Genomic DNA, 72,089 nt, shown 5'->3' on the forward strand with positions numbered 1-72,089 from the left:
CTATCCAGGCAGCGAAGAGGCGTTGCGACTGGCGCCTCCGCAGGCCGCCTGACATGGGAGACACCTCCTTATACCGGGATTCTGCACTAAAGCAAGAAATTGTTGCTGTTAGATGGCAGAGAATCCCTGATGATGGCATTTTAAATAGGACTTCCTATGCTGTAAAACCCAACTCCAAGATGGAGGATATACTATAAAGTCACCTGAACGTACATCTTGCCTCCTGGGGGTTCTCCTTCCTCTTGAGAAGGAAGCTGATTTTGTAAAATATCGATCGTTGCCCTCTTGGCATGGATCCCCCCCCCCCCGTGGGGACAGGTGCTATTGCATGCATCCATCCATCCGCACATGAATGGCAGGGGCAGCCTATGCCATTTTGCATTTTTTGGTGTGTGATGGCGTCATGAGGTGACATTACGGCTTTTGCTAGATGCAGTCATGTACAGGGTAGGACTTATGCAGGGTGTGGAATCATATACCAAAGCATAATAGCGCTTAGACTTATATTTATCACTTGAGACTTTCAAGAAGAGATTGGACTGCCATTTGTCAGAAATGGTGTAGGGTCTCCTGCTTGGGCAGGGGGTTGGACTAGATGACCTTCAAGGTCCTTACCAACTCTGATTATCTGTTATTTGAAATACAGTACATATACCACTTTATAGTGCTTCACAGCCCTCTCTAAGCGGTTTACAGAGTCAGCATATTGCCCACAACAATCTGGGTCCTCATTTTACCCACCTCGGAAGGATGGAAGGCTGAGAATCAACCTTGAGCCTGGTGAGATTCGAACTGCCAAATTGCAGGCAGCTGGCTGCAGCAGAAGTAGCTTGCAATACTGCACTCTTAACTATTGCGCCACTGGGGCTCTGAGATTTATTGGGTTTGGGTTGTGTGGATTTACAAACAGTTGTTACATATAAGCTGGGTTGATAAAATCAGAAATGAAGCGATGAGCCATCTGGGAAAGCCAAGGGAAATCATCAAAACCATTAAAAAGCACAAATTAGAATATTTTGAACATTTATTTATTTTATTTATTTGGTTTGTCAATTGCTTACAAGATAATAGGTACAAGTAAAAACATAGTTATGAATACATGGATACATATAGGAAAAATAATAGGACAGGGACGGTACAGGCCCTGGGGACACGCCCCCTACAGACCTCTTAGGAAAGGGGTGAGGTCAATAGTAGACAGTCTAAGGTTAAAGTTTTTGGGGTTTGGGGAAGAAACCACAGAGTCAGGTAGAGTATTCCAGACATTGACCACTCTGTTGCTGAAGTTGTATTTCCTGCAATCAAGTTTGGTGCGATTAACCTTGAGTTTGTATCTATTGTTTGCTCTTGTATTGTTATGGTTGAAGCTGAAGTATTCATTGACAGGTAGGACATTGCAATGTATGATTTTATATACTATACTTAGATCAGACTGAAGGCGGCGTAGTTCTAGGTTTTCTAGGTCTAGAATTTCAAGTCTGGTGGCATAAGGTATTCTGCAACGAGTAGAAGAGTGGAGAACTCTTCTTGTGAAATATTTCTGGACTTTCTCAACTGTATTAATATCAGATACGTAATGCGGGTTCCAGACTGATGAGCTGTATTCGAGTATTGGTCTAGCAAATGTTTTGTATGCTCTAGTTAGTAGTGTAATATTACCAGAGAAAAAGCTACGTAAGATTAGGTTAACAACTCTTTACGCCTTTTTGGCTATGTAGTTACAGTGGGCTCTAGCACTTAGGTCATTTGAGATGAGTACTCCAAGATCCTTGACAGAGTTTGGATCATCAACAAGGTCTTGACTATTCAGCCTGTATTTTATTTTCTGATTTTTTTTGCCAATAAGACAGAGCATTTATTTGTTGAGATTTGAAGTTGCCATTTGTTTGACCATTCTGATACATATTCAAGGTCTTTTTGATGTGACATGTGATGTGACACCCAGGAAAATATGGCCTACTTCACTTAATCCTCCAAGGAAAATTTGAAGGCAAACAAGGTCCAGGCAGAAAAATATCATGGCTTCAAAATCTAAGGAACTGCTTTGGACAAAACTCAGCAGCACTTTTTTGTGCAGCTGTTGATAAAAATAGGGTTGCCAACATGATCACCAATGTCCAATGACGGATATGGCACAAGAAGAAGAAGTTGAGCTCGTATATCATGGCTTATTCATTAATTGCTAAGAAAAAGCAATAATTTAGCACTGAGGACCCCAATGTTTGTGTGCTAGAAGCCATATTTGGATAATATGGCACCATAGATCAGGAGACAAATGAAGCCTTCACTGCAGCCAAAGGCTTCTGGACTGAGGGTAGCAGAGACATAGCTAGAAAAGGAAGGTGATAGTGAAATAAATGGAGGTTCTGTCCATCTGCAGGAAATGGTCTGAAAGCAAAGAAGAATGGGAACAAATTTGGTATGGTGGGAAAAGCCACCAAAAGGAAGATTGAGTGGAAAATCAGCCTGGAAAAATCTCATTAATGCATCTCTGTGGGAATAGGGTTATCAGATTCCTGGCAAAGGGAGGACTGTGTTCTTTTTGTCCTCTGTCCAGCAAATGTAGGCTTAAAATATTTCTCTGCATTTTTGACTATTTTTTGGAGATTGGGGGACGGTTGTGATGTTTATACAATAATCGTCATTGTGTTCTATACATTGACTTCTATATAGTGTGACTTTGTAGATTGTCTGCTTCTTTCCCATGTCTGCTGACGGTCTTGAAATCTGAGATTTATGTTGCTATATTTATTTCCCTGTTTCCAGCAGTCAGCTTCATTCTAGCCCTTCAAATCTATGATCACTGTAGTTTGTGGGTCAATGACTCGACCTACAATTCTATGGTGAAAAAGCAAATCTTGTCACTATATCACCTTACATCGATCATAAGTTCTTAACAATAAAGATTTTTTGGAAAAATACTGAAAAAGAACTGAAAAACTAGTCTTTCTTCTGTTGAAAAAAATTCATGTACTGTACCTGGAGACCTAAGTACATTTTTGGCAAATGTCTGTGGAGATTTTCAGTCATCCAGGTCATGGTTGTCCCAAAGGTGCTTTTTCAAGAAGCAACTGGTTAGGGTTTTTCTGGTTTTTCTTCTGAAGACCTGAAGAAGCTTCTTGGATGAGAAGCGAAACTTCTTCAAAGAAAAACGAGAAAGTCCAGTTGCTCCTTGAAAAAGTACATTTTTGGCAGTGTTTTTGCTGTATTTTTTGTTGTGAATGCGAAGTTTATCCTTTTCTTTCTGTTTATCCTCCTTTCCCATTGTCTGTATCCTCCTTTGTGTGTTATCTGGTAACTCTATACAGGAGATGCAAGTGAGCGACTCAGGAAAAAGTATTCCTTAAGTATTCCATTTAGAAAGTATTCCATTTAGGACGACAACTGGAACTGGAGTTTCTGTCACTAAGCTATGCAGTTGCAAAATGCAACAGCACATGATCGCATTGTTTAGTGACCGCAATATCTGCAGTCCCGTTGCTCTCGTTAAACAGGGATCACGGGTCATGAAGTGCCAATTTCCAACAACCAAAGCAGGCTGCAGTCAATAAATGGCTGTATCAGATGGGAAAGGGAACAAGGAGGTGCACAAGTGGCAGGGAAGGCATGGCGCAAGCATGGTGGGGTTTGGGTGACTGTGAGAGAGTGAGTGAGAGAGGGTTGAATTGCAGCACCTGCTTCGTCAGTTGCTCCATGCCCTGTAGAACCCTTTAGTTGAATGATTGCAATCCATGTTCTGCAAACAACTATTATAGCCCATCTATGCTGTTGGAAGTATTTCATGTATCTTTTATGCACCTTCTATCCAGGTGTGTGTGTCCCCAATCCTCAGGCTGTGGCCTACTGTTAGGCTGTGGACCGTTCAGAACCAGGTTGTGAAAGTGGTGAGTGAACATGTGCACGTAGCTCCATTAGTGTGAGTACTGGGCGTGCACACTTGTGCATGAAGCTCCATTTGCGTAAGCGGCAGGTACACGCGCCCATTGCTTGTGCAAATGAAGTTGTGTGCAATGACACGTGCGCCTGCCATTCACACAGAACATCCCCTCTTCCCCTCCCCCTCCTGACTGCCAAGCCAGAGAGGTTGAGGACTGCTGTTCTAAGGTTTTCCACACTGGAAGACAACACAATAGATTTTCTTGAGACACACTGTGATTTCTGGACCATTTTGAAGGCATTCTGTCTGTTAGAAATGTGCTTCTTTTAAAAAATGCAACCAGCATTTTACATTTTCAGAATATTTATCACACTTGTACCTCCCATATTACATTACTATTTTAAAACTCTTCACAAAAATACTACATTTGACAATATTTTAATGCATTGGAATAATTCCAATAGTCCAAGCGGCAGTTTATTTCACTTATCAGTACAAAGAAGGAAAAGGGGGGAGAGTAATCAAACAATGTAGATTTTTTCAGTGAAGAATTCCTAGATGAAATTATAGGGCTATAAAAATGCCCCACAAATACCTTTTTGTCCTGTATAAAGCAGGTTCCAGTTCAAGTAGGAGATTTTGAGACACTACACTTTCTTCTTAGGAAATTCTTACTATCATTCAGTGCATTGCATAATTTATCACCTGATTAAAGCATCTGGGACAGTTTGTATCCCAAATGAACAGTAATGAAGATTTGGTTGCCCAAACATTAAGTACTTTTTGTCGGACAATTCAGGTGTTATTTTGATCTAAGATCTATTTCTCAGTTTAAGGTATTTTTTAAATAATACAAAAACAAACATGTGGGCAAACTATTTACAAATCTCCTAGCTGAAGTAAATTGTCTACAGCAGGATCTCCAGTGCTTGAGGACGGTTGCGTCTTCTCTTGCATTGGCTGTTATTAAAACAATATAAAACCTGTCCTCTTGTCATTTTGACGTAGTACAGGTAGCCCTCAACTTACAACAATTCATTTAGTGACAGTTCAAAGTGACAACGGTAATGAAAAAAGTGGCTTCTGACCATTTTTCACACTTATGACCATTGCAACATCCCCATGGTCATGTGATCAAAATTCAGACCCATGTCCACTGACTCATTTTTATGACAGTTACAGTGTCCTGGGGTCACATTTTGTGGGATTTCTGACAGTCAAAGTCAATAGGAAAACCAGATTCACTTAACAACCATGTCACTAAACAACGTCAGTGATTTCACTTAACAACTGTGGCAGGAAAAGTCATAAAATGGGGCAAAATTCACTTAACAAATGTCTCACTTAGCAACATAAATTTTGGGCTCAATTGTGGTTGTAAGTCAAGGACTCTCTGTAATGTCTGGGGCCCTAAATGATGCAACTTGCCATTAAGGATCCTGGCTAAGTGATATTTCAAAACCAGCAAGAATGAATATTCTCTGTATCAGTGTCGATCACAAATCTTCTTCGCTTATCTTCTCAAATACACAATCATCTTCATTTGATCTACTACTGTGTAGCCATTTTCTTGACTTAAAACCAGAATGAAATATCTGTAGAGAATAAAAAAATATGATCCATTAACCAAAAAATAAAAGTATTGGGAGAAAAAAAAGTGCTACCAAATTTATGATTAAGAGAAAGAATTTCACGTTGAGCTTAAGTTTAAATTTAAACTAATAAAGAAAAAAAGAACTTTCAGGGGTCTGATCCAGCAAATGCTGTATGGCTATCACTGCAGCAAGTAAATTTAAGCATGGCAAACAATATCATATTATACTAAAAAGATAATAATATCCATCTAACAATAAAGTGTATTTGTTCTTGTGTTTCAAGTAACCCCTTTTGGCATTTAGGCACTAAAGAAGAAAGAATTGTAGATGGAAAAAAACTTGTGATGCTATTGGAAATTTGAAGCAGTTTGATTTGAGTCAGCAAATGCCCTAATAAATTCAGCCCCTACGTTTCATTAGCAATGAAGTCCCACAGACTATTTGTAGTAATCTTGTGAGGCAAATATTTTAAATTTGGGGATTGCACTGGTGTCCACAGAATCTTTGTGGCTGCCCAGTGAATTATGATCTGCAATAGGCTACTTTTGAATGTTCCATTCCCTCACTAAACATACATACTTCAACTAAATGTGTCTGAATGGTCAAACACTTGGCAACTCCAAATCTCGACCAACAAATGCTTACACATTGGTAAAAAAAATCAGTACACCAAATACAAGCTAGGCAGATATATCCTCATTGATGATCTTCACTCTGTCAAGGACCTTGGAGTACCCATATCAAATGACCTAAGCACTGAGCTCACTGTAACAGCATTGCCAAAAAGGCATTAAGAGTTGTAAATCTAATCTTACGAAGCTTCTCCTCTGGAAATACTGAATTGCTAACTAGAGCATAGTGCTAACTAGCACTTTTGCTAGACCAATACTCGAATACAGCTCATCAGTCTGGAATCTGCACTGTATATCGGACATTAATACAATTCAGCGAATCCAGAAATATTTCACAAGAAGAGTACTCCTGCTTGCAACAGAATACCCTATATCACCAGGCTTGAAATTTTGGGTTTGGACAACCTTGAATTACACTGCCTATGGTTGGACTTAAGCATAGTATACAAAATTATCTGCTACAATGTCCTACCAGTCAATGACTACTTCAGCTTCAACCGCAACAATACAAGAGCACACAACAGATGTAATGTAAACCACTCCAAACCTGATTGCAGAAAGTACGACTTCAGCAACAGAGTGGTCAATGCCTAGAATACACTACCTGACTCTGTTATTACATCCTCTAACCCCCACTCCCTTAACCTCAAACTATCCACTGTGGACCTCATCCCATTCCTAAGAGGTCTGTAAGGGGCGTGCACAATGGTGCCTACCGTTCCTGTCATATTGTCCCCATTTATTTGTACCTATTTCCTGTATCCTTACTCATGTTTATACTTATACCTATTATCTTGTAAGCGATTGACAAATAGAATAAATTAAATAAATAAATAAAAATGTACTCCCTTCTTTATTGCATTAACCCCACTGACTCTTGGGAAGACAGTTGTATCACCACTGTTAATAGCCATGGGAAAGAGCTCTCTTGCTATTCTCAACCAGTGATCCTTATCAAGATTGAGAAATTGTGACTTTTTCTCCATGATTTGCCCATGGTTAATAATCTGCCCAACAGGAATATTGAGGTTGCTTGGCTAAGCACTGCTAAACTGGGGATATCAGGGGTGGGATTCTACCAGTTCGGACCAGTTCTACAGAACCAGTTGTTAAGATTCTGTGCAGTTCGGAGAATCGTGCCACTGGCTGGCCCCTCCCCTCCCTTCCTGTCACATTTCTTGCTTTCTAGCTAATCTAAATCACTGTTGTACTGCTTTGCCTTCACCCAAAAGGCTTCCCTGAGGCCCAGTCAGGAGTGGTATTCAGGGGATTGGAGGGTGACGGAGAAGTGACCTGAGGGCAGAGCTGAACCTTCCTTAGGACTGAAGCTTCTATTTTTCAGTACAGACTCAGTCAGCAGATTGCAGAAAGGTAGATCTGGGGGGTGAATCTGTGATTCTGCAAGCAACTCAATCTGCTTTGCCTGATTTTGGGTAAAAGTTGCTCTCTTTTTTTATTAAAAATTCAATACTTACATAAATATTTACAATATTTACATACAAGCCACACCCACCCAGTCACATGACCACCAAGCCATACCCACAAATTAGGCCATGCCCACAGAACCGGTTGTCAAGAAATTTGAATCCCACCCCTAGGGGATATCCATATTTACTTTAAGTCATTGTCATCAGAAAAGATAGAAATCCAATGGCTAGTTTATACACACTCCGGTTTGTGATGTAGCATAATGTATGACCTCATAACAGTGATTTATTAAACTAATTAAGGTCAAAATTAGCCATGAGTTGATGCAATTTATAACGCTAGATGATGAGGCTCACTAATAGCTTCAAACTTCCAAGCATAATTGTCATCTCAAAACCTCCCCTACTCAACCCAGTCTTTTTACCACCCAAATTATGTAATTTAATTTACAAACCTGACTTGGACGGATGCTTACTTTCTTAGCTGTGTCTAATTCTGGATGCTCAATCTGCTAAATTGATAGGTTAAATGAGAAAACAAAAACACCATTACACAAATAGGAAACACAGGTAGCCAGAATGTTCCGTCAAGTTTATTTCCTTGAGCAGAGTTCTTTCAAGATGGCTGGACCCCCACCTTGAGTATTATGTCCAGTTCTCCGCATCATTACAGTTTTAGAGAAATTAAAACGGGGTCTGAGCAGGGGAATGAAAATGACCAAAGGACTTTGTTTTAGTCTCTGATCATAAATGAAGGAGCTAAGAATGTTTTTGAGAAAACAAAAACAAAAACAGATGAACTTAGAATAACTTTGTTACTTTAAATTACTCATTTCATTGCATTTTGATCCTCTAGCAATGATAGATATTTGAAAAGATGACATATAGAAGGTCAAGATCAATTTTACATCCTTCTAAAATACTGTTTTTCAGTATCAGGAACTTTAAGATGAATGGACGCTGGTTAGGAATTGAAGTCCACACATCTTAAAGAAGCTGGGGTTCAGATATACTACTCTAGAGTAGCAGTTCTTAGCTAGGGGGGGTGTCTTATGGCTACCTGGGAGCCTTGGATATTTCAAGGGGGCCACAGACATAAATCATGTAACTGGGACCATGGCCTGTGCCAAGGGGACCAGTGAAAAGCAAAATATATTACACTGCAAATACTGTCAGAATAGAATATACATGCATTCTATTTTCAGGCCAAATGGGTAAGTGCTAATCTTTTTTTTACTAATAATGGGATCGAGACCGGAAGGGGAGAGGGGTGCAGGAGAGAAATGAATTGGAAAGGGGCCATCTGGAGGAAAAAAGTTCAGAAGCACTGTTATAGAGAACAGTTATAATAAAAATAAATTACAGGAAAACTGGTTCTAACTGAATGATAGGATTTTTTCCCCCAACAGTTCAATAGTGCATGGATTATCCGGAGATGTATATGCTGCCTTTAACTGAATGAGATTGAAGAAGTAACTGTAAAGGTTGCTTTTATACTGGTAACAACCATCATTGCTCTAAGAACTTCTTACGGCAACAGCATTCATGGACCAATTAAAGAAAGGTGTGTGTAATCATTTGCTTTTTCTTTCATTTTGTTACCACTACATAGAAGATGGTTGTGGCTAGGGGTCAGAGAGAAGGCTAAAATTACTTTGAATTAAAAAATTATTACACAAACAATACATCATTCTTTCTACCATGAGGTATTGTTGGGGTGGAGGTTTCACAATCATATCAGGACCACGTTTAAAAAAAAAGAGTTGAGCAGAACCAAGAAGCGGAGAGTACCAGGCGAAATGAATTAATAAAACGCAATTAATATGGCTCGACATGTTTTCCCCTTCTAACACAGCAGCCTTTTTCTCCTTGTAGCCAGTCAACGCTGGACTGAGAGAAACGGCATCAGCAAATGAGAGGGGAGGGTTTGGATGTCAGCCAGAAAACCAGCCAGGTGCAACACCAGAAGGCCTAGACCAGGGGTGTCCAACCTTGGCAATTTTAAGACTTGCGGACTTCAACTCCCAGAGTTCCTCAGCCAGCTTTGCTTAAAATTGCCAAGGTTGGACACCCCTGGCCTAGACGCTGAAGAAAGGAGCCTTCAGTGACTGGCACACTGCACCTGGTAGGACAATGTGAACCAGGGCGCTTGTAAAAAGGAGCTTTCAGAGACTGGCAGGCTGCACCTGATAGGACCGTATGAACCAGGGCACTTGTAAAAAAAAAGACTGACTGACCTCCCACCCTACCTGAGCTCCATATCCAGGATTTAGTGCACTGCTGAGTTACTTCTCCCCAGTGGTGGCATGCTACCAATTCAGACCAGTTTGGCCAAACCGGTAATAAAAAAAAGCCAAAGATCAGCTGAGAGGAGGAAAAAAAATCTTCCACAATCATCTGAGAGGAAAAGAAGAGAAAAGCACAGGATTGGCTCTCCTACCCAGCCCTGCGCTTTTCTCTTCTTTATCCTCTCAGCTGATTGGCCCTGCAGGTCTCAGCTGGTGTGGGGAAAGCTGCTGGCGTTAGGCAAAGCACGCCCGCCAAGCCACGCCCACCTAACCGGTGGTAAAACAATTTGAATCCCACCACTGCTTCTCCCCTACTTCCTTGTTTCACCAAAAGAGAGCTGAGCACTCAAATGGAAAGCAGGAAAGCAGAGGAGGACAAAGGGGGAACTTGATGATTTTGCAATCCCCTGATTTTGGCGGGAGAATGAGAAAACAGGTGATGGGATTCAAACTTCCAGAGCCAGCTGGAAGCCATAGCATTGCCAATAAAAATGCCAGTTTTGTTCTGATATCAAATAATCAATGCAGAGCCAGGAAAATATCGCCTCAGCACTTGAAAGTATCCAGTGCTATATCATCACACAAGTTCAGAGCACATTTGGAACAAAATCCATATGTGGAGATGCCCCTTTTTACTGAGTCTTACCTCTTAGAAACATAGAATATTCTGGCAAGAAAGCCACAAGAAAACCACGGATATACACACAGTAGTCATCACACTGCATTACAACTTAGTGCTAACAACTTAACATCCATGTTCAATGAAGTAAGATTGTCAACTTTGCTCACCATCTCTTGATCGTTCTTGGTTGTTGTCATCAGCTGCTCTGATATAATCTTTTTTAAGCAACTGCTCAGAAGAAATGCCTATAAAGATGGAATTAAGTTTTCATGAAACGTCTTTTTTTTATTGAATTCCTTTTTATAATTTATATTCGTCTCAGCCTATGATATATCTGAAGATGGTAGTGAATTGAAAACACACCTCCCCAAATGATAAACATTATTTTAAAAAACCGCAAAACCCAGCTTTCTAACTTGTGAGCCAAGAGTTACCAATTACAGGTAAAAACCAATCTTCCCTTCTATCTATACAGCACAAAAAAAGCCAAAATCCAAAAACACAGAAGAGAGATCAGAGTAGATTTTCCAGGAAATTAAACATGGGAGGAAAAAAATAAAACCCTATTTAGATGATATTGTTTAATTCACTGGGCAAGCATTTATTCCCAAATAAACGCACTGCACATTCACCTGTTTTCCACATAGTTCTCTCTTCAATGAATGGATGTCTTACTCCTCCAGTTCATCAGTAATATGATAATTTCAATTCATAGGTAATTATTTGGAGAAAAAAGATGATCATTAATCAAAAACATTATTTAAAAAAAAATCCCAGCTGATGTTTACATATTCTGGATTGGTTGCTAAATGTGACATCGTATGTTATTTTTTCTCTCCAATGTATTAAACTAGCATATGATCTGAACCCTACCAAACCCATCCTGAAGTGAACCCTGTCTCTTGTAACCAGTTAAAGAAAGGGGGAAGAGATGTAACTCAGAGGCAAAACATATCTTTGTTTGTAAAATATTTAGTTAATTAGGAAAGAGGATTTGCTGAATCCTTATTTGGATCAATATTAACAGGAATGTGTACCTGGGCTGCAAAAGATTAATAACCCTGATATTTATCATATAATAATCTTTTATATGAACCTAAACAAACCTGCTTTGTATTGAAGACAATCCATTTCCACTTATCGGATTCATTGTACTCGATTCTGAGTTCCAAGAATTGATCAAGTCCATGGCCTAAAATGGATCCCTGAATAGTCAAAAGGGAGAAGAATATCAAGAACAACAAAAGCCATATAACAGTATATCCTAAATTCTTCCATCCAGACTGTGTACTTCTTTTTCTAGGGAAAAGTCACTTCTGCAAATCAAGAAAAAAGAACAAGGCTTGGATAGGCTGTGTAGAACAACAGAGATATATAATGTTAAGATGTCAGATAGAAAATGGAGAGAATAAATAATAAAAGAAAACAACTCCTGACCATCTAAAATCAGTATTTGCAGACTGTTAAAACCTAGGTATTGTGATCCTGAAAAAAATGCCTTTTCTTGAATTTAGCAAGGATATTTTGCAAGGAATGGACTGGAAGGATCATGTTTCTATTTCGTAGAGTCCAGATTTACCTTCCATCACCAGGCAGTTCCAAGTTTGAATAAAATATCAAATATAGAAAAATATCTTCTTGGCTAGAGGCTTATGATACTACAAGATTCTATCAAGAACTCCATCAGGTACACATTTTAAAGAATGAGGATAAACTGCAAAATTTTGAAAACCAGGTGTCCTTTTTCAGATCCTTTTATAAAATACCGTATATATTGTAGACATGCACGTATAGCCAACAGTTAAACATCATGATTAATTGATGGGTTCCTGAGTTGCTTGCTGTCTTCTTCTTGGGCTGTGATTAGATCACCACATTAACCAAGAGGCCTTTGTAAAGATAAAGACAAGAAAAGGGACAGATTCTGCTAGCCACCAACAAAAGATAAGACTGTTAATGCTTGCCTGGGAATCTTTTTCTTTCTGCAATAAAAAAAAGGCAGGGGCCATTCACTCTGGTTTGTCCTCAGGCAGTTCCTTCTGCAGAGACCTGGAGGGATTAATACACCGCTGCCCTGAAGGTGGGATTTTGAGGAAGGAAAAGAGAATTCCTGGAAGGATTCATGAGCTAGATGAATACCTGGTTTGTGGACTGGAGATTTTACCACATCTGCTCTAGCTTTTTTGGAATATAGGTAGTCCTCAACCACGATTGGGACCTGAATTTCAATTACTAAGCAAGATGGTTATGGAGTGAGTCATAACTGATTTTGCCATGATTTTTTTTTTATTTGCCATGATTGTTAAATAAATTATTGCAGTTGTTCAGTGAATTATGCACTCATTAAGCAAATCCAGCTTTCACCGTTGACGTTGTTGGTTGGAAGTTGGTTGGGAAGTTTTCAAATAATGATCACATGACCTTGGGATACTGCAATTTTTGTAAAAATATATGTTGGCTGCCAAGTGCCCTATTTTTGATCATGTGACCACAGGGATGCTGTGATGGTTGCAAGTGTGACTAGTTGTAAGTCACTTTTTCCATGCCATTGTAACTTTGAATGGTAATTGTCATGCCCTTGTTGGAGTCTGATTCTGAGGGGGAGATTGAGCAGCTGACAGGAAGTGGGAGTATGGCTCCGGTTACTGTGGAAGAAACAGGGGAAGGGCACAGTCCGACTGGGCATTCAGAGGAAGATCCAGGGCCACCCCCTCTTTATCCTAGGGCACACAGGGAGGAACGGAGAAGGGAGCAACATGGCTTATGGGAGAAAAAAGGGCCCTGATCCCTTTCATTAGTTACAGCTGGGAGAACAGGATATAAGAAGGGCGTTTGCACACAACACCTTGCTGGAAGCAAAGCGTGCATTATTTTTGTCGAGGCTTATCTGGGTTTTGGCATCCTCCCAACTTTGTGTGCTTCATTATCTTTTGGAAGTCTGCAATTTATTATCCTGGCCTGTCATGTTAATTACTTCAGTGTGGTTTGTGTTGGTTTTTTTAATTTCTAATTTATCTGTACTTTGGGTTTGGACTGCATTTCTTTCCTTTGTAGACTGTTTTTGGAAGAGTTTGCTCTCCAGCCGAGGATAACTGGATATTGGGGGCCAAGTTGGAGGTATTAAAGGGAACTTATCTACTTTTGTGACTTTGTTATTTTTGTGCCACACCCCGGGTCATCAAAGTCATTACACAAATAATTGTAAGTTGAGCCCAGGGATGCTTCATGTCTGCTACTGAGATGTTTATATGTTTCAAGAAATACCAGCTTCTGTTACTCCATGTGAGTACCAGAAATCATAACACACGTTTGGAGCTTATAGTTTGAAGCTTATAGCCTAAATATCGGGGGGGGGGGGGGGGGGGGGGGGGGGGGGGGGGGGGGGGGGGGGGGGGGGGGGGGGGGGGGGGGGGGGGGGGGGGGGGGGACTACCCAGAAGAAGAAGAAAACACTTGGGAGAAACATGTCAATCTCCCATTTCCATCCTATTCTTCTAATCTATATTAAAAAGCTTGTATATTTTTGTTCCCTTTACAAGCAGCCTATAGCACAGGGATTCAAAACATTTTGGTACCAATGGATATGTTGGTGTTTTGAAAGCATGTTACAAAATGGCTGCCCTCTGAAAACAAGCTGATGAAGTAATTTCCCGCCAAATCCTCTAACCTCTAGTATCTCAACTTATCTCCATTTTTGAGGGCCGCTGTGTATGTTTCCAAAGCAAGCACTGAATTGTATCCCTTCTGACTTTTATTTCCAAGAATGCCTAGGCAGTTTATGCAGGGCTCGTCCTCATTCTTGAAAATAAAGATTCTTGAGGATAGTTATTTGCCTGTTTTCCATTTCTTTATTTATTTGGGAGGGGATAATAAATATTTTTTTAAAAATCAGAGGGAGCCTAGCCAGTGCCAGCAGGTAGTTCAAAGGTTACATTAGTGTCATAGGGATCAGGTTGGGGGCCTGGGTTATAAATGACATTTCCTAATAGTCTTTCCCAACTTGGTAGTCTCAATGTGTTTGAAATACAACTCCAAATTTCCAGGCTTTCAGAGAGTTGCAATTTCAGGATAATATCAATTTGTCCTAAGGTATGGTCAGTGAAGATTGTCCTAATATATGATCAATGATGGCATACAATGATTGCACAAATAGCTTCTTACCAGATGTTCAGGATGTAGCAAATACATGCACACACAATCTATGTATGGGCTATGTGTTATTGTTCACAGTCCTATTTATATAAAGCAGGAATATTAATGCACATAAGAGGACTTCTGGAGGACGTGCAACAACAACAGCAGCAACAATCAACCCCCTCAGAAAATAACCCTTAAACAAGTACTTGACAGATACAAAGTTATACAAAAGGTACTTACAAGAAATGTGACTTGCCAGCACCTTATTCTGTTGATTTTGAAATTGACCTCTTTGATCTGATTGCTAGGCAACTTTATGCAGCAGCTAATCTCATTATTTCCCACGTGAATAGTAGCAGTGCAACCAAGTTCAGGGTAGTCACAGGAACAAGGAACAAGTTGTATATATCCATAATGCTGGCTCTCTCGAACCAGCTCTAAAAACTGTGCAAGAGAAACGGCAACTAGAGGAGAGCAGTAGGTTACACATAACATCTGTAAAAGTGTGCAACACAATCAACTTCACAAGGATCTAGATGGCTCCAAAGTCCTTTGTTATCACACAATATGACCAAGGGCCATCTAACTGAAGAGTACAGGATTCAATGCAGTGGTTCAATACAAATGAAAATACAAATGCCAAATGTTATATGGGAATGTAAAATTGATGAGAAAAATCTGCATTCCAGGAGCAGCCCACCAAAATATATTTCATTCTCTGGGTAGGTAACTTACATCAGACATTACTTTTCTACATCTTCCTGATGTTAAGGACTCTCCTTGACAGTTATATACTATAGTTTATAGTGAACTATAGTTATCATTGGGAATAGTTCTAAATGTCTGAAATTCACCCACATATTCTATAAAAGTCTACAAAAATAAGTCTTATTTTCTTATAATATATGATTTGCAATCTATAATCTGGCTGGGTATATCTATGTTCCAGTTCTTCCGAAAGTGTAGTCCCAGTTTAGCTTGAGCTAGTACCTAAGTTTGCTTCTCTTCTGTATTTTATAGCATTTGCTTTTTTGAGTATATACTAGGAAACGGAATAGTGGAAGAATACCACTATTCATAAATAGGGAACTGAAGCTGATCAGAAGGCTGGATTCACCTGGGCCCAAGAAAGTTTGGTACAAGACTATATAAGGGAAAACTCCAATCTCTGTATAGGAGCCATTCTCCCTCTGGCAACCTTATTGTCCTCTTCCTGCACAAATAAGTTTGCATCTCTTCCAAAAATAAGGGCATGACAATGACACACAAAACCAATCCAGCTGGTGCTGCCACAGAAGCAATGACCAAAAGGCAGTGCTTCCAATAGATTGGAATCTATTCCCATTTTTAATATAATAATTTATAATTTTAACTATTAGCCTAGGCATTTTATAAAAATTAACAGACATCAAAAAGGAATGGTTTGCATACACTCTATATTCTGCACTCTCATTTATTTCTTGTAAGTTTCTCCTTTCTTTTGATTAGGAAAAAAAATGGAAAGAGATGCTCATAAATTTCAGTGTATGCATTTGTTTATTTGAGTGGGGGAATGAATTATAAATAAATTATGAACATCAAGGCACTGATGTAAAGATGGATGAAAGCCTAGCTATCCTTTCAATATAATTAAATGCAGTTCTGGCCCAGACCCCTGCACGAATATATAAATTCCAGTTGCAAGAAGAAAACAAAACTCGGCTTCCAAACATGAATCCAATTATACCAAATATACTCTAATTATTCCAACCCCAAAGGACATGTGTGTTTTCTTAAATAGCCTTCTTTTCAGTTTTCAGATCATTTGCAATTTGAGGAAGCTTCACAGAAAAGCATTTGCATGCTGAGTATCTTTTACAAGTCTTCAGTTTAATTAGTTCTGAAAGAGAGGGGAAGAATCTGGTGGGGCTTCAATAACAGAAGAAGGAATCACTCAACTTCACTGGAACTATGGGGAGATTCGGGATATGGGGATAGGGATATTAAGGGGAAATATTTCTGCCCTAAGAGAAGGGTGCTTGATAATGTTACAGCTAACTTGACAAATAAAATGGAAACATTCTTCCTAGTAAACTTCATTGTGATATTTGTTAGATGCACTTAAATCTTGCAAAAAAATAAATAAACTGAGAACAGTTAAATAATTTGGATATAATGGCAGTTTTATCTGTAATATTCTAGAAATACATACAGTAGCTTCTATGAACCGAATATCTGTGCATCCACTTTCAAAAACATGGATGGCTGTTTATTATAACGAGTACCCTAACTACTGTTGCATGACAGTATTTCACTGTATTGAACGAACATCTCAGCTGGGAGATCAAGAATGAGGTGACCTAGAAATGTAGTAAACACAGCCATAAATATCATCAGCATCATGCTCAAACCTGCCACTGATGATTTGATGCAAATAGCAACAATTCTCAGTGGCTGATTCCTCTCCATACAGTTTGATATGAGAAGAACAACTTAATCCAATGATGGTGAACTTATGACATGCATGTCAAAGGTGACATGCCACAATATTTTGGGTGCCATGCCAGATTCACCAAAACCTGATAACTATTCTCAAAAGAGTATCCTATGTTTTGTCAGAAACTGCAGAAAGAGTTGTACAAGGATGGGATGTGCTTTTACTCCAGGCCCTCTGGAAGTTGCAGGAGAGGACCATGCTCTCATGCAGCTCCAGACCGTCCCAAAAGCTGTGGAGGCCATGGAAGATCCTTCTACAAAGCTGTTTCAAGAACTTTGTGTGACCTGGAGCAGCCTCAGGTGCTCCAAGTCCCATAGGGACCTGTCAACACAAAGAGGACATCATCCGAAGGTAAGTAGCGTGTGGCAGATCCTGGGGAGCACTGGGCTGTTGAGGCAAGATTCATGAGCCTTGAGGAATGACACAAAATAGCCTTTAGAGTGACAATGGTGGCCCCAGGTCTGAGGTCAAGGCCTGGAGGGGGTACAATCTGCCACTATTCAGGGTAGATATGGATAAGTTTGAGAATTGTTTTGCTTTTGTTCAGGAAATTGGAGGTGACATGCCAACAGAGTCAAGTTAGGCATTTTCTGAATTTTAGACATGGTGATTTTGAGCTTCAGTTCTAAATGGCTATATTTGATATTTACAAAATCTGAAAAATTCATAATGACAGGAGGTTGATATTCTTCTTCAAATAAAACTGAAGAAAAAGATTGGCCTTTAAACAAGGATCCATTCTCTGGTATCTTCACACGATAACATATATTCTTGTTTTTTTCTTGCTCCACGAACCATTATATTTTTGAGGGGGGGGGGGTTAAGGTTTTTGTTTGTTTGTTTGTTTTTTACAAATATTTATAAACAAAAGGTTAGAAACCTTAACAGTACAGTTGCTAATATCATTATATAAAAGAGAAAATATGAACGTGTTCTACACTGACATATTCTCTAAGGGACACACGTCTCTAAAACCCCGGCTTCAGCTCTGCCCGTCCCTCTACGCTGCTTGTTCTACACCTACTGGAGACCCAGAAGACACAGTAACCATGTTACTGATATTCTTGAAAAGGACCATCCTAATTTAAAAATCATGTTACCTTCAATTTATTTGGTGCTTTTTGCAGCATTAGAAGCTTCTGCCTCTGTTCCTCAGTAGGTTTGACCCAACTCATCTCTAGCTCCTGTACAACCTTTTTTGAAAAAACAAAACAAAATATATAAGCAAGTAAATATTAGACTAGAGTACATATGTTTACTTTCTGTAGACTAGTATAGGATAGAGTTGAGAAACTGTGTTAATTCACAAAGTTAAATAAATCATAGGTCATTTCATCTCAAAATTTGCCTGGCAATGTTTAAAAAGAACACACTCCTTTTTAAGCATACCTGCATATAAAGTAAGTTCACCGAAGTTCTACAGTCCATCAACACTTTATCTAGAGAAGGATCCATATACCTGCCCAAAAATGTACAAGAGAAGAGAAGCCATTAAGCCAGTGGCATACATGCAAAGAGAAATGTAACCAAAAATATTGTAGGTAAAAAAAAAAATAAAGCAACTAGTTCACACTTTTTATTGCATATTATGATCATGCTTGATACTACATGTATGATACCTTCCTTAAAATCATTTTCTATTCTTGGCTTTATTTATGTGCCAAAAGCCCCAAAGAAAACATGGGGAAGAACAAGCTTATTTTGTTCTTGTTTTTATTCATCAGACTGATGAATCTATTGTATATTCAATAGATGAATTTATTCTATATTCAATTATAACACTATGTTTACAGAATTAGTGGGGAAAAACTCATTAGGTGCTGGAGAAAAAAATGTAACTGGCCACACATCCTTAAATGTCCTTTAATTCCTATGAAAAAGGCTTTACCAGATTTTCCAACCATGGACTTTAATGGACAATCCAAACAAAGTGTGGAAATTAGATGCTAACAGACAATTTGGATTAGATTTCTACTTCAAACACGCTGTCCAATTATACTTCTAATACATTGACTGATGTGACAACTCTCTGAATTTTTGGGAATTCTGAATATATTGCTTACAATGCAGTTGGAAAGTGCCAAATTAAAAAAAATAGGTTACTGTTCCACAAGCTGTAACATACATGGAACTGATATTATGACTTTTCCCCTCTTGCACATTGGTATTTTTAAAAAATTTCTTGCTCATGTTACATCTGCTTCTTGCTCACCATTTTCTGATCCCAATCTTACAAGCCGATTCTTTTGCACTCCGGAGACTCACATAAGGAAGTTCAAATTCTGCTAGTTTTTTCAACACTGGAGGGGGATGGATTAAAAAAATGGGGGAAAGAAGACGTATCGATTTTTAAAAATTCTATTAAAAAGAGACACATATGTATCTAAATGTAGTGCTAATTAAATACATGATTGGTGATGCTAAGTATTCTGTGTATGTGCCACAAGTTGTTGACTTTTGGGACTTTTATAAATTATGCAATTCTGCTGATCACGGGAAGGAGAAACAAGGAGCAATTTAAATATGGTTTTCATTTACTCATATATTCATTTATTTTGTGTTTATTCACTTCTCCTGTCTAGATTTTAAGATATTAGCAGACTTTCCCCATTTACTTTCAGATGTGTCCTCATAGCCATGAAGTGTTAGCAATAGATGTTGTATTGGAATTAGGGAGCCTGAAATTTTTTCATACCCCCTGTGTTTGTCTGTTCTGCCAGGGTGGTGGGATGGGGAGGAAATGAATTTATTTGGGCTGTCATTTGAATTATATGTAGGTTGAAAGATGCTAGCTGAACTTTCTGCAGGTTGAGCTGGCTTAAACACAATCAATTTGCCACTCTCTGGAAAATGGATGCTTTGCTGTGTTTTGTACTTACATAGTTCAGTCTTTGTACTTACATAGTTCAGTCTAAATATGCCACTTAAAAAATTGTAAATTGTGGTCCGGTGACAGCAAGATACTGCAAAAAGTACCCTAAATGCAAGCTGGTTACCAAATGATTCAAATACAATGACATGACCACGGGGGTGGGGGAGGGATATTGGAAAGTTGAATCTGGGTTGTAAGTATCTTTGGGGGGGAGGTCTGTTGTAATTTTGAAAGATTGCTAAGAGACCAGCTATTAAGCAAGGACTATCTGTATACAGGTGGAATGCAACACGAAAGTAAAATGTGGTACACAAAAGTTTTCTTACCAGATATTTGTCCATTGTTGTGATCGTGAATAAGAAATAAGCCGAAGTATCGTATTAGCTCCCTAGAAAGTTCAATCTTGTATGATATCACCTGGAGGAAAACGAAAGATGCATTTTCTCCTTAAACTGTTGAGTTAAAGTTATCAAATTAACTATTTTAAGTTCCATAGCTATTTTGTTAAAAAAATTAGTGAGCTTTTATTAAGAAACTCTTGCCTGCCCCTCTGCTAACTGAGTGTAGATGTCTTTACAAATTCTCTCCTACAGGAAATTTGAATACAAAACATTTTCCCCTCCTAATTCTTTTTCAGATAGAAAAGTGAGATAAAATATTTTAAGTAAATGAAATATTTTATTTTAAAAAACTTTACCAAGTTCTCTCTGGTGAAACCCTAAGTATTGTCATGACAAATAAGCACTTTGTTGACTGGCCTATCTCTTTAGCTAGTCACAAGACACCCTGCCCTGAGAAAAATAAGTTGAATCCTAAACCAGTCTGGATTGGTTTGTGTCTTAGCACTCAATCACTATGGTTTGTACAGTAACAAGGATGTCTGTAGGGCCGGGGTGGGATTCTAGTGGTTTGGACCAGTTTGGGTGAACCAGATGTTAAATTTGCATCTGGTTTGCCAAACCGGTATTTGAACCGACCGGCTGGCCCCACCCACCCCTTCCCTCCCCTCGTAGAGTGGCCCATTTTTGATGTAGGTAAGTGCAGGATCCATATGGAGGCTCTGGGATGGGGGAAAATGGGCCTTCCAGAAGTACCAGAAGTCTGGAAATGGGCCTGTTTCTGGCTTCCAGAAGGCCTCCAGAGCAGTGGTGGGATTCAAATTTTTTTATTAACGGTTCTGTGGGTGTGGCTTGGTGGGCGTGGCAGGGGAAAGATACTGTAAAATCTCCAGTCAGAGGTGGTATTTGCCGGTTCTCCGAATTACTCAAAATTTCCGCTACCAGTTCTCCAGAACTGGTCAGAACCTGCTGAATACCACCTCTACTCTAGAGCCCAGGGGAGGCCATTTTTGCCCTCCCAGAGGCCCGAGGGAAGCTTCTGGACCCTTGGGAAGGCGAAAAACGGCCCTCATGGAAGTTCTGATAGGCCACGCCCACCATGGCCACGCCTACCCAGCAACTGGGCAACGAACCGGTTGCTGGGAGTTTTGAATCCCACCCCTGCTGCAGGGCATGGTCTATAAAGACAAGATGGCGGCCACAACAATGCAATTGAAGCTCCATCTGTTTTTGTATTATTTTTTAAACCATACCCTGCAGATAGCTCTGAACAGAAATTCCACAGTATGCTGCGCAAACCATCTTGGCTGGGTTTTAAGATTTATGGCTTATTCTATAAACCAATAAACCACAATTAAGCAACCCTCACTTTGTGTGATGTGTAAGCCCGTTAGCTGTTTTATGAGGCATCTGTAACAATATACTTCAAAAGTGGGAAGGCTGCTAATTATGCTTGGACACACTTCGTGTGAGATGCTGCCAGATCAATGTGTATATATTACTTGCCTCTAGCACTCTTTCAGCAGTATCTGATGTCTGAACATCAATCCTGAGATACCTTCCATCAGGAAGATAAACATCCAAAAAAGCTTGTTGGGTTTGGATTTTAAATGTTTCCTGCAAGACATGAAAGCTTAAGATTGAAGGCATTGATGGGTGGTCATCAGCATGCTGAAAACATGGCCTTATTTCAAGAAAAAGTATTTTAGTGCTAAACTGGAGGGAAGGTAAAGGAGCCATTAAGCTTATATCACCTTTTCCAAGAAACCAATCATTTCTCTGAAGTTATAATGTTCAGGCAAAAACTGCAAATTTTACAGAGGGGAGCAAAAGGTGTAATAAACTTGTTCACTGATTTATTGCTCATAAAATTGCAAGACAATCTATAAATACCTTACAAATAATATATCAGGATATCAGAACATTTCCACTATGTTCATTTGATAATTATTATATATTTTTTAAAAATGGTTTTATTGGTTTGTTTTTTAACCTGTGGTAAGTTGCCCAGAGTGAGATGGGTGGCCATGAGCAGCCATGCAAATCAAATTTATAACAAAGAAACATTGGACCACCAAGTGAGCTGCTGTAAGAAGCTTGCAGGAGCTGACTAGAAACAGTGTGACAATGACAAAACTAGCAACAGTTATGCATTGGGAGGTCTGCAGAAAATACCATTTAACTCCAAGGAAGAACTGGAGGGAAGAGGCTGGAGGGACAAACCACAAATTAGACAAAGTAACCAAAAAAGGAATCTAAAGTCCTCTACGATTTTAGAGTTCAAAGGAACAAGCACCTGCCAAACATTTCAGACTAACAATTATTGATAAAAAAGACCAAAAAAAGTCTGTATAGTGGATATAGATGTACTCTAGAAAAAGCAGAATGGAAAAAGGCCAGGAATGTTGTGAGTCCCTAGGGAGATACACCTGCTGGGACCCAGAAGAAGGGCCTTCTCTGTGGTGGCTCCCTCTCTCTGGAACATCATTCCCAGGCCCAGAGATTAGAACGGCCCCCACTCTAACACTCTTCTGGAAGGCACTGAACACCTGGTTCTGCCTGCAGGCCTGGAGCCCATTAAATGGCTCGTGTGATATCTTGTTGCCAGGGTGGGGGGTTATTTTATTATGTTATTTTATTAATTTATTATTCTCTCTTTTATTAGTTTTAATTCATCAGACGAACACAATACAGAAGCCTGATGATGGCAGATGAGATTCTGCCGAAACGTTGCTACAACTTTAAAAGCACAACTATAATGACGTGGGAAAATACCCGAACAAAGCTGAATACCATACATGTAAGTACCCATGAAAACTTAAGAAAACATATATATATGTGTGTGTGTGTGTGTATGTATGTATGTGTATATATATATATATATATATATATATATATATATATATATATATATATATATATATATATATATATATATATATATATATACACATGTATATGTATATGTATATGTATATATAGATAGATAGATAGATAGATACACACACACACACACATATATATATATATATATTTGTTTTCCGCGGGTATTTGTATGTGGATCTTTGGTTATTTGGGTTTTCTCCCGCGTAAAATTGGAAGTAACTTGGCGATGTTTCGACGAAGTCTCATTCGTCATCTTCAGGCTTGTGTCTTCGGCTTTGTGCTTCTTGGAGTAATGTGAGCTTGCAGCTGCTTCTTCCTTTTAACTGCTAGTGGGGGTGTGACTTGATTGGGTGGGGGCTTGGCTGTGTTCTGATTGGGTGGGGGTGTGTTCTCATTGGTTGGGGGTTTGGCTGTGTTCTGATTGGTTGGGGGTTGGCTGTGTTCTGATTGGCTGGGGGTGTGTTCTGTTCAGGTAGGGGCTTGGTTGTGCTCAGGTTAGTCTTAGCTGCCGGGGATTTGAGCTGGTGAGATGTGATCCTGTTGTTTGGCTTCGCGTTTGTGGCCATGCCACATCTTCATGGTGGGCATCTGTTCGCTTCATGTATGGGTTGGAGGGGTTTGAAGGGGGTAGTGATGCAGCTGCGGTACGGCTTCTGGTCCATGGTTGTGTCTCATCATCTGTGTGGGTGTGAGTCTGCTTTCTATGTGGAAGTGTGGTGGTAGCGTCTTGTGTGGCTCTCGTGGGTGTGGGTCTGGTGTCATTCTTCATATTAGGTACTTGTTTGTTAATGAGGGCGGGTTTCCAAATGGCTGGTAGGCGGGAGGTATCATCTCATTTATTCATGCTGTGTGGGCATTTTTCTATCTCTATGGCTTCTCTGATTATTCTGTTGTTGAAATGTTCAGTTTTGGTGATAGTTCTGGTATTTTTAAAGTCAATCTCATGTCCTGTGGCTTTGAGGTGTTGGACCAGGGAAGAGGTCGGTTCTTCTTTTTTGATTGAGTTCTTGTGTTCTTCAATGCGTGAGCTTATTCTTCTATTGGTTTGTCCAATGTATGTGGTGGGTCAGGCGGTGCATGGGATTTCATATACTCCTTGGTTTTCTAACTCGATTCTGTCTTTAGGGTTTCTTAGGATGGTGGATATTTTTCTGTTTGTGCAGAATGCTGTCTTAATGTTGTGTTTTTGGAGGATCTTGCTGATTTTGTCTGTAATGCCTTCTATATATGGGAGGAGGGCTTTGCCGTTCTCTTGTTCTCTGTCTTGGATTTTGGTTGGGGTTTCTTTTTTGATTAGGTGGGTAATCTTCTTTCTTTGGAATCCATTGGCTGTTAGTACGTTGGTGAGAGTGTGTAGTTCGGTTTTTAGGTGTTGTTCATCAGCTAAGCATTTTGTTCTGAAGATGAGTGTCTCGGCTCGGAATTGATCTGTGCTGGGTGATGGTGTGAGAGTGCGTGTAGATAGCAGTTTGTATGTGTTTTCTTCTGGTAGATGGTGTGTCCTAAGGAGCCATTGGATTTTTTGTATACTAAGACATCTAGGAAGGGAAGTTAATTGTTAGCTTCTGTTTCCATGGTATTTTGGGGGTGTAGGCTGTTGAGGTGTGTGAGGAAGTTGTTCAGTTTTTCTTTCCCATGTGGGCAGATTATGAAGGTGTCATCTACATATCTGAGCCAGAGTTTGGGTTTGTGATCATATTTTTCTAGAGCTTGTGTTTCAAAGTGTTCCATGTAGAGGTTTGTGATGACAGGTGAGAGGCGTGATCCCATGGGTGCTCCTTCTATTTGTTTGTATTTTTGTCCATTGTAGGTGAAGTATGTATTGGACAGGCAGTGGCTGGTCAGATCTAGGATGTGCTTGGGGGGGTTGTATTTGTTTTGGATGGCTGTCAAGGCTTCTTTTATAGGCACTTGGGTGAAGAGGGATATGACATCGAAGCTCAACTACAGCCCTATGCAGAAACCATCAACTCACACGTAAGAAACTCATTCCAGTTCATTGAGATCGTAAAGAAACAAAACCTACAGCCCAACAACCTACTAGTGAGCTTCGATGTCATATCCCTCTTCACCCACACAGATGATGACACACGACCACGGACCAGAAGCTGTACCGCAGCTGCATCACTACCCACTTCAAACCCCTCCGACCCTTACATGAAGCGAACAGACGCCCACCATGAAGATGTGGCACAACCACGAACGCGAAGCCAAACAACAGGACCACATCTCAGCAGCTCAACCCCCCCCCCCCCCCCACACACCCCCCACCCCCCCCACCCCAACACACACCCCCCCAACCCCCCACCAACACCCCACCCCCCAACAACAACACAAAAAACCCCCCAATAGTCACACCCCCACTAGCAGTTAAAAGGAAGAAGCAGCTGTAAGCTCACATTACTCTGAGAAGCACAAGCCGAAGACACAAGCCTGAATGAGACTTCGTCGAAACGTCGCCAAGTTACTTCCAATTTTACGCAGGAGAAAACCCGAATAACCAAAGATAGATAGATAGATAGATAGATAGATAGATAGATAGATAGATAGATATTTTCCTGTAAGCCGTCTTGAGTCGCCATGTGCGAATAGGCAACAATATGAATTTCCAAATAAAAAAACAGATAAATAAATGGAACTGTAGAAAATCACAAAATATTAAAAACTGCAAATAGTGGCAAAAGAAAGCAAAAATACTACCAATGGCATTAGGCCTCTTGGGTGTAATAAAACTAAATAAAACATCTGGAGCATCATTTGAATGGCACTGAATGCCAAAATCACCACCAGTCAATTGTAAAAAGCAGCTTTACTTGGAATAGTTTATATTCTGGATTGATACCTTTAACACTATCCAGCAAGAATATCTGTCTATCCTAGGTCCTTGGGAAGGATTTGATAGGTAGAAAAAAATGACAAGTACTGTCTAAATACCTGACTAACTCTGTGACTAATCATAATCATCGCAACAACCTATAGCACATCCACATCAGTCGCGATTAACCAAGAGACATATTGTAAAGAATACAGTATGCTAGCTAGGCTCACAATTTCACTAATACACAAGGAGAAAATATGCAAATGTTAAATTACAAGTTTAGGCCAAAGCTTTTGGAAGATAATGTGGCAAATACATTTGATAACTAAAAACAATACTTGGGATTTTCATCCACTGCTTAATTAAAAGTTAGCATTGTTGAATGCTACATGATTTGCAGACCATTTCCTAGCACTAATTATAAAGTTTAATTGTATTTGTTTAGACAGCAATAGAATAAGAATATTTGTTTTCCATATTCATTATATCCCAGTGATTTGTGCTGTCAACTAATTACAGCATTATTTTACACTTATTACGCTTATTTTATAGAGCAATACTCTAATGCAGTGCTCGGGGGCGTGGGGGGCAGAGAAAGAGAGGCTCCCATTAAACTATTGGAAGAATCCTTATATTATTTACAAATGTACCAAGACTTTAAAGCAGTGGTTCCCAACCTTTTTTTCACCCCGCACCCCTAAAGAAATTTCACTCGAACCTCGCACCCCCTGAAATAAATAATAAAAATGCCAACATATAGCCAATATCCTATTATTTACCTGGACTTTTCTCGCACCCCCTGGAATATCGTCTCGCACCCCCAGGTTGGGAACCCCTGCTTTAAAGGGAAACATTTTAAAATGATGTGAAAGTGGCAAGATGATATCCCTAGAAAAGATGGCCAGACCCTATTAATCAGAGATTATGCCACTGATATGCCAACCACATGCCCACATGACAGGCAATAAACGTACAGGTTATAAATGTACAGGCAATCCTTTTTGTGCTTCTCAACTCAGATGGAATGAGCACACAAAACAGGAGACAGGAAAGAGAAAACACTGCAAACCAGAGCACACAGGAAGGACACTACAGAGAATCTACAGTGAGTGCAGGAAGCCCTCCTTGAAAGCACAAAAGGAGGAGATTATTCTGACAAATGAAGAATTTCAGCTACTGTATAAGCACAAGAGATGGTACCTACACCTTCATTAGGGGAGAAAGAAAATGGGCTGTAAACATTTTTTTGCATGCATGCATGCATAATATGGACAGCCATACAGGTAGATAGAGACATCCATCCCGAAATGACAGTCATCAATCATACTAGGTGTTAAGCAGGCCACTATCTGACCAGGCCCAATTAGATGACCTTTTTTGCAGGGATCGCTAAGCGAATAGCATCGTCATTAAGTACATGCATTTTAGCCAGGTAGAAGTAAAACACCAGTTTGTGGCAAAAAAAATATATTGTAAATTGTGGTCACATGGGGAGATGCTGCAAAGAGTTGTACATGTGAGCTGGTTGCTAAGCACTCAAAAGGTGACCGTGGCAGGAAGAAGCAGCCGTCAGAACTTGCAAACCAGGTTGTAAATAGCTCTGGAGAGGCGCGTCATAATTTTGAATGGTCATTAAGTGTCCCTGCACCGATAGTGTAGGAAAAGCAGAGGTGGTATTCAGCAGGTTCTGACCAGTTCTGGAGAACCGGTAGCAGAAATTTTGAGTAGTTCGGATAACCGGCAAATATCACCTCTGACTGGAGATTTTACAGTATCCTTCCCTTCCCATGCCCACCAAGCCACGCCCACAGATCCGGTAGTAAAAAAAATTGAATCCCACCACTGAGGAAAAGACATTGGCAATGTTAGGCTTTTATGGCTCTGATAGGGAAGCATGAACTAGCGTTCACTGTCAGAAGGCCTTCCTAAATTTTCACTATTGGTTTTACTCTAAAGATTGATAGGATGTGATTTGCACACTAGAAAAGCAGAGGTGCTTCCCTGTACTGGCAGAATCACTGTCCCATTTGAATCATCGCTTTTTAGGGGGGAAACTGGCAAACCATCCAGGTGTGACTAGCAAAGCTCCTGGGTATTCCAATGATGCGTCAGTTAAAATAGCAGCATAATTTTATCAGGACAAAAGGATATATCAGGGCAATGTATCTATATCTATATATCTATCTTTTTATATCTGTAGCTATCTATCTATCTATCCTTTTGCCCTGATATAATTAGGCTGATTATATTTTTTAATATAATATAATTTTATTTATATATATATTTTAACTAACTTCATGTATTGCAGGCCCAATTGGGAAAAGAAAGCTCAGGAGTGTATAGATTGGAAACATGCAGAAGAGGGCTTCATGCTGCAATGGATAGACAATGGCTAAAATGGTCACACACACACACACGTGTGTGTGTGTGTGTGTGTGTACGCACGCTTGTGTGTGTGTGTGTGTGTATTGGAATTTATGAGTTGTGTTACTGACTACTGCAGTACAGGTGATCAGTGGCTACTAGCCCTAATGGTGGTGGTATGATGGCCTCCTTGTGATGTTTTTGGCCACTCTGAAAACAAAGTGTTGGACTAGAAGGAGTCCAATCCAGCAGGGTACTTCTTATGGTTTTATATAGCAGGGGCTGCCATCAAATTCTTATTGCTTGGAAAAGAAACCATTGAACGTCCCATAAAGAGGTTGACACCCTTCTTTCAACTTCTCAGCCACGGAGAGTTCAGAAACAAAAATGCTACAACAGTACCTTCAAGTGTGTATCAAGCGATAAGTGTCACCGCTCTTGTAACATAAAGGAGATGTTGACATTTTTTACGTCAACACACCTCTCACCTTTTGTCCTGCCACAAGTCCAAAATATTTACTTAATGCTTCTCAAGAAGCTTATCATACTTCAATGAACCTTTCAAAATGTTTTCTGAGAAACCTGTAAGGACCCAAAAGATATCAAGACTTTTACAGCAAAACGTTCCTTCGGTCAACTGAATGCAAGGGGGAAAAAACCATAGTACACTCTAATAAAGAACATTATTAAACTGAAAATCTCACATATTAATGTTTATTTTTAAAATCCCCATGTTTGAGCTGCTTTAAAAGTAGCAATTTATCACTGAATGTACTCTAATTTTAGCCTCGAACAAACTTAATATGGTTAATTTCAAGAATAATTTCCAAAAACCAAAGCGGTTTGAACTCAATACTGCCATGTACATAGAAGGAAGTAATTAAGATCAGCTCACAGCTGAACATACAAGTGGTCCTTGGCTTATGACTGGTCACTTAGCAACTGTTTGAAGCTATGACAGACCCCCCCAAAAGATACTTATGACACAGATTAGAAGTTTCAATTTCCCAGCTCCCTCATCTTGCGATCACATCTTGAGCACTGAGCAACCGATCCACTCCAGATATCACTGGATTTCCCATTTTACCACAGCATTTACATCCATTTGCAGTGTCTTGCAGTTACATGGCCACAACTTATTATTTTTTTGCTAGAAACCAGCATTCACTTTTTGGTTTCTGACAAAACAATGGCCACCATGGATAATGGGATCACTTAACAAGCATAGATGACCCTGGTGATTTATTTAATGACCACTACAAAAAATGTAGCGTAATCAAGTTGGTCAGAATTAACAATTCTTAACACTATTTATTAGCACAATTTATTACTGTAATTCCAGGGTCAATTACAGTCATAAATTAAGGACTACATGCACTAATGCACACAAAATGGCTGATTATTGCTGTGAATGGAGACAAAAAGTCAGGCAAAAGGAACAGAGGAACAGAAAATGGCTGCCTGATATCCTGAATGCCAGTACTCCATGTTTAAATATTTTATTATAGTCCACAGTAACAACAAGCCAGCTTCTAGTCTATAAGGACAGGAGCACAGATAACTGTCTTTCTCTTACCACCTTACTTTGAAACAAAGAAACCCTTACCTGTTGTAATTTTCTAAAGAAACTAATAAAGACATCACTGTTTGTAACACTTGGATCAACGGAAACTGCAATAGAAGAAATTGCAATAGAATAGAAAATATATCTTAAAATATTCCACAGATGGTCAAGATAGACACTGAGAAAAAATATGCATAATTTATTAAACAAATTGAATCAGAAAAAACTATCCCACATCCTAAAATCTTGATGTTCATGGAGAAAAATCTATGGTTGCTATAAGTTGAAAATGACTTGATGGCATAAAATGATGAAATAATTAAAGTTTTGATAAAGGCATATAACAAATGAAATTTAGGATTTTCATAAATGAAATGTTTTCTTTTGTTTCTTATACATTAATGCTTAATCTCAAGAAATTAGATTTAGTTCATAATAGCAGTAGCACTTAAGACTTATATACTGCTTTATAGTCCTTTAAAGTCCTCTTTAGGCGGTTTACAGAGTCAGCATATTGCCCCTAACTTTGGCTCCTCATTTTACCCACCTTGGAAGGATGGAAGGCTGAGTCAACATTGAGCCTGGTGGGATTTGAACTGCCAAACCCTAGGCAACTGGCTGCAGAAGTAGCTTGCAGTACTGCACTCTAACTACTGCGCCACAGAGGCTCCTGTAATACTTGTACAAGGTGAATTCTTTGCTTTTTTCCCCCCAGACTGCAGACTCTTCTGAAGTCAGAACTTCCACTCCAGATATCACTGAATTTCCCATTCTACCACAGCATTTTCTGAGAGTCCCAAAACCTCATGAAATACTGTTTAAAAAACCTAGTGAGCCCCAGTAGAAAGGATATAGTGCAGAATTCCTGGCCCTTAAGAACTTCACTAAATGCAGCCTGTCATATCTGTTGATAAATTTCCTTTAAAGTCTCAGTCACCTAAAACATGTTTTTCTGCACAATTCCTTTCAACCTTTTCTAGGTCTATGAAATCATAGCATGCACAAATTCAATATTTGCTTGAACGCTCATTAAAAAATCAGTTGCCAAAGTAGCATTCAATATACCATTCTGTAGATACTGTTCTAGCTGCGTTCTCCTTTCATCAGCCATTGACTTTGTCATTGTAAGGAAAAATTTTGGCGGAAACGAAGGCATTCCTTTTCCAAAGACTCGTCTTAGCTGAAAAGATAAATGATGTTTAAATGGTACTAATCTATTACCAAATATCAAACATTTACTACTTGAAGATGTTCATTAATAAATGCCCAAATATTGCTTCCTTTAAGGATGTTGACATTCATAAGAGATCTGAATGGGTCTGTTCTTATGTTACCAATAGAAGAGAATATATTCAACTCAGTGTTGAATTGTGCAGTCCTTGGTACTCTCTGAAGTAGGTTGCTTTCTTGCAGACATTTCAGTACCCAACTAAGTAACAATATCAGTGCTACTGAGTATGGGATTTGATCCCTGGTTATATATAGTAGCTTGCTCTGACAGTGTTGCTGTGAGCATTGTTTTCTTCTTGTTGATTCCTTAACTAGGGTATTCTTTTCTGATAGATTGTCTCACATCAATCCCTGCCTTCAATTCTCTGGATGTTGATTGCTGGACAGAATGCATTCTGGTAGCAAATAAATTAGTAGTACATAAAAGAAAAAGCACTAATGTTATTTGTGACACCGTACATAGGCTATATAATCTAAAAATGTACTGTACATAGATATTTTGGGAACCATAGATTGGGCAGAATGAAAATAATTGAGTGCAAGATTTAAGAAAAGTTTATAAAAAGAATAATGAATACTATCAGAATGAGATACAGCAATTCAAACTTACCAAAAGGTAAAACAAAAAGGTAAAATTATTTTATATTAGAAAAATACTAATTTTGGAGCAAACCTATATTGCTATGGTCCCTATATACATGTAAGGGTAGTGGTGTAAGTAGTGTTCCCGTATTTGGGGGACAGCCACAAAGAAGAGGGGGGTCAATCTATTTTCCAAAGCACCAGAAGGCAAGACAATAACAATAAATGGAAAATAATCAAGGAGAGAAGCAACCTAGAATTAAGAGAAATTTCCTAACAGTGAGAGCAATTAATCAGTGGAACAACTTGCCTCCAGAGATTGTGGATGCTCCATCCCATTGGAAGCTTTTAAGAAGAGACTGGACAGACATTATCTGGAATGGTTTAGGGTCTCCAACCTTGGCAACTTTAAGCCTGGAGGACTTCAACTCCCAGAATTCCCCAGCCAGCTTTGCTGGCTGGGGAATTCTGGGAGTTGAAGTCCTCCAGGCTTAAAGTTGCCAAGGTTGGAGACCCTGGCTAAGTTTCCTGCTTGAACAGGCTCTTGGATTATGAGACCTTCAAGGTCCCTTCCAACTCTGTTATTCTCTGTTATTTTCTATAAAGTACTATGTGCACTCACTGAATAATATCATATTCTTCTTCTCTCCCTCTCTCCCTTGCACAATTGTTAAATTTTAAGAGATTCTCTTTGGTGGGAAAGTTCAAGAAAGTCAAGAAATTGGCCATTACTATACTCCAGAAGTCTGGGTCCTTTTTACATGTAGCCCATTGTATGAAAAGAAAGTGGGTCTTTCATTGCATTCTCACAACTGCAATTTTGACTTTTTTGATCTCCTTCATAGATACACAATTTGGTAGAAGGACAAGGAAACCTTTCTTTCTCTAGCTTATATTCTTACTTCCATAGTTTCATTGGAATAATTAAAGCTTCAATGACGCTGATACTATTTTCACTAAAAACCTGTTTTTTAACATAGCTTTGAAATGTAAGGTCTTCACTTCTTTCATGGAAAGCCCCAGGTCTGAAAATACAGTGAGAGATTATTATCCAAAGGCAAGGGGGTGTGTCTCTACTGATGTGTGTATGTCTTCGCACACACACAAAGTTTCATGCAGCAATAAACTATTAATGTGTGAACATTTCTTTCATGTACAAAACTAGAAAGATCTCAAACATGCTGCAAAACTTAAGTCTCCACTGTGTCAATGACCCAGTGCAAACAAACCAATTATCAATGTTATACAAGCACCTTTCGTTTGTGAAGAACATTTTGTGGCTTTTTGACAATGAAACATTCCTCCCCCTCCCCCCAAGAATAGTAGCTGGATGAGAAAATAAATAAATAAAGGGAATGAATTCTTCATCTTACCTGTTCATTCCAGCGGTACAACTGACTGTAACGTAACTTGCAGAAAAGGAAGCCCTCCAAATAGACAGAATACAGCTGAAAATACAGTCTCCAAATAAATCATTTCAGGATTGTTAAAAGAACTCACCACTTCCTATTCTTTGTGTTCAACCTTGCATTCCTACTGGCCAAGAAAAAGGAACCTAATCCCTGTGGGTCTTAAATTGGCCCTGGCATGACGCAAGTCATAGTGGAAACCACAACCATGCTAGGTGTGTACAAAAGGGTGGAGCTTTGGTTGCATCATTGTGGCCACCATCTTCACTTCTCTCTCTCTCTCCCTCTCTCTCTCCCTCTCCCTCCCCCCTCTCACACACACACAATGAATGCCCTTGCACACAGATTTGATATAGCTTGACTATCTCATCACTCCTTATCACCCATCCCCTCCCACTTGTGATTGTAGGACTGTAACTTTGTTGCTTGTATCTGTACGATTTATATTGACTATTTCCTAGCATGATTTGATTGTTGATTGTACCCTGTGACTATCATTAAGTGTTGTACGTTATGATTCTTGATTGTTGACGAATGTACCTTTTCTTTATGTATACTGAGAGCATTTGCACCAAGACAAATTCCTTGTGTGTCCAATCACACTTCGCCAATAAAGAATTCTATTCTATTCTATTCTATTCTATTCTATTCTATTCTATTCTATTCTATTCTATTCTATTCTATTCTATTCCATTCCATTCCATTCCATCCTATCCTATCTCTTTATTGAGGAGGACTGGCCCTTGAGACTTTCTCAACTTTCATGACTTCAAGACAGGCAGACTTCAATTCCCAGAATTCCCCACCCAGCATTTTAGTTGCCAAGATTGGGAAACACTGGACTAGTTCCATGCTAGAAAAAGATGCCCATTCCTTCAGTCTGGAATATTTTAAAGAAATAAACGTTAAAACCTATCCCAGCCTGCCAAAACAAATTAAAAGGAAGCTTGCGAATTTTCACAGATCTCCTGAAAGGAGCGTTACAAGCAACAGCACAAGAACACTTGTCTTTTCTCTTTTCGTCCCCACACTTCCGTCGCGATTTTTAGTACCTATTGGAGCGCTCGTTCCCATTTCTGTCACAAACTTGTTTATAGGTGTTATTTCCTCAAGCAGCGTTGAGCGCTGGCCAAGTCGGGGAAGTTTCAAGTCAAATCCAATCCAATCAAAACTATCCTTCCTTCCTCTTTCTTTTCCCCCACCCCCCGACCCAATTCCCCTGGTTCCCTCTCGGAAGGCTCCTTCTGATCCCCCCCTTTTCCTCTCTCTTCCTCTCAAGCCCCTCAACAGACGCTTCTCCTCTCAGGCGCAGAAACGCGCACCCAGGCCAGCTGGCCATTGACCGAGAGCCTCGCTCTTTCGCTCCGGGAAGCCTTTTGACCCCCGGCAACCACGCTCCCACGCCGCCCAGCCCACGCTTCGCCCGGGCACTAGCTGCGCCCGCCCCCCCACAGAACCATCTTTGCTCTCCTTTCTTCCTTTCCTTTCGGGGCTGCAGGAATGGGTGGGGCGCGCTCCCTCTCTCCGGATGGCCCGCCACAGTTTTAATCCCACCCAGGCCGCCAGCCCCGGCCCAACTGTTGATCCTCCGACCCTCCTGCCCCTTTTAAACGGGGATCGTCGGCCATCAAATCCACCTGCTCGGATGCCAACGCGCCCCCCCACCGACTCGCTCCGTTCCTCCCCACCCCGCCGCACAACGCCTCCCTCCGCCTTTTTTCCCCCCCGACAAGGGTTTCGCCGGGATGAGGCAATCGGGGGGGTGGGGGAGCGAAGGGCACGGTTCGCCCGCGGAGGAGATCGCCAGCGCGCCCGAGGAGCAAAGCCTGGAGCCCCTGGCAAGGTCTGGCACTGCCAGGTTACTTCGCCCTCCCCGCCTCCCCTCGTGTCGGGATCCACCCCTCCTTCCCTTCCCCCTTGAAGGGAAGCTACTCCACCACGTAGCGGCCGCCAAACTTCTCCAGCTGCTCTTCGGAGAGAGGGATGCTGAAGTGCATCTTCATGGCGCTTGCCGCCCGCCCGCCCGCGTGGGGAGCCGATGGAGCCGTCTGGCTTGGCCGAGGAAGTGGAGCAGGGCGGCCGCGGGAGGATTTGTTTGCTCCACGTGACGGAGGGAGGGGCGCGGTTGCCTCCCCTCTCTCACACACATACAGACACGCGCGCGCGCGCTCGCGAGGCGGGCGAGGAGCGTGGCGGAGCGGGGGCAGGTGGAGCTGAGGGGAGCAGGGTTGCCTTGCTTAACGCGCTACCGAGGGAGGAGGCGGGGTGGTGGTGGGGTGAGTAGTGGCCCAGAGTCGCGACAGAGACCCGAGTAAGCTAATGGGTCAGATAAAGAGAAATCGCTTTGCATTCGGTTATTATAGCAATGTTCCAGTATTTGAGAGGCTGTCACAGAGAGGAGCACATGATGGCCAGACAAGGAACAATGGGTGGAAACTGATCAAGGAGAGATTCAACCTAGAAACAAGGAGAAATTTCCTGACAGGGAGAACAATCAACCAATGGAACAGCTTGCCTTCAGAAGTTGTGGGAGCTTCATTACTGGAAGCTTTCAAGAAGAAATCAGACTGCCACCTGTCAGAAATGGTGTAGGGTCTCCTTCTTGGGAGAGGGGGGTTGGACTAGATGACCTACAAGGTCCCTTCCTACTGTTATTCTGTTATTATTTTTAAGGACAGCTGCTTGAACAACCCTCCTGTGCTTATGGTGCCTCCAAGTTCTGCTCTTGCAAAGCCACCTTTTATTCAGTTCATAAAATCTCAGATTTTATCGGAAAGCTTGCCTCGCCACAATAAGTCCAGTGGTGATTTTGTGCCAATGAAAGTCAATGTATAGTAACCTGGATTTGGGTTAAGAGATTGTGTGTCCTTGCAGTATCAAAGGCTCTCTTGAAGGACTCCTAAAGAGAACTTCATAGGTCAAAAGCTGAACTCTGAATTCTAGAGAGAAACTACTGAAAGCCAAAGTAGCATCTGCAACACTGGTTCACAATATGAAAGGAGTATTTCTCGCCTGCCAGCAGACGAGCTGCTGCATTTTCCATCAGTGCCAGCTTCGGGGTATTCTTTAAAGCAGACCCAGGTAAAGCGCATTGCAGGAGCTGATATGGGAGATAGTGAGGGTAAAGTATGGATGATCATTGCCCTGGCAAATGCTTCGGAAGGGGCTACAACAAGAAAGCCAATTGCACGGGGGGGGGGGGGGATTTCCCGAACCATACAAATGCCTGTTCAGGAGGAATGCTGAGTTGCAAACCTGCTTCTCTGGGAAAACCGCCTCCCCTTATGGAGGCATGACTGGAGCAGGAGAATTGCCAGATATTTTCTCAATAACCAACACACTTGCAAGATTCAATCCCAGCTTTTTTCTTCCCATTCCAATTCTGTAATAGCCTCCAGATCCTGAGTCAGGACTTTTAACTACAGTCCAGTCCAGAGTGGTGATGTATTATGGAGTGTCACTAATATACTGATGATGTTGCATCCCAAACTGACAAATGGCCTCCAGGTGCTTCACTGGTCATATTAAATAGTAGAGGTGGTGAACTCTCTGATGTCTCCTGAGCAGCAGTAGTTCACCTGTGAGTACTATCTACTCAGGAAAAAATGAGAACTACTATGTAGAAGGGGGCCTTTGGCTCCCAGTTCTCAAAATGGGGCTGTAAGGATAACATGATTGATGGCAGTGGAGGCCACTGAGAGAACTAACGGTAGCTAGGACTATATCCTGGACCTTCACCTAGGCTGATGTCTGTTTATGCACAATCTACAAGATAATGCAAGAACACCAGAAAAGCAGTCTTTAAATATAATTCAGTGGTCTGGAAGTATAGAGCTAAAAAGAACCAGAATTGCAATGTAAGTGGGTTAATAGCCTGGGAAAAAAATGCTGGTACTTGTTATTGAGCACAACATAAAAAGCAACAGGATGGTTTGCAGCATAGATCATTCACAACGGATATTAGGAGACAAAGGAAAGATGTGTATGACCTCATTCATAATAGACAGTATAATCGGCAATCTACCATAGACCACAATTTATGTCCTTTCACAACAAAGGTTTCCATCTTATTTTGATTTATTTTCTTTCCAATCCAGTGCTGTCTATAGGCAGGTATTCAGGGGGATTTCATGTTGCCTGATGACACTGTCACGAAGAAAAAGACGTGAATGGCATAATAAACCTATCTCCTGATGTTCTTGCAAGAGTTTTATGTATATGTTAAAAACATCAGGGGCAAAATAGTGCCTTTGAGAGGCTTCATATAACACAGGGTCCCCAACCACCGGTCCGCTGGCTTGCTGGCGCCGCCATCTTTTTGATGAAAAAGTGCTTCCGGTGAGCTTTTCGGGTGAAAGCTCACGGAAGCACATTTTCATCAAAAAGTTAGCGCATCACGCTTCCGATGAGCTTTCCGGTAGAAAGCCATTTCTACCGGAAAAGCTCACCGAAGCGCTAAGTGCACGCCTATCTTTTTGATGAAAAAGTGCTTCCGGTGAGGTCACCGGAAACACTTTTTCATCAAAAAGATGGCGGTGCCCAGCTGATGCCGGTACCAGGCCGCGGCGCCCAGCTGATGCCGGTGCCGGGCAGCGGCATAAAAAGGTTGGGAATCACTGATATAACAGGTCCCACTTTGTGGCCTAGTTGCTAGCCACACCATCTCCATCTAAGAACCATCCCAACATAAAGAATTGCAAAAAAGGGATCCCAGTTGTGAAACCTGCCAAGCACTCCAGAAAGATCCTTAAACAGTAATACCATCAGCGGCAGAAAAGCTGGGACAGTGTTTTCAAACTTGGCAACTTTAAGATATGAGAATTCCAAATCCTAGAATTCCCCATTGAACATGCTGGCTAGGGAATTCTGGGAGTTGAAGTTCACACAGCTTGAAGTTTGAAAAACGCAGATCTAGGCAAGCCAAAAGATTTGACATGTCTGGTCTATATAATCTAATTATGACAGTATGAAGCTGACCACCTTGTCAATTTTCTTGCCCACCCATGGAAAATTGGAAACTGGCCTAGACTGAAAATTATCCAAGTCTGAGCAATCCAGATAGGCCTTTTTAAGCAATAATCTAATAAGTGCCTACTTTAAACAATGAGGTAAACTAGCAAATGAAGGAGAATTAAAATGCTGCTCGTATTCATGTATCATTAGCTGAATTGCATAGAACAAGCATGGTGGGTTATGAAGGAGAAAAGCAAAATGTCATTTCCTTTTCTTCTATTAAATTGAATGTTTGACTGACATAAAACTGTATTAAAAAATCTTATGTAAGAACTTAATTTCTTATCAAATAAATCCAACTGCATGTATATAATAATGCAAAACTTTCCCAGGTGTCATGTTTTCTTATCCAATATGTTTTAGATGTTTCTCCAACATCTACCTTTCTTTCAGTCTCTTACATTTGCATCTTAAATCAGGGATAGGTATGAGATAGATTATAACATTATGGTTTATCATTGCAGATTGACAATAGCTTGATTTGCTTTGAAAATTCTGGCTTTTGATATAGGATGAGCCTTAGCTGTCCCCAGGCTCCCTCAGTGATTTACATTGGTTCCTTGAGATTAACAGAGAAACTAGAATGATGGATATATTGCTTGTACAAAAAACATGGGATGTTTGTGTGAATTAACAAATGACTCTCCTTGAAGAACCAGTTATGGCATCTTGTTCTCTACCTGTGATCTATGTATCTCTCATGTATAGGTGAAGAGCTGTAATTATTGGAGGTAGAACAAGCAGATTAACGATGACAGCACTGTCAATCCAAATCTAGTGTAAACATCAGCTTGCAGGCTGACAAAAGAAACTGACAATCATCAAAGCAAAGAGCAGATGCAGGCTGCCCTTCCTTATAAAAGCAACAGCTGTCCTCTCCTTTCTAGCCACCATCATACCAGGAGAAAAGTCAAGCATTTTGTCATCATAATTGTGTCTTTATAGGAATTCTAGCTTGATACTTGTGCTTCGCTATGAAACCATGTGGTCGGGCTTAGTTTTTGGAGAGGAAAATAAGAGAAAAAAATTCTGCCTCTGCCTACCAGCACTCATTGGTATTCATCTGGCTAGCGTCCAGTCAACGTGTGAGAGAGTTGAGGGTTGTTTGGAAACGGAAACAGTATTTGCTGTGTGAGCAAGAAGGGGACAGCAAGGAGCCTGGGCATGGCTTAGCTCAACTGTTCTGTACTAAAGCTGCATGGTGCTGTGAAACTAAAACGGAAACTCCTCTGCTTGTGTTTTGCATTTGGAACAGATTTCTTTTCAGGTGGGGAAGGGCAGTAGAACTCCTTAGCATCAGAGCGTGTTAATAATAATATATGAAATACTAATGCTCTGATGATCATTTTGAAAAATCCTTTCTTAGTGAGCACCTAGAAACCAAGAGGAATATACGTGCCAAATTTCAAGTTTGTAGGTTTTACGGTTCTGGAGATTTTGTGATGATGTGTGAGTAGTATTTCGCTTGTGTGTGTGTGTGTGTGTGTGTGTGTGTGTGTATTGTATACATACACACACATCTTATTAGAAAGTAAAGCACTCTGGAATTGTCTTATAACCACATCCCTCCTTCTAATAAATACCATTTTTCCGAGAATCTTGTCAGAATCATTCCTTGAATTGTTTCCTGTCTCGGATGCGTAAAAGAAAGCCTGACAAATAAGATCAGTCTTATAGTGTCTTATGGAGGTAAGAATCTGTGATCAAGTTGCAGCACAAGCAATCTCAAAAGCGCTCCATCCTAAGATGCCATAGCATAAATCACTGAGGCTTCTACTCATTGAGCCCCAACACTTAAAATGGTAGAAGCATGTCAAAAAGGCCAGTCAAGAAGACAGTAATAATCACCAAGTGTGCTATCAATTGTGGAAGATGACCAAACCAATCTTTAGATGCCCATAACAAATCAGGAAACATTTATTAGAAAAAACAAGCTCTGCCAAGAAAAAGAGCCAAAGCCTGCTATTTTTGTAAGGAGTGTGAAGAATTTTTTGAGAATGATTCAGAAGGGAAAAAAGCAAGACTTTCCTGATTTATGTTAAAAGGAGGGAAATTTTAAGAAGAAACTGGAAGTGAGATAAAAGCACGATTATATTCTGGTGGAACACAATATATGGCGGATCTTCAAAAAGAGCCACTAATTCATCAGAAGTTACTAATCAAAAACATATTTTCAACCAGGAAAGATCAGTTGCAGTTAATGGTTCGAATACTTTAACATTAAAGTAGAAAGAATGCTCTAGGAATAGCCAGAAGTAAGAACAAAAGATAAAGTTTCTAATGTCCTTTGAAGAACCACTTGATAAGCAATTATGAAAAAAAAGCTGTATAATCTTCTGTGGGAAGAAGCTGTAATGGTTGAAAGATAAACCTTTAAAGAAAAAATGTAATGGTATGTCAGAATGCCCTTGGAGACAACAGCCACAAACTAGACAACCATAATGTACAAGGTATCTTAGCAGAGGTGGTGTTCAGCAGGTTCTGACCAGTTCAGGAGAACCGGTAGCAGAAATTTTTAGTTCGGAGAACTAGCAAATACCATCTGACTGGAGATTTTACAGTATCCCTCCCCTGCCACGCCCACCAAACCATACCCACAGAACTGGTAGTAATTTTTTTTGAATCCCACCACTGTATCTTAGGTATTCGCCACTATTGCAAAGGTATCTTTAGTCCAGAGGAGACATGGGAAGCCATTCAGAAGGAGCCTTCTCTAGTTTTTCAGAGTAAAAGAAAAGGAGAAGAATACTTTCCAACTTGTAACATTCTATTAATGTGATTTACAATAAAACAAAGTAGTAGTATTCATTGATATACTTGTCTGGACTACCTTGAGGGGCTAATGAGGTGGAGTAAAAGGCAACAATTTTTGAGTTCTACAGAAAAATCCAGCAAAGGAAGAAAGTGGATTGACATTTAGAGAGCATATGAGATTTTCTGATTTCATGGAGCATTGTTGGTTGAGTAAATTTACTTTCACTTTTAAAATTAATAAGTTCAACATCTTGATCATAGGGAAGACATGGTCACTAAACAAACTGAGTCAGATGGAGGTGTAGAGCTAAAGAAGGAACTGACTCAGGAAGGTTTTGCCTAGGTTTTTGCTCTTACAAGAGATCGTAAAGCTTATCACTTCAACCCAACCAAGACATTCCTAGTAGGTGGGCCATGCCTATTGTCCTGTTTCAGGTAGTGAACTGCCAACCAGTAAACTCCAGATCACTGTATGTAAATTAGATGTTCTGTAGCTGTGTTGGAAACACGTCAAGATTGGCTGGGGGCTTCTGGCTGAGTAATGTGCAGGCTTTAGAACAGGTGAATCTTGTGTGGGCCAGGTATTACTGCATTTTTAAAAAAAAAATTAGTAAAGCCATTCTGTAAATAACATTTGACAACTTTGTTCCTAAATAGCTTGAGAAAGTTGGGGTCCTTGGTGGTCTCTGAGCTTGATTGTTTTCTTGCAGTCAGACGTTTCATTACCAAAGTAGGTAACATCATGAGTGCTAGTATTTTTCAGTTTTATAAAAACGGTACTTTATGCCAGACACCGTATTATTTCTAATGAAGAGAAAGTAGTTGTCAGGATTGAGCAACATGGACAACAGACACACAGCAACATTGAGCAGATCAAAAGCTTTCAACCATACGGTGTTTGTATTTCCTGGATCAGGTAAGAGGGCTTCATCTAAATTTGCAATGCAGATGGTAAAGTGATTTGGATTTTTCTGTTTAAAAGAAAGTGATTTCATTCTTGAGTCATTAAATTATTTGATACTAAGTTACTGGCTCAAATTTTTATATGGAGTTCACTTAAGATCGTGTCCTATTATTATCTCCAAGAAACACTGCATTTTCCTTTTCATATTCCCAATTGTGTCCTTAGCATCTCTTTGTGACTGGAGGTCAGTTTACCCAAGGTAGAGATTCATGCTTGGCTCATCTTTAATCTCTGGCTAAAGCTTGCTATCTCTCAACAAAGTGTTTGTGTCTTGCTATATTATCTTTTTTTTAAAAATAGGAATTTTTATAAGCTTATTTTATTCCTTTTGGCAAACTTTCTAAGAGGAGCGGCTTACTGCTTGTAAGACAGCTACATTTCATGACAATATAGTGAGCAATGTTTAACACCAATTCTCCAACAGAAATTTATAAATTTGCTTGTTATTGTTTTACTGTACATTAATCTAGATCAGGGATGTTAAATTCATGTCATCACGGTGTCATCACATGACATATTGGGACTTTCCCCCCCCTTTACTAAAATGGGCAGGGCCCGTGGGTTTGATACCCCTGATCTACATGTTCATTTTTGTAGGATATTGTTAGTTACTGGTCTTTGCTTACAGAAAAGGATTCATTTGATATTGACAATAGCAGTTCGAGTTTAGGTGGCCAATATAGTATGATTAAAAATAGGACAATAGGTATGGTCAATAACAGCATTAATCAGGATAAACTACTTGGAGTGTAGAACATGATGAAGCAGTGGTGTGGTAGCACTTGATCAAAACAAAGACTCCATATGACATGTTTGCCATCATATCAGTTCAGTGCAGGACTCATGTGACTTGGGATCTTGACCTTGTGTGCCAAATACATGAAAGTATTTATTGGAAGAGCATTATCTTCTTGGAGATTAATGAAGTCACTTAAGGGTCTATTTTGGAGATTTCAGCAACAGAAGCTTGTGGCAACCTAATCATTTGTGAAAAGAAACAATGCTTCAAGATTCCCAGAACACTTTTTTCTTACAAATCTTTCCTAAACACGATTGCAACCAGAACTTGTTTAGATCAGTTTGAAAGTTCTTGCAGTGATGAGTAACAATGGAATGTTCTGGTAAGGTGCCAGAGCTGGAGGTTTGGGCATTGATCTCTCTAGATTTCTATGCATGTTTTCATCTATCTTCCAAATTTTAGAGTTACTTTCCTGACCCCAATCCCACCATTGTCACAACTTGGAAAATTTGAACCCAGAAACAAGCTTGGAGAAACAATGAATGCTTATAGTGAAGTGTTATGGTCAAAGATGTGGAACACAGTTCAAGATATTTATCATCTTACTGCCAGTCTTCCAAACACATTACAGAATGTGTAAGCATCAGTAAGATGTCAGCTATTCTTCTGCTCCATGCTTCACATTTGATGTCATCACAAGCTTTGAATGAGTTCACCCAACCCAAAGTAAGCACATCCAGAAAAGTGTAGTTTTCACTCCTCGTTCAGGCAGAAATCTTGTATTTTCAGGGCTACAAGTTTGTACATGCTAAAATTGCACAACTTAAGATTTGAATGGTCAATTATAAATACCTATTATTTATATCAGGGGTCTCCAACCGTGGCAACTTTTAAGACTGGCTGAGGAATTCTGGGAATTGAAGTCCACAAGTCTTAAAGTTGCCACGGTTGGAGACCCCTGATTTATATCATTTTAGCCAGTGTCTATCCACTGCAGGATGAAGGCTGCTTCCGCATGTTTCCAACCAATACTGTCCTGAGCGTTCTTTTACCAATTGGACCCACAATACTTTGGTGATGTTGTCAATCCATCATGTTTTAGGCCTCTTTCATGGACACTTTTTAGTGGTCTACGTAGACTACTACATATAGCTTGGCCAACGAGTCTCAATGGAAGGTGATACAATGAAGGAAATTGAACAGTGTGTTAAATGTGGTTGGTAGGCATTCTGCAAGCTAAGCATAATTTTCAAGAACCTCGCCCTATGCCTGAAAAGTTTTCGATCCATGTATCCTACCAGTGTGTCCCACCTAACATATGCCAGTGAAATATGGACACTAACCTCACAACTGATACAAAAGCTAAGAGTGGTGCTAAGAGCCATGGAAAGATACATGTTTGGCATTACAAGAGAAGATAGAAAGACCTGCATAATTAGAGAACAAATGAAAGTATACATTATCAAGAGAGTAAAAGAATTGAAATGGACTGGTCACATAGCAAGAACAACTGATGGCAGGTGGACCGAGACAGTTACAGAATGGATCCCACTTGATTATTTATGTAACTATCTTATTTCTCAAATACTTTTAGGACTACCCCACCACCTGGTGGCATGCACATATATACCATCAATAGAAAAACTTAAAGAGATGTTACCTACAAGTCTAATGCTTAGCCTAAAAGTGTATATCCATTTCCTAAGAATTCAGAGTCTTGATGTCATTCTGCAGAACAGATTATCAAATAAATACCATTTTTCCTAACTAAAAGACAGGATAGCATAGCTTGATGTTTACAAATAAGTACCAAACAACTGCTTTTGGTGTCCTGTGTTCCACTTTGCTTCTATACAATAGTATTTTAATCCTAGCTTGAGTAAGCCATGCAACAATAGGAAAATATTGATTTGCAAAAAGAACCAGTGCATCCGGTTCAATTTACTCACTCTTACAAATACTTGAATGTTACCTCATTTAATTCAGGCAGTGTCATTGTCAATATCTGCTCTAATTCATCTATCTGTTCTATTAGGTCTTCTGTCATTATGAACATGACTATTCTGATTCCCAAATGTAATATCTTTTTAAAATAGCAATGAGGGATAAACCTATTTATATTATTTTAGTGTATCCCTAAGAATCATATTACTGAAATTAATCGAAGTAAAACTAGCAATGAGTATCCAAGTTTCAGTTAATAACCTGAATAAACCAAATAACTTTTTACTTTCAGAATTCAGAATTATTAAGAATAAAACTAGCTATTTATATTCAATTTTTCAAATTTGCAATCAATCTGTTAATAGTATTATACAAACTTATCTGAACTTGTAGTACAGAACTTTATAAATTCATGCTATTGTTTGACAAGGTCATTAGAAGAAGGAGAAAAAGAAAATTCAAAATGCCAATGTTTAAGGAATTTTTATTAAAGCAAGAATTTTATAATCCAAATTATGGTTCTTTGCTCAGCTATCAATTCTTACTGCTAACTACAACAGTAGTGATATTCTGAGCTTTTCCACAGTAAATTACAAAATTAAAGAAAGGAATGCTTTAAATTTTTTGTACTGTGCTGAAAATTCTTTTCCCCGGGTTTATAAAACATTAATTAGTTTTTTAACTTTTGCTATTTTTTTTGGATTTTAAATCAATAGGTAATCTAGGACTAACAGTTTTGCTAGTCCTGGCATTTGTTGTGTACATAAGCTTCAAAGTTTCCTTTCCTTTTTTTATTTATTTTATATTTTGCAATGTTTTTCTCAATATTTAGTAGTTTTTCCATGTTTAGATTTTTTTCTTCGGTGAAGCGATATAATAATACGTAGTCCTGGGTCTTCTATAATAATAAAAAATAAGAATAAAGAAACATTATTTTGAGGCCCATTTTCACTGTTAGCACATTATTTCTAAGTCTCAAAAGCATTCTATACCCACTTCTTAATAAATCTGTGCTTTAAACTGGAAGTGAAATGGCCACTAAAGCAAACATGTGATAGGAGAACTGCAAAGTTCACTGGCTGCAACTATATCATTTCATGAACCAAAATTATACAAGCAGTTAAATATTTCCATTAATAATGACTGGAAGTTAGATACATGCTATTGGCTTCCTGAATGCTGTTTTCTAAATTAATCCTGCCAGCCTACAGATTTCATATGTGGCAATGTATACTTCTCAATTCTGACAAAATTAAGGCTTGCAACTTATCACTGATAATCTTGTTTTGAGCCAAAAACCAATGCCTGTTGGATACAAATCCCAGAGATAGTTGAATTCCAATAATAATCTGCTATTTGCCAAGCAGGGAAGTTCCCACTGTTCTACATGGAAATCCTTATCTATAGCTACAGTATCTAGATCCCAGGATATGGATACAGTAGTAATTGTTGCAAAGGAAATTCAGCATGAATAAAACTCCTAACTGGACTTCCAGTGTCCTGGATAAAAATTAACAGACTATTATGATGCAGCAAAGCCAACTGCCTGAAATGAAATGCAACCCCAATTTATTTCACATATGAAGCCTATTCTCGTGAATACTTACATTAGACACTTGGAACTCCTGCTGGATTGTTAACTGCTTTCTGAGCAGCTTCTTTAGCTTGATGGGCTTGCAGTACGGCTACAGCTTCATCAACCTAGTTAGGAGAAAACTGGATTACTACTATTTCTGTTAAAAAGGAAAACAGGCTGGAATCCAAAAAAGAAAGAAGGAAGGAAGGAAGGAAGGAAACCAAAACTAACCAAAGAATCTGCCTACCTTCGAACGAAGAGATTCAGGAGACTCAAGCATGTGAAGAAGTTCAGAGTTGTCAATTTCTAGCAACATACCAGTTATTTTACCCGCCAAAGTAGGGTGCATGGCTTGGATAAGAGGGAACAGACGTTCTCCTAGAAAACAATTCATAATTCATGACTTTACAAGACTACATGATCTATGTATCTATCCTAAATGGAACTATTTCATTAGTTCTATTCTACTACGACACAAATTAGTTTTGCTTTTGGCAGAACAAGTTGGTTAAGAGAATAAACTCGAAGGTGCCAATAGCAGTAGGATCTTAAAAGATTGAAATTATGAATAGTTAATGTCGTTATCAATAAAATGATTTGGATTATTAAGAAATTGCTTCTCTTGATATCCTCCCTGATCCTGGAATTCTGTAACTAGTTTCTTCCATCTAACATTTGAACATTCTCTTTCCTCTATGTAATTTTCAGGTGAGTTAACCTGATTTGTAATAGTGGAAATTTAAATAATGTCAACAAAGTTTAAAAAAGAATGTCAGAAGGGATGTGTGACCCCTCTTCTTAGATATCTGAGGACTGAATCCAAAGTGCATGCCTGCATAGATGTCTTCTGCTTACAGTAATGTAATTTCACTCCTTGCCTTTAGATAATGCAACAAGAAAAACCGAACTGCTTGCAATGCTTTATGCAAGTGGACAGGAGCACTGATAAATAGGTGGTGCCACCAGCTCTTATCTTCCTTCTGCACTCAAATATATTCCTCCCATGCCCTCAACATGACACACCAAAACCTGCTTTCCCATTCTCCCCATATTCACGATATTAAATAGCAACTTACCCAACATCTGCTTTTGTTCTTGTGGAGGGGCAGAAGCCAACATGGAAGCAGTCAATGGTTCCTGACCTTGTACATGGACAGCAGGCTAGAATTACAAAACATTGAATAAATTAACTAATTTGTTTGATGATTTTTACATCAAATAATATACTGATTAAACCTGCATTATTCTCATTCAATCACTAGAACTGAATACCACAAACGACCAGAAGGCTGCATCTGAATGGCAAACAGTTCACTAGAGAATAACAGACTCTATTTGGAGATGTGCTTAGTGACAAAATAATTTTACTTTAACCTATGGCCAGCAAGTTCATCCTTTTCTTGAGTAATAAAGAAATCTTGACTAGAAATCCATCCAATGCCTGCTTTCACAATTTTAATGTTTTAGATATTTCTAACTATGTCTAAGTTCCAGCTGTTACCCCAACTTTTAAGGCTGTCCCATAGTTTTCATGCTTACCTGCTGCATAGCAACCTGAGGCTGTGTGTTAAGATGCTGTTGAGGATTGCGAACTCCTGCAGCATACTTATACTGTGGGACAGTGCGTACAGCTGGAGTAGTTGCAGCAGCTGCTGCTGCTGGACGTGGACCCATGGTCTGTGTTGATGTGTTTGCTGAAAAGAAAATGATTTCAAGGTAAGAGAGAACACTTTTCAACTGTCCAACGGTGGATCTGCTTGCCCAATTTTTGCTTAAGGGTTTTTAAAAATATGTGATGTTCAAACTTGATGTAATTAAAGTATATACATATTCATCCTGCAATTCTCTTTTGGTATAACATTACAATTAACATAAATAACAAAAAGGGGAATGAAAGAAAACTAGGTACACCACTCACTATCATTCTTCGTATTTTTCTATCCTTACTGCCAATGCTTCCAACTTGCCTTCTGTTGTTTAAAAATTGAAGTAAAAAACCCTTCAGAACTCACCAACACGCTGTGTTGACATGACTCGTGTAACTTGTGAAGCTGGCCTCATGGTACTAAATGGTGGTCTGGGAGCTGTAGGGCGGATGGCACCTGGCATATTCTGGAAAGCTGCTTTTAAGATAATTGAAGCATGTATTTTAGAAATTAATAAAAGTAAGCCCACATTTCACCTGGCAGAGCCCAGGCTTTCTTTGTCATGGCTCCCACTCTCTGGAATACTCTCCCTCCATAGTTGAGTGCCCCTTCCTTCTCCTGGACTTTCCAAAGAACTTGAAGACCTGGCCCTGCCAACTTGCATAGAACTCACTGAGAAGTATGCAACCCTTGAGGTGGTTGGCACCTTGACAGCGTTCTCCCACCTTGTAGCTTATTCTGTTCTTGTTTTTATCTGGCTCTTTTACCGATTATGTTTTTATTCAGTCTTTAGGGTTGGGGTTTTGTGTTTTAATTGTACATCACCACGGTCACTCTGTGAGATGGGAAGTATCTAAATTTGACAAATACAAATAAATAAATTCCGTAAGAAAACTGAGTCACTTACGATGAGGTCTGGCACCCTGAGCAGCCCAGCGAGGACTTGGTCTAAGTTGAGTAATCTGGCTAGTAGGATAGTAGGCTGCACGGTTTTGTGTCTGTTGAGGAAAAAAAAAAAGTTGATTCATATTCTGCTTTTCCTTCAGGAGCTCAAATCAGTATTCACAAGGCTGCAACATTATGAAATTAAGCATTATTCCATTTAAGCTTAACTATTTCATATAAAAATTCTGAAAGCTTTCTAAAAGCAGTAGACACAATTATTTTCATAGCCACCATGTATCTTGCACAAAGCTACGACTGACTATCTATCTATCTATCTATCTATCTATCTATCTATCTATCTATCTATCTATCATCTATCTATCTATCTATAATCAATCTATCCATCAATCTACCCATCCATCCATCCACATAATTTAATTAATTTAAGCTTAATAGGGAGAGGTTCAAACCATACCTGCGGGATAGCTGCCATGAAATAACCTGAAGGAGGTGCTGGTTGGTAAGGATTGATGACAGGATTGGGCACTGCTCTCACACTTGCCATTCTCTGCATATATTGGTTGGTGAGGTGAGCCTGGCGTTCCTCTTTACGTTGAGCTAAAGCCACATAGAGTGGTTTGGTGGCCACAATTCTACCATTCATTTCTGTTACTGCTTTGGTTGCTTCTTCTGGTGAAGAAAAGCAGACAAACCCAAATCCTTTACTGCGACCTCCTTCCATCATGACCTATCAAAAGAAACACATAAGCTTAAAAGCGTTGCATCTGAGCACTGAATCACATTGTACTTCTGTATAGACTATAACCATTTGCTGATGACTGACTAACCATTACTGATGACTGACTAAACCGTGTTAATATGCTACACTTGAATTAAGCTGTCCTTCCATGTAGCCTAATGACTGGACTCATAACATGATCAGATAAGCAATTTTCCAATCAACATTTTATCTGCAACTGAGTTGCTTACCTTTGCACTAGTGATTGTGCCAAATGGTGAAAATTCTTTGCGCAAACGTTCATCATCAATTCCATCATCTAAATTTTTCACATATAGATTTACACCCTTGGGGAAGAAGAAAAAGAATGTCATAAACTGTAAAGAATATAAAAATTCAGCAAAAACGTTAACTACCAAAGTGAAAGTTTACCTGGTATCTTGTAATCCTATCCTGCTTCATTTGTTCAAATTTACGTTTAAGCTCTGTTTGTCTTTCAACCTTTTTCTGAGCTCGTCCAACATATATTTGCTTCCCATTGAGTTCCTTTCCATTCATCTCATCCACAGCCTTTATAAATAAAAAATATTTTAAACTGCTGTAACTCAATATAAAATGTATTAAACTCAAAGCATAAAGAATTCTTATAAAAGATTTGATAATATGAAATCAATACTGTATAAAAGCACAGACAAGACATAGTGTGAAGTATATAAAAAACAACAAGAAAGATCCCAAAGTTAAATTGGTCACCACAATAATATTCCACACTTTACACAAAACCATATGCAGGCTTACTTTTTGGGCATCCTCATGTCTTTCAAAACTGACAAAGCCAAAGCCTTTGGATTTTCCACTTTCATCAGTCATAACTTTCACACTCAAGGCAGGTCCTATAAAGCATACAAAATTTGTTACATATATTTGCCATTCACCCACGTTTAGAGAAAATCTAAGCCATAGTTTACAAAGATTCCCCCAGAGGAAAAACCAACGATAACCCGTTTTGTCTTTCTTAGATTTCTCTGACATTACAGTAACCGTAAAAAAATACTACAAGTATTATGGACTGGACATATTTTTTATTCTGGAAAGCCCTTCCCTTATCTACTGCCCTTCAAATAGGTTCAATTAAAATCCAAACGTCCCCAGCCAGGACATCAATGGTTTAGTTGGGGAAGCCTGTGTTGCTTACATATTGTGTCCAATGTTAAAAGCACTACTTAATGTGGCTATTTAATGTAGCACATCAGGCATTTATGTTTAAAGGAGTTAAGTCAGAAACAGGGTGTAAATCTCTGAGTAAACTATTCTGTGTTCCTCTGAAGGTAAGTGTTCATTAGGTAAAACTTTAACATATTTGTACCCTGCAATCACTCTGAACCCACCTTTATAGCTATATTTCTGTTTATGCCAGCAAATACTAATGATATGTTGACATAGTTTATTTATATACTCATAGGATAATCTGAAAATTATGTGACATGACTAGTTAAACGTACTGTGTGTACTCATGCATAAGATCCTTGAGTTTTTGACAAAAATACCATGAAAAATATGAGTTAGCTTATCCGTGAATGATACATTTTCCATGTATATGTGTATATATATATATTCGTGGGTACAGGTATGCAGGTCTTGGTGTGTTCAGATCTTTTCCCGTGTAAGATTGAGAGTAATCTTGGCAATGTTTCGATGAGGTCCCACTCGCCATCTTCAGGCTGGTGCTTTTGGCTTCGTGCTAGTGCAAGCAAGGTGTGATCGGAACTACCGTCTCCCTATATACTTATGGGGAGGTTGGCTGTGTTGTCAGTTCTTGATTGGTTGATGGAGTTGATGTTTGCAGATTGGCTGGTTTTTTGTAAGAACATGTGTGGCTGAGCCAATACTTCAGTCACACATGTTCTTACAAAAAAGCCAGCCAATCTGCAAACATCAACTCCATCAACCAATCAAGAACTGACAACACAGCCAACCTCCCCATCAGTATGTATAGGGAGACGGCAGCTCCGATCACACCTTGCTTGCACAAGCACGGCCGAAAGCACTGGCCTGAAGATGGCGAGTGGACCTTGTCAAACATTGCCAAGATATCATGTGTGTGTGTGTGTATGTATGTATATATATACACACACACACACGTATGGTATTCAGCTTTGTTTGGGTATTTCCCACGTCATTATAGTTGTGCTTTTAAAGTTGTAGCAGCTTTGGCAGAATCTCAGCTGCCATCATCAGGTTCTGTATTGTGTTCGTCTGACGAACACAATACAGAAGCCTGATGATGGCAGGCGAGATTCTGCCGAAACGTTGCTACAACTTTAAAAGCACAACTACAATGACGTGGGAAAATACCCAAACAAAGCTGAATATATATGGTACGTTGAAGTAATTATGGTACTTTATTTTTTTTACCGTTATCAGCCTTTCATGGAAAGGCAATACAGCATATAAATTTTAAAAATGAAAACAGTGACCACAAAATCACATTCTTTAATTCCTATGTAGAATGTTACTAGTTCAGGTGTTGCTATCTCCAGTTAAAAGGTGGACTATTGTAATGCGTTCTATGTGAGGCTACCCTTGATGTATATTTGGAAGCTACAAGTGGTGCAGGCAGTTCTTGGGGCCCTTAGGCTAGCCCATCTTACACTGTTTTTTATGAGTTGCGTTGGCTGCTGGTTTTCTTCCACATACAATTTAAGATGTTGGTTATCACCTTTAAAGCCCTTCCTTAACCTGGGCCCAGGCTAAGGAACCGTCTCAGCCCAATGAGATTGACCCACTCTCCACCCATGCTGGGAGAAAGGGCATACTGTGGAGCTGCTGGTCAAGCAATTTTGGCTGGCTGGGTCCAGAAGAGCCTTTTCTGCCATGGCAGAACATCGTATCCACCAAGATGAGATCTGCATCCTCCCCAACCTTCTGTAAGGGACTGAAGACCTGGATCAGTCAGTTGGCGTTGGGCTCCAAAGTGAGTACACCCTCTAGAGGTGGCTATTGGATTAAGAAAGAACCCACCTCTCTCTGTGTACTTTCTGTTCCCTTTCCCCATCTTTCAATTATAAATTATCATTATCATTTATTGTTTACTGTTTTAATGTTTGCAAACCGTCCAGAGTTGCCTCTAGATGAGCAGCATGCAAATCTAATAAATAAAAGCTAACATTAGGGAGTTGCAGTTGGATAGAAATATTATAGTAAGATACCAACTCTTCTCGTTTTTATATACATGAAAAGATCAAGACATTACCAAACTTGCCAAAGAGTTCTTTCAGTCTCTCATCATCCATGTCTTCTCCAAAATTCTTGATGTAAACATTAGTGAACTCCTTAGCACGAGCTCCAAGCTCTGCTTCCCGTTCTTTGCGTGATTTAAACCTTCCAACAAATCTAGTTTTAAAAGGCAAGACAAGAAGCTACTTAGGTATTTTGAAAATGCTCACTATATGACTATGTCTAAAAGAATACTCTTTATGATCAATCCCCGAGGTGCTCACCCATACGCTGTGTCATTTCCCTGCATGCGAGCAGCTGCCATAGCACACTGCAGTACACCTTCAGGTTTCCCTGAAATAACAGGGTACTAAGCTTGTCTCCTGTCTTACAACAGACTGCTCAGGATGGAGCAATTATACTACCCCGCTGTGCTTTCCCATCCAGGGAAACATAGCAGTGTGGCATGACTCCTCCTGATTGTGACATATTATGTCTCTCACAGTTCCTATGCAATACATAAGTTTTCCCTCTTTGTTTCCCCCCAATATATATTTTTAATAATGAAAGCCAACATTGGAACAAGGGTGTCCGGTTTAGATTTCTGTACAATGAGATTTCTCAAAACATGGTTTAACTTTTAAAAGCTCAAAGAAAAATACTTTTATACTCACACTTTGCGATCGTTAAGCAGCATTCCGTTCATTTTTTCAATAGCCCTTTCTGCAGCTTCTTGTGTTTCAAAATGTACGAACCCATAGCCTTTGGATCCATTCTCATCACATACAACCTGTGAAAGTATTGGAATGCTTGTCAGATCAACTGAATGTAATCATATTAATTCCACAATCTGAAGCATTTTCCCATTTTTTGCTTTCTTTCCACTCACCTTACAAGAGAGGATGTTTCCGAAAGCTGAAAATGTATCATACAAAGCTTTATTATCAATTGATTTATCCAAGTTTTTAATGAAAATGTTGCCAACACCACTTTTTCGAAGAGATGGATCACGTTGAGACCACATGATACGCACTGGCTTGCCTTTAATGACGTCAAAATTCATGGTATCTAAAGCTCGTTCAGCTGTAAAACAAAAGGATTGTTTTAATCCTAATAGAATAACATCATTGTTTATAACTTCAACTTTGTTGTTTGCTTCTTGAACTCTAGAGAATGATTAAACTACTCATTCATCTGAAAATTATGGAAGCAGCAAAAAAAGGTTGACAGTTTAGCAGATGCAGGCTACACATTTGAAAGTGGAAGACAATGTCATATTTTGTACTCACAAAATTAATTATATTTTAAACTAAAAAAAAAAACCAGGTAGTAATATTCCCTTTCTAATGCTGAAATTTAAAAAAAAGGTAGTTAATGAATATATTATACTGTTGTACTACAAGTTGTAATAAGCATATAATCAATCTGCGTCACAAGCTTTTAACAGCTGGAAGATCATTCTGCAGTTATTGGTTTGCTACCATACTAATAAAGTAAATTTCTACTCACAAGCAAAATAACTAAAAGATTCCTTGAAGTATGGCAGATTTTCTTAGGAAATAAAAAACTGGAATCATGGTACGGTGTTTCCAAAGTAAGTAAAATAAATTCTGTACTACCATAGCATAAAAGGGCTATTTTCTAGTAAATAAAGGAAACTGGTAAAACAGACTTTTAAGTTTCATTTTTGCTAAAAAAAATATTTTCAAATTCCTACTTCATCTGCAACAATAAACCTTGCCCAATGAACCAGAAATTACAAAATTTCTACAATACCACTGTATGTTAGCCAATTCAAAAAGGGGGCAGAATGAGAGTCAATGGGACTAAAGTCTCAAAGCACTACCTCAAGTTCAAAACTGAATCTGCAGGCAAACTAGTGTCTTTTTGTGCAAGATTGCATCTTCCTACTCATCTATGCTCAACATAGAACAATGTATCAAGAGAAACAACTGGAAAAGCTTTCCCCTATTCCCCAGCAGTCTATGAATTGTTTCCTTATACAGTAGCATCTAGAAATTGTCTATCTGGAACAGGGAAACAACCTACAGGAACAATGCTACAGCTCTTGCATTCTGTGTCAATTTATACACTATTGCATACCAGTGTTAGAATTTGCTATGCATTGTATGTACTATTATTACATAGGCTTAGTATGTGTTAGAATTTGCTAAAGATATATTTTTATACCCACTACTATTTCTATCATCCCTAACAAATCTTGTAAAGCCAAGTTGGCTATAGATACAGCTAGTCAACATCAGCAGCTAAAAAGCTTAATCAGGCAACCATGATCAAAAAGTGTTCTTAAGATTTATTGCCCTTTCAGGAACAATGCAGAGTGCAGCAACACAAACGGCAACAACAGAGTTGGCAAAAAGCTTGTTAGGAAATGTGGCCAGGCTCTGGTAGGCCCTCTAATGGAAAACGGGAGAGCAAGGTAAGGCAAGGGTCCCTTATTCTAATTGCTGGTCTGCAACAGGAGCTTAAGAGCTTTTTACTCTTAACCTGAACATGGAGTGCTACTAGTTAAACATGCTACCTCAGGTTTTTTGTTTTTTTTAAAGAAAGCAACTCTGAAACAACAGCTCCACCTGCTGCTTTCAAGGCAGAGCACATACACTGGAAGTTGCAAATTCAGTAGAGGTAGCTCAACCCTCCTCTTCCATATGTACAAAATTTGCACTGAAGGCAAAGAAAAGAATACAGGCAGAGGTCAGTTAAAAAAGGAGAAAATGCACAGTGTGCCGATTGAAATTAGTCTAACAAAAGGTACAGAAGCTTTTCTCTATAATGTTTACTCAAATCCTAGTACTAATAAGATGAAGCAAATTATAAGAGTTTGAACTCTCAATATTAATGAGGAATATAGTGCTGCAGAGATGTTTTGCATATTCTATTAACTCAAAAAGTACAAGTTATTTTCAAAAAAATTCACTAAAGCACTTAAGCAAGCTCTAAATAGTTTTTTTTAGTAACTTTGTATGCTATAGTCTGTATAGTATTTATATATATTTTCCTTCTCTAACTCTGGATGATAATGTCCTATAATAAAAGAAAAAAAACATTTCAGAATTATCTAACAACTTTATTCTTCACTTTTAAAGCCACTGAAAATGCAAAGCTTTTCTAAGATGGTAATTTAGTTATTAATCATTAACTAAATTTGATGTGACAGTAAGCTAAAATTTCAGCCCAGCTTCGATTGGGAATAAACAATGTATTTGGTGCATGTAGCTTCAAACTTCTCATTTTATTCCCTCTGACATCATCAGTGGGGTTACTAGTTCCAATTAACTTCAAAACTCTAGTATTTCTCCAATATCATCAGCCATTGCTATAGGCTTTTAGAAAAAAAAGCAGAGCATTCTAAGGGTTTAATTAATTTAATCGAAACTCTGAACATTCAGGTTTATTTAGATAATTTAAAAAGAACTAAGTAATAGCATTTGTAGTATATATTAAGATATTGCTTATTCATAAACAGGCTAGAATTCTAAAGAATTCTGAATTCCAACTTACTGTGATGTCTGAACACAGCTATTATTTTCTGGATTAAATGTATCCTCAGCTGAGATGACATCTCAGCAAACTACTGAAGTTATCTAGAAAAAACTCTTTAATACTTTCTGAGAAACAGATCATTAGAAATAATCCTATTTCTGGGCAACCCCTACAGCCTCAATAAACAGACTGAATTTGCTGACTGAATTTATACACAATCTGTCCTTCAATATACTGCCATGCTTGGACAATCCAGGCTTATAGGACTAAAAAACAGTGGCTCTCATTTTCAATTCATGCAAGACAAAGTAAATTGGAAACCAGTTCTCCATGCCTTATGATTTACTGATCTGCAATGTGATTTATTTTTTCCTTAATGCATTGTGTATGACTTCACAAGAAATAAAATGTATTAAATAATCCAAAATAAATAAACAATTTTATTCCATGTATTCCTCACTGGTTCTTATTCTTCACTGGTTCATTTCACTGGTCATGGAAAATATAAGTGCTTATTAAGGTGTGTATATGAAATAAAAAAAATCATACTCATTTTTAGCCCAATAGATGTTTATTGCTTCAGTATGTCAACTATTCTTGAAGTAGAAAACAAAATCACTTTGCGAGAGGATTTAGGAATAAAATCCAACTCCTGGTGTCTTTCACTTAATAACAGCTGGTTTCCCTTAGACAATGACAAGTCAGAGGAGTTATTCTCAATTTCTGGTCACTCAGACAGTAAGCTATGGAACTTGGAGGAAAACGATACTATTTTACTCTTTAATGTATGTCATGAGGCCAAAACATTTTTACATGCTTTATGCAAACTGAACCACCACCTCAACAAAAAATTAAGTGTCAAAAGTCTTCAAAAGCAATAATCAAGAAATTGTTCTTTTAGACGCCAGCCAATTTTTTTTGTTATAAAAGTAGGCTTCTAAACAGTGTTTAAAATATGAACGTGTTTATACTTTTTAATATAGGGAATCGGAGTCATCGTTGCTCTCCAGCCCCACGGGGCAAAAAAAAAGTACTTCATAGGAGGAAAGGATAATTAAACACGGCCTATAACTGGTTTCAGTAACTGCAGGTTCAGGGCCTCGCTTCCTCCACGACTTTAAAACTTATAATTAAACTGGAATTTCCGCCAGGCTGCCTTTCATCAGCGGTCCCGACTCAGCGCTTTCGCCGGCGGAAGCGAGCTCCCGACACGCCCTTGCGGGGGACATTTTAAGGCCCTGCCTCGTGATCCCGAAGTCTGCGTAACCCTTCGCGGAAGTGAAGGGCCGAAAACAGGCCTTTCAACAGTCAAGGCCTCATCCTTCACTTTCGGTGTCCTGCCACGAGGGTTGGCAAGTCTCCCTTCTCCTCCCCCCCCCGCCTCGTTTCCCGCAAACGGCGTGGCCGATTCCCTCTTAACGGAAAAAGCCCGTCAAGTGTGTGTGTGGGGGGGGGAATCATCGCGTGCGGGCCTCCCTCGTCGCCCTTTCTCTCCCCTGCCTGCTACCCCCCGAGCGCGGGGGGGATTCCAGCCTAGGCAGGCGCGGGAAGGGATAGGCCCGAGATTGGGAGACCGCGCTGACTGTAAAAAAAAAAAAATGGACGCGCTCGCGGGGAAAGCTAAGCGGGAGTTCGCGTGGGGACAACGGAAGAAAGGAAGCGGCGGTTGGTCAGACCCCACCCCCCGAGGGAACAGCCCTCCCTGGCCTTCCCACGCCGGAGACCGAAACTCGGCTGTCTCGTTTCCCACGTGTCGTCCTCCCTCTCCATGTGCTCGCTCGGCAACGTGGATCCCGGGAACGCCCGCGTGGGGGCGAGACCCCCTTTTTCCTCTACCCCCTCACCGCCATCCCGCGACCCTCCCCCGCTTCCTCACCGTCGGCGGGCTGCTGGAAGTTGACATAGGCGTAGCCTAGCGAGCGCCGGGTGATCATGTCCCTGCAGACGCGGATGGAGAGGATGGGCCCGGCGGGGCTGAACTTCTCGTAGAGCATGGCCTCGGTGACATCGGGGTGCAGGTCGCCCACGTAGAGCGAGGCCATCGGGTAGCTGGGAGCGCTGGGGTTCATGCTGGCGGGGGGACGGGGAGGGGGAAAGAGGCGGCTGGGTAGATCCGCGAGCGCCGAGGAGGCCGCGACGGCCCGGCGGGTTCTGAACTCAACGGCTCCGCGGCGGCGGTTGGCGACGGTTGGCGGCTTGCTCGAGCGCTCGGGGCTGCTGGCGAGTGGAGGAGCAGGTGGTCCTGTTGCTGCTGCTGCTGCTGCTACCGCTGCTTGGCGGGTCTTCTTCCTGCTGCTGCGTGGATGGAGGTGGTTTGGGCGGGTCTCCTCTCGGCTAAGCCGGGTCCGGGACTTCGCTTCGCTTCACCGGGTTATTTTATACCAAACCGGCCGGTTGCAGGTGGGGACGGGTCGTAAGGCGAGGGATTTTTTTAAAATATTTTTTTCGGATTTTAAATTTTTTTTTGGATTTTTAAAGGTTTTTTTTTTTCTTCTAGTAGTAAATGGTGCGGCAGAGCTGGTGTGTCCGGGGAAGGCCGGAGCACACACACTGTGCACACAGCACCGTCATCGGCCGGGGGACAAGGGGGAGGCCACCGCCCCGGCCACGCACTATATATAGCCGCCCCGCCCCCAACCGCCTCCACCGCACAGCACGCCACGCACTGAGAAGCCTGTGTGCGCATGCGTCGCCTCAAGAGGCTGGAGGAGTGGGAAGGGCGCACGAAGAAAGGGGCGGGGCGCGTCGCCCTGAGGTAGCACGTCTCCTTTTACGAGGAGACGCAGGTGCCCAAATTTGGGCAGCCGAGGGCGCATGAGCAGTTGGTAGAGGCAAAGGAGTGTTCAGTGTACAGACCTATGACCAAGGAAGGAGGGTATTACCGAAGGGGCTGTCGAGAAGTAGCCCGGGAAGCGCATGCGCTTTCCGCTCGTTTGCGTAACGGCATAACCGTCATAGTCTTCCTTTTCGGGTAAAGGAAAGTTTGGACAAGACTGCGAATTTAAGGCGAATTATAGTTAAACCGACGGACGCGGAGACAGACGTGAAAGATTTTTTTAAACCAAAATCTTAGAACTGAGTTATCTATGGAGATTCTCAGTCATGCAGGTCATGGTATATAAAATCATACATTGCAATGTCCTACCTGTCAATGAATACTTCAGCTTCAACCATAACAACACAAGAGCACACAATAGATACAAACTCAATGTTAACCGCACCAAACTTGATTGCAGGAAATATGACTTCAGCAATAGAGTGGTCAATGTCTGGAATACTCTACCCGACTCTGTAGTTTCTTCCCCAAACCCCAAAAACTTTAACCTTAGACTGTCTACTATTGACCTCACCCCTTTCCTAAGAGGTCTGTAGGGGCGTGCATAAGCACACCAACGTGCCTACCGTCCCTGTCCTATTGTTTCTCTTATTCTTTTATTTTTCTTATATGTACCCATTTCATGTATTCACAACTATGTATACACTTATACTTATCTTGTAAACAATTGGCAAATCAAATAAATAAATAAAATAAATAAATAAATAAATAAATAAATGGTTGTCCCAAAGGTGCTTTTTCAAGAGGCAACTGGACTTTCTGGTTTTTCTTTGAAGACGTTTCGCTTCTCATCCAAGAAGCTTTTTCGGTTCTTCAGAGCTGAAGAAGATATTTGGATGAGAAGCAAAACATCTTCATAGAAAAATCAGAAAGTTGCCTCTTGAAAAAGCACCTTTATATACTGTAAGTTTCCTGATGAACAAATTTACTGCTTTTTTTTCTTCTGTTCAGTTGTGTCAGATTCTCAGAAACATCCTGGACAAGTCCCTGCATTTTTCTTGGCAAGATTTTTCAGAAGTGGTTTGCCATTAATTCCTTCCTAGGGCCTTAAACCCTCATACCTTAAACCCCCACACCAAACTGGCTCTCATTGATAATTTCCTATAAAATCCACATCAATCCACACCAATCCTTTTGAGTGAGTGAATAAAGTGAGAAAATGAACAGTAGTGAGCAAAAAAATAAAATTAAATTAAAAGGCAGGAGGTGAAAGAAAAAAATAATCTAGATTATGCCAATTCTTCATACATTACCTTTCATTCTTTAACATTGTCTCTGTTCTTTCCTGATAATTTCATCAACTCCATCTAACATGGCTTTCTCTGTGTTCCCCTTAAAATGTTTATGTGTCATATATTTTACTTTGTGATTTAATCCTCATACTTTGTATTCTCAAACCACAGCACACTTCCTTCATACCCTTTCACATTTGCCTTCAATCCTTATTCATCCAGTGCCTATTTATTCTAAACTTATCCTCCTTTATCATGTAGATACTAAGGATCTCACTATATTCAAATGCTTTTTTTGTTTTTCCTGACGTGTCTAATCCTTACTTTTACTGAGCAAAATAGACAAAAGTATACTCTGAAGCCATTTTCAGACAGACATTTATGTCCATAGATCACTTACTATCCATTTTTTACCAGTATTTTTGTATCTTAAAATTTTCTCCATTTATTTTTCATTCTTTAATACACATTTATGAGATAGATAGGTAGATAGATAGATGATAGATATTATTCACTCTATTTTGCCTATAAGCAAAATTCATGTTTTGATGCATTAATCTTCAGATTCATACTGCAAATATTTGCTAAAAATAATTTTCAGCCAACAGCATGTATCATCTGCATACAGAATACAAATACATTCATGTTCCAAGCCAAATAACCTATATACTCCTTAACTATGCTAACTATAACTATATTAAACAACCAATGAGACATCCATATTGTCATTTAACTCCATGCACAATTTTAAACCATTTCCTAAATATTCCGTTTGTTCTTACTGTTTTACTTGCCACATGTGATACTGTGACTAAATTAATGGGAACCAATTTTACATTGGCTGAAATTTTGGTATTAATGTAATATGGCTATCTATTTCAAGTACATGACTCTGGACAAGTGTCAATACTAAAGGTAGCTTTCAACTTACAACTATTCAAAGTTACAGTGGTACTGAAAGTTACAGCCATTGTTGCGCCACAGCAGTCACATGATTAAAATTCAGGTGCTTGGCATCCCGCACTCACAACAGCAAAGCGCTTTAAGTATATCCACCCCCACCCCCCACAATTCCCTTTTGGTTCTTTCACTCTGTGGTCTCTGCCACCTTAGCTGTCTTTTGCCATTTTTTTGTTCCTGTTGCCGGCCACGCATGTCTGGCCTTTTGTGAAGCAGCTGCTGGCTCCACAAGGCTTTCTTCCCAAGGTTGCGCATGGTGGCTTCCTCGCCTGGGGAAGATGGCCTCGTGTGACCATCAGCTGCCTTGCAAATGGACAAGGTAGGCAACCTCATCAGTTGAGGCAGCAAGAGCTGCAGAATGTAGGGTAGTGAGGGTGATTGTGACTCTGCACCACACTTCTGGGCCAGGCTGCAGATGCTAGGGGCGGCTGTGGCTTTGGGCTACCCCTGCAGCTCAGGGGCTTCTTGTAGCCCCAGAGTCAAGACACACCAAAGAGCCCCAGATCCACATATTTTGCGTAATGTCAACCCACCTAGTTAAGGCAGGCAGGGAACATAAGCGAGTTCTATTTTATTGTAAGGCTATATTTACAGAGAGGGAGGCGGTGACTCAGTGGCTCAGCTGAGCATGTGGATCAGAAGGTCGGCAGTTCAGAGGTTCGACTCCCTAGTGTCATATAATGGAGTGAGCTCCCATTACTTGTCCCAACTTCTGCCAACCTAGCAGTTTGAAAGCACATTAAAAAATGCAAGTAGAAAAATAGGGACCACTTTGGTGGGAAGGTAACAGCGCTCTGTGTGCCTTTGGTCATGCCAGCCACATGACCACGCAGATGTCTTTGGATAGTGCTGGCTCTTAGGCTTAGAAATGGAGATGAGCACCGCCCCCTAGAGCCAGAAACGACTAGCACGCATGTGCGAGGGAACCTTTATATTTACAGAATCTTATAAGTCTGAAGATAGAGACTTCCTGCAACTACTTTCAGCTGCTTGATCAATTATGGAGAGTCCTTCTAAGTTTCTTTAAGTAACTGTGGGCTCCTCCCTCCTTTGTCTGATCTCTTTCCCTCCGTCCACAAGGTCCTCACAGATTCCATTACAGGCTTCTTGCCATTGCATGACAGGGTTCAGGGCAGCCAAACGGGTAGAAATGAGGGGGCGGCATACAAAGCTGAGGGGAGTTGAAGGGGAGGCAGCCCCTTACCTTGACAAACCAAGGCTTGGGCTTGGGGCTGAAAGGATCAAACCCAGAGCAATTTGGATTGATGTAGGTCCCTATCTAACAACTGGGAATGCTGGAACTGCCATTGATAAGCAATGCAATTGTGATCTCATGCTTTACAACCGTCATCAGTGATGGTATTCAGCCGGTTCGCACCAGTTCAGGCAAACCAGTAGCAAGGATTTGGCATTGGTTGCTGAACCAGTAGTAACTTCTGGCTGGCCATGCCCCCGACCCGGTTGCCCCTCCCCTCCCCACCCAATCAGTCCTTATCGCGTATGCGCAATATCACGTGCATGCCCGAGATCGCTGTGTTCTTCCCTGCCCAGTCATTCCTTAACGTATTTCCTTTTTTTTCCCTCCCAGCAATCAGCTGTTCCTGTGATCAGCTGTGCCGTGTTTCCCCTCACTGTCTTTCTGCTTCGTCCAGGAGGCTTTCCTGAGCCCTAGGGAAGCCTTCTGGGAGCAAAAACACCCCCAGGAGGCTCCTCTGAGGCCCAGAAGACCCCCAAAATGGAGCATGAGGGGGTGCTGTGTCCCCCCGGTTCTGTTTTTTTCCTTCCTGAGTCCCAAGAAGGACTCTTGCCTGAGGCCCAGAAGGCCCCAAAAACGGGAGGGGGGCGTGCTGCAAAAAAACAACCCACGCCCACCCAGTCACATGGCCATGCCCACCTACAGAACCGGTAGTAAATTTTTTTGAATCCCACCACTGGATGGGATCTTTTCATGTTGACATGTCTTCATCATGCAAATGGAATATGCAAGGAAGCCCTAGCTTTAACTAGATTTTTTTCTTATCTTCTGCTTTTAATTTCTTTTGCTCATTATGCTTCCCTTTTTTTCTCTGTAATTTGCACAACAATCCTTTAGCACATCTGGAATCCGTGGTATCTCTGCCCGCTTGCCTGTCTGTCCGTCCCAGGAGTTTATGGAGCAGGGAGCACATTAAATTGCTCACAGAGCTTTTTGACAGCAGATAAAGAAAATAATGACATTGATACACCGAGAAAATCCTTCATGTGTGTTTGTGAGTTAAGGAATCTTTAACCAAAATTAGCCTCCAGTCTGAAGTGAGATATGTTAGAAGAATTTTTGGAGGAACAAGCACATGGAACTTTTCTAGCAAAAATGGTGAAGACTTATGGTAGCTGAGAGACCAAGAAACCACCAGTGTAATTTTATTCTAGACAATGTGGCCATCACAAATATTTCTTTTCTTCTTAGTTAGGTTTTAGCAAGCAATGTAATTGCTCTATTTTTTGTGTGGGTGAGGTCAATAAAATAAACAACCAAACGCCTAGGCTAGCTTATTGATAAATTCATGGGATAAACTGTTGACATAGTGACATAGTGTTCTGTTTTGCTGGGAGGCTTTCATTTACAGTAACTTATCATTTCTTCTGGGGACTGAATTTTGACATGCAAAAATGCGTAAATACCCTTGTGGAATATTTGAGGAAGCTTCCTTAGATTCAGGAAGTGACTGAGTCCAGCTTTGTCAGCTTTCCCTGCAGCAATCAGCAAACATCGATCACCTGTGTACATGGAGACAGTGAACCTGCTAGTAGTGAAAGCTCTAGGGACTCTACTAGGAAATTCAGGCTGCTACAGCAAATACTCTCCAGCTGATACAAGATGGCACACCATGATAACGTTTCTGTTCTATAACCCTTTCAGCCTGGTTTAACTGCTAATTATTATTATTTAACTGGGGAACATAATCAATTCTGCTAAATCATTTATGGGGTTCTGGTTTTGGCTCTATCCCTTAGAGGCCACTTATTATTTGTTAGATTTGTATACCACTCAAAACAGTACTCATTATGCACCTCTTCCTATTTTCTCTACAACAGATCTGTGGAGTGGGTTGGACTAAGAGGGGATGATGACTGGCCCAAAGTCATCCATCCAGCTTCTCTGTCTAAGGACAACTACAACGTATAGTTTCACAGTTTCCGGTCCAGCCCTTCCACCACCATACCAAACTGATCATCCTTTCCTAATAGAACAAAGCATGGAGGAAAAAAACAACAACCTTTCTTTGCTTATTTATAAATCTGTATTAGGCTGCTTTTTTGGAAAGAAGATGATCGTACATAATATTCTTCAGCTGAAGAATTAGATTTGTATCTGTTGGAGTGTTTGTTTCAACTGGTTCCCAGTACATTTATTTCTAAATAGTAAATAGTTTAAAAAAAATACTATTAACTTCTAGCATTCTTTCCTTCTATAGGAAATTCAACTAGAGAAATTGTTCATGAATTTCTCATAGATCAGGATTCAGGAAAATGTGAAAGGCATAGAAATAATAGTTGGTACATCTGGTTAAGGAAAAATGGTTAATGTGTCCAGCTATGCAACATATTCTTGCCTCTTACTCATTATAGCAATAGCTATAAGTAGTTTACAGAGTCAATATATTACCCCCAATAATCTGGGTCCTCATTTTATTGACCTTGGAAGGATGATCAAGATATCTCTTCTGCCAGGTAAACATAAAACTTTTGTTTTTATATTTTTTAGCTTTTTAAAAATTATCCTTTGTATCCCATTTTGTTATGCTGGTCTATGACCGTAATAAATATGTGATTGATTGACTGCTTATTCAGCTTGTGTTCCCCCTTTTTTTCTTACCAATCATTCTTTGGCTACATCTAGAATCCGTCTAGGGCTAGAAGTAACTGTAATTGGACACTAAATCAATATTAACACACAAATTAGAACTTCTGTCACATGTTCAAATAAGTTTCTTTTAGATGTGTTGAACAACCTCACCAACGTAGTGCGTGCTTTCTCTTCATTGACATTGTGTTCCATAACAGAGAATTCTCAAACTTTTAACATCTTAGCAAACCTCAGATTCCCCACAGGCTCTGCTGATGATAAGTCTTTTCCATGGCAACCAACGATTCATGCTTGGTAAATTTAATTGAAATAAAATAAGCTTGTTGCTGTTTTTAGCTAGATTTGGAAACTAGAAATGAGTATGTTGGATGCTGGCACTGTGGAGAAGTTCTTTAAAAACTCTGATTTCTAAGGGAACAATTACAACCTAAAAATGAAAGTGTAATCCTTGGCTGCAAATAAGGTCAAAAATGGGAATTCTAGGCCAGTGAGACAGAACAAATGGGAGCCAACCTATCATTGGAATTTGCTTTGGAGAACAAGCACATAAGCAAATTCCTGAGATTATTCAAACCGTCTGTCAAAACAATTCTTGGAAGTGGGTCATAATTCAAATATTTCAAGTGGCGTTCAAAGGTGAGAAGATGATGGGGGGAGGCATCTCCTTTAAAAGTTCTTGCCAGCTCAGCCTCTTCTGTTCTGCACAACCAACGGGGGGGAAGGGTGTGGTGTGCTTGGCAAAAATTCCCCAACTATAATTTGAAATATGCAGTTGGAGATATTTCTATAAGCAGATTTCTTTTTGGGAGAGTCTTCTACATTTTTAAGGAAACTCCCCACTATCACTTTTCCACCCCCCATTTTCCAACAGAGCCCATTAATGGTTTTCTCCCTTTACTAGTAGAAGGAAAGTATTTAGTATTAGTGATCTGGACAGGAAACAATGCAAAGAACAAGTCTCTCGTAACTCTGATTTGTACAAATTTATTCCAAGGAAACTGCATATTTGACTTGGAAATGAAGTATCAATATAGAGGCAACATGCAGTGACAAAACCCTGTTCCATTTTCTCCCAATCTTCTGATGGAAGTGATTGGAAATCTGATATCTTTATAAAGGCTTCACTAGGAGACACCATCAATATAATAACCCAGTTGCACAGGTTTGGTGGTGGTGGGAGCTAGAATCTTCTCCTTGGTATCATAGATGCCTATTCCAATTTATGTATACGCATATATTGATCGGGGTTAGTTTTTGAGGAGGAAAATAAGGGGAAAAAATTCTGCCTCTGCCTACCAGCATCCATCGGTATTCATCTGGCTAGCGTCCAAGCAATGTGTGAGAGATTTGAGGGCTGTTTGAAAACTGAAACAATATTTGCTGTGTGAGCAAGAAGGAGACAGCAAGGAGCCTGGGCGTGGCTTAGCTCAACTGTTCTGTACTAAAGCTGCTTGGTGCTGTGAAACTAAAACCGAAACTCCTGTCCTCTGCTTGTGTTTTGCATTTGGAACAGATTTCTTTTCAGGTGGGGAGGGGAAGTAGAACTCCTTAGCATCAGAGCGTGTTAATAATAATATACAAAATACTAATGCTCTGATGGTCATTTCAAAAATCCTTTCTTAGTGAGCACCTAGAAGCCAAGAGGAACACACGTGCCAAATTTCAAGTTTGTAGGCTTTACGGTTCTGGAGATTTTGTGATGATATGTGAGTGGTATTTCATGTACATACATACATACATACATACATACATACATACATACACACACACATACACGTGTGTCATAAATGTATGTGCAATAAATCACGATGAACTCAAATGCAAATACAACTCTTTAAAAATCCATTTTTAAAAATCTGCTAATTGGTCCTATCCTGCTTACAGGAGAGATTTTGGGCAAGCACCTGGTCTGCAGTTCACAGAAAATGGGCTTCTGCTTGTGGGATATTTGAACATAACATAAGCCTATTATTTCTTGAGCTCTAAAACAGGTATTTAGGTCAAGACATCACCCAAGTGGCTGGAGAAAAAAGTAAAAAGTGGGAGGTTAGTTGGAGAAGTGTCATCAAGCAGGGTTGAATTTTTGATAGAAATCTTGAGTTCTCAAACAGAAGAACCAATCTAGATGTGAAGTGTCTAGATGGAAAGAGCAATGCAGGGCAATATCAAAGTCACTCTATGGGAAAAAAAACCTCTGTGATGATAGCGTGCACTTCATGCCTAAATTAGTTCTAAATACTGTATCTCCTTTAAAAGCAGGATTTTAAGGAGGATCCAGATTGTTGGGGGCAATATGCTGACTCTGTAAACTGCTGTAAAGCACTGTGAAGCGGTATATAAGTCTAAGTGCTATTGTTATTTGCTGGTAGTTTAATCTGAGGTTTTAGAGAACTTTTTTGCAGTCATAGGATGGCATTGTATAGGGGTCATTCAATAATTAGAATAGCAGAAATGTGAAATATGTCTAACATGTATACTGTGGCTGACTTTCTGAGCTGCTGCCACTTAATATAGAACACATCGTATTTCAGATTTATGAAGAACAGAATTAAAAACCACATTTGATGAATAAGCCATTTGAGCCTTTCCTGTTCCATTTAGGAGTTATCTCAAAAATCCTACATCTGCAACAAAGGAGCTGTTTGATTTTCCCCACAGCAATACAATTCCTGCCATTCTCAGCCAACAATGGTCCTGCTGTTTGGCGATGATGGAGGTTGTATCATAACCCATCTGTGGAGTGCCATCGTATGGAAGGGTGATTTAATGCTACTGTATAGAATGCCTGCCTATTATACAATTCTGTAAGAAATTCTGCAGAGGCAGAAAGGGGCAGCAGGTGACTCAAACAAGCCGATCTGTCCAAAATGTGGATTGGGAGGAGGCTAGCATTAATTTCGGCAGTCCTTGCCATATATAATTCATCAACAAGGACCTGAGATAGGCACCATCTCTGGTGAACATTAGCAGATTTTAGTCCAGTGGTTGCCAACCAGTAGGCTGGGGACCACTGGTGGTCCGTAAGAAAATTTTGGTGGTCTGCAGAGAAATGTCACTCCCAAAGTACCCTCCAAAGCACCCTCCAAAGCAATTAATCCAGGCTGCGCCTCTCACAAGGCCCGTGGGAACACAAGGCCACTTGCATTGCAAACAACATGAGGTAGTGAGGGGAAGGGGGGAAGGGCAGGGGGGAACTTGCCCCACTCACCCCATGTGCCTTGCCTGGCCACCGGGCTGCTTCTTTCCACTTCTTTCCGCTTCTTTCTTCTGCTGCTTTTGGCTGCACACAAGGAAAGCAGCAGAAGTCTTTCTTTCTCTCCCCCAAACTCTGCCAGAAATGAGTCTTTGGGATCCTGCAAGGAATCCTGCTCCAAGAGGCTGTGCTGGCGTGATAAGTCTCACAAAGACCCAAAGCAATTAATCCAGGCTGCGCCTCTCACAAGGCCATTGGGAACACAAGGCCACTTGCATTGCAAACAACACGAGGTAGTGAGGGGAAGGGGGAAGGGCAGGGGGAACTTGCCCCACTCACCCCATGTGCCTTGCCTGGCCACCGGGCTGCTTCTTTCCACTTCTTTCCGCTTCTTTCTTCTGCTGCTTTTGGCTGCACACAAGGAAAGCAGCAGAAGTCTTTCTTTCTCTCCCCCAAACTCTGCCAGAAATGAGTCTTTGGGATCCTGCAAGGAATCCTGCTCCAAGAGGCTGTGCTGGCGTGATAAGTCTCACAAAGACTCATTTCTGGTAGAGTTTGGGGGAGAGAAAAAAAGACTTCTGCTGCTTCTGCTGCTTTCCTTGCATGAAGCCAAATGTCTCTCTCTCTCTCCCTGAGAACGGAGCTGGTATCCTGCGATCCCAAATAGAGAATGATCGATCAGTAGCAAAACGGGGTGGGGAATTTTCCTGCAGGCTTTTTGGGGGATTTTCCCAGGGTCTCTGGTTTGCGGGATTTAAAATTATGAGTTTGATGGTCCCTGAAGTCCAAAAGGTTGGCGACCCCTGTTTTAGTCTACCTGCTTTTCTGCTCTCTGTTAGGTAGATTGGCTGAATCATAATCCTTTGTAATGGAAATGGGAATATGATTGTGGAGAATTCAAATCTGAAAACAGAATTCAAGCACCAGGAACATGATTTCAGATTGGATACAGAAATGGTTGAATTTGCCTACAAAATAATTCCAGCACATATAAAGCTGTACATTTAAATGTGACCTATTTGTAAATTCCAATTCCCAGCATGTCTAATAATTAGATCACTTAATTGAGGTGAGTAGCTATCGCTAACAATTTTGTTCTTGGGTTTCTGTCTATTTCACTAGTTGAAAGCATCGAGTACGTGTGACAATTTCTACCTGTTTCTATGCTTGTGATTGCAGTAGGACAAAGTGCTGCCTTTTTTATGGGTTACAGAACTAATTAAAGAAGACAACTGTCCTTTGGCCACTATAACCTTTAGCTCATCTTGCTGATTGTTGATTTTAGTCAGTCTTAAAACAAAACTTATAAATGAATAACTTTCCCATGGAGATTTGATCTTCACTTCCTGCAAATAATTACTTTCATGGTCTAATTAAAATACGCTGCATTTTATAAATCTTTCTGAAGAAAAAGAACATTGGGTGTCATTATCTAAAAGTTTATGTTGTAAAAAGCAACCACAAAAGCAATTTCATTGTAGAACAAATCCCATGTATATATTTACTATTACTGTTTCTAATGGTTTCGCATAGTTTCTATTTCTTTTTCAGTAATCATAAGCCAATCAAATAGGTGAGTGTTATTGTTGCCACATAACTGAGTATTCTTAAAACTATGATAGTCTTCTTCAATCAGAAACCTTCTAGATTTCTTTCCTAACTTCTAGTTGAATGCAAGACAGTTATGATTTAATTTAATTTTCCAGGCAAGTAGTTTTTAGTCTAAAACCTAACAAAGCAATGGATGTCTCTTTTGTATATCTTTGAAGATTCTACAGATTATTCCTTTCCCCCAAGCTATTCGGTGTACTCAGCAGTGGATCTAATTTTAAATGTTATATCCTGCAGACTTCTTATTATCACCATTTGTAATGGTTTTGAAAGAAATCCAAGTATGGTGGGCTACCATAACCACTTTCTGTCATCTTCAAAGGTCTAATCGTTTTGTTAACTTCTCTCTTAAACTTCCATAACAGATCAAGATGTGGGAAAAGAAAATAAATTATTTGATCATTTTGTGCTGTTCATCAAAGCAACATGGTGATGTTGCTCTGGATAGTTACCTCATACTTTTATATTTTACATGGAGAATACTTAAATGGGGTTTAGATTTTACTCTCTCCCACTATATGTCTTGTGTTGGAAGCAATCTACCTTACCAACAGCAATCTGGAATTTATACTATAGGAACAATACCACTGTACAATATAAGATAAGGGTAAAGGTTTCTCCTATCTAGTCGGGTTCAAATCTAGACCAAGGTGCTCATCTCTGTTTTTAGTCAAGGGGGCCAGTGTTGTCCGAAGATGTTTCCATGGTCATGTGGCCAGCATGACATCATACTGCAGCATAGAATGTGCAGCAAAAGATGGAACGCTGTTATCTTCCCAACCAAGTGGTACCTGTTTATCTATTTGCATATTCATGCTTTCAAATTGCTAGGTTGTGAGGTAGGAATGGGAGCTTGTCCATTGTGTAGCGCTCAGGTCTTGAAGCTAGGCTCAGCTTTCTAACCAACAAGCTCAGCTTCCTAACTGCTGAACAATGCCCCTCCCCCCCCCACTATACAGTATACAATTAATAAAACTGTAATTAAATTCACTGTGGCCACAATTGATTTGTCTCACCCATATCAGCACTGTTCTTCCAGCAGAAGAATTAAATGCCAAAAATTGTTCACTGAAGGATCACTTCAATCTTGAGTTGATAGATTTGTCGTTTGAAATTTTCAATAGGCTGGTCACTTAAATTTTCTATCACAGAGTAATTCATCATGAAGTATTCACATTGAATAACCAATGGCTAAATATTTCAATCTCTAGGAATGCTTCCTGGGTCCTCACTTATTTTTTAGATTTATAATGTAACTATTGCCTTTGAAAGTCCTCTAAACTGCGGGGACTTCCAGCTGGGGCTGCATTGATGCGGATCTGAGGAGTGAATTGCCGCTCTGAAAGGATCTGATTTTTGCTGTTTGGTGGCTTCCAGGAGCGTGTTGGACCTCGGAGTGGTAGACAGACAAAAGGGGAAGAACTGGAGATCTCAGAGAGGTGCTGCGATCCCGGAGATTACAAGTGAATCGCCCGAAAACCAGCAGCAGAAGAGGGAGATCGTACAGATCGGAACCATAGACGTGGCAGCCCAGCAGCTTAAAGAAGAAGGAAGGAAGCAAAGAGTGGAGAACAGCAAATTGAGTAGTGAAAAGATGAACTTAAAGAAGATTTCCAGAATACTGATTTATACTACAAAGGGAAATTGAAAATTGAAACTCCAAACCGAACAGTGCAGTGAAGTGGCAGAAATATCGGAAGGAGTACTAACTAAAGAAATGGCAGTAATTTGTGCTGATTAATGGTGCGCTGAAAACAGAGGAGCTGAAGGGTGAAACAACACCATTTACTTTTACTTTGGGAGTTGAAAAGGGGGTTGTATAACTATATTTTTTGGTGTTTGACGTTTGAGAATTGTGGGAAGAAAGAGAAAGTGACAGTGACATGTCCAAGTGAGACAGAGAGATTGGAAGAACAGCTGAGAGTAAAAACTTGAAAAGAGAACAATTGACACTTTTAAAGATTTAAGGAAAGGATTGAGGAAAGAAACCTTATAATTGCAATATTTGTCTGATAACTGTGATAAAGAAAAAAGGAAGAAATAAGATAACTAAGATTTATAAGTGGAACTAGGACTGTGTGGAGAAAAAGAATAAAGGAGCAAGAAGAAGAAGAGCCAAAACAGAAAGGAGAAATGAAACGGTGGAAGTGACTGTGCAAATTTAAAGAGGACATTTTGAACAAAAAGAAGAGGGAAGAGGAAGAGGAAGAAGAAGAAGAAGAAGAAGAAGAAGAAGAAGAAGAAGAAGAAGAAGAAGAAGAAGAAGAAGAAGAAGAAGAAGGAGAAGAAGATCATCATCCATGGACATCATTCA

General features: G+C 40.0%; 2 protein-coding genes across 10 annotated transcripts; both read right to left on the reverse strand.

The window, feature by feature from the left end:
• Positions 1-4,299: 4,299 nt before the first annotated feature.
• SNX31 (sorting nexin 31) lies at positions 4,300-35,209 on the reverse strand. 6 transcript variants are annotated; one of them, XM_087962058.1, is made up of 14 exons: positions 35,054-35,209; positions 33,081-33,155; positions 30,961-31,075; positions 29,938-30,002; positions 21,770-21,880; positions 20,252-20,342; positions 19,266-19,353; positions 18,443-18,512; positions 18,154-18,246; positions 14,818-15,021; positions 11,548-11,646; positions 10,609-10,686; positions 8,008-8,040; positions 4,300-5,472 (listed from the first exon to the last, which is right to left on the reverse strand). In XM_087962058.1, the coding sequence occupies exons 1-14, from the start codon at positions 35,117-35,119 to the stop codon at positions 5,374-5,376; spliced, it is 1,287 nt and encodes a 428-aa protein (XP_087818184.1). In that variant the 5' UTR covers positions 35,120-35,209; the 3' UTR covers positions 4,300-5,373. The 6 variants fall into 6 exon arrangements, with proteins under 6 accessions (XP_087818184.1, XP_087818182.1, XP_087818183.1 ...); XM_087962056.1 differs by having other exon boundaries at positions 7,987-8,040; XM_087962057.1 differs by having other exon boundaries at positions 8,008-8,043.
• A 9,788-nt stretch (positions 35,210-44,997) lies between these two features.
• PABPC1 (poly(A) binding protein cytoplasmic 1) lies at positions 44,998-58,685 on the reverse strand. 4 transcript variants are annotated; one of them, XM_026690289.2, is made up of 15 exons: positions 57,973-58,685; positions 53,482-53,675; positions 53,267-53,382; positions 52,639-52,769; positions 50,175-50,269; positions 49,809-49,946; positions 49,628-49,723; positions 49,113-49,385; positions 48,660-48,750; positions 48,119-48,226; positions 47,646-47,800; positions 47,183-47,267; positions 46,354-46,484; positions 46,138-46,231; positions 44,998-45,428 (listed from the first exon to the last, which is right to left on the reverse strand). In XM_026690289.2, exons 1-14 carry the CDS (start codon positions 58,163-58,165, stop codon positions 46,139-46,141), a joined length of 1,899 nt encoding a protein of 632 aa, XP_026546074.1. In that variant the 5' UTR covers positions 58,166-58,685; the 3' UTR covers positions 44,998-45,428; position 46,138. The 4 variants fall into 4 exon arrangements, with proteins under 4 accessions (XP_026546074.1, XP_026546067.1, XP_026546059.1 ...); XM_026690282.2 differs by having other exon boundaries at positions 48,119-48,229; XM_026690274.2 differs by having other exon boundaries at positions 52,630-52,769.
• Between the last annotated feature and the right edge of the window lie 13,404 nt (positions 58,686-72,089).

The sequence above is a fragment of the Notechis scutatus genome, chromosome 3, assembly GCF_049901735.1.
Source record: "Notechis scutatus isolate UNSWTSFEM ecotype Mainland chromosome 3, rNotScu1.2, whole genome shotgun sequence".
NCBI lineage: Eukaryota > Metazoa > Chordata > Lepidosauria > Squamata > Elapidae > Notechis > Notechis scutatus.

Excerpts from the sequence above, each read along its gene's own strand:
- PABPC1 (XM_026690267.2), bottom strand. The coding sequence starts at position 58,165 with ATGAACCCCAGCGCTCCCAGCTACCCGATGGCCTCGCTCTACGTGGGC. Across the intron at positions 48,230-48,659 it reads TCAGGGTGCCAGACCTCATC|CAGCTTTCCAGAATATGCCA; the intron begins GTAAGTGACTCA and ends TTATCTTAAAAG. Across the intron at positions 46,485-47,182 it reads AGAACAAAAGCAGATGTTGG|GAGAACGTCTGTTCCCTCTT; the intron begins GTAAGTTGCTAT and ends ATTGTTTTCTAG.
- SNX31 (XM_087962055.1), bottom strand. The coding sequence starts at position 35,119 with ATGAAGATGCACTTCAGCATCCCTCTCTCCGAAGAGCAGCTGGAGAAG. Across the intron at positions 33,156-35,053 it reads AGTTTGGCGGCCGCTACGTG|CTGTATTCTGTCTATTTGGA; the intron begins GTGGAGTAGCTT and ends CTGTATTTTCAG. Across the intron at positions 18,513-19,265 it reads AAGATTGGGATCAGAAAATG|GTATATGGATCCTTCTCTAG; the intron begins GTGAGCAAGAAG and ends ATTTTTGGGCAG.